The sequence below is a fragment of the Aotus nancymaae genome, unplaced genomic scaffold, assembly GCF_030222135.1.
Source record: "Aotus nancymaae isolate 86718 unplaced genomic scaffold, 86718_ANA_hifiasm-v0.15.2.pri h1tg000004l, whole genome shotgun sequence".
Lineage (NCBI taxonomy): Eukaryota > Metazoa > Chordata > Mammalia > Primates > Aotidae > Aotus > Aotus nancymaae.
In genome coordinates this window covers 45,889,904-45,961,484 of record NW_026988415.1, presented here as the reverse complement: position 1 = coordinate 45,961,484, position 71,581 = coordinate 45,889,904, and the positions used below count along the sequence as shown (strand labels likewise).

Below are 71,581 nucleotides of genomic sequence, written 5' to 3'. Positions count from 1 at the left end.
TAGGGCAATGCCCACCAACACTCCAACATTGTTAGGTATACCCCATCCCTAGCATAACTTGAGTGGTCATGTGAGGGGAATGATTTTAATAAAGGTAAGCCAACCTATCAGCATTAGAGCTTCTCTAAAACAGGGTTACTAATCTCTAATTAGAAAAGAGAAATGTGGAGGAGAAGAGGAACATGAGCCCCTTAAGGAGCCTACTGGCATTATTCTATGGATGAATGTCATGAACCTACTCTGTATTCTCAGCCTCTAGTTCCATAATCCTCCCAAAAATGAGGAATGATGGGAGAGGACAGAAATGTTGCAATGAGGAAAAAGAAAATAGTAGGTGATCAGAGTTTTGAGGAGCAAAAGGCCTAAACATCCCCTTGCTCTGTTGTCATTTTCATTGCCCAAAGGCATATGGCAGGGATGGGGTAGTAGCTGCATAGATAAATAAGCTTAGAGTGTGTCTGTTTCTACTACTGCTGTCCTTTCCATCTTCCCCCAGCTTCTTAACCAGAAGTGGAATGCCAAAGAAGAAAAGGCAGCATCTAGAACAATATTCAATAGAAGCTAAGCCTCTAAAGTCAATCCTACGGGTAAATGGCTCTTTAAATGCTAATACTCAGTGGCCAGTCCCTCAACACATGGGCACCAATTGACATTTTCCCCCATCTTCTTGCTGTACAGAAAGAAGGTACAAGATTACAGCCTAAAAAGAATCTGTCAGTAACATTTGTTTTACATGATGAACCCATGAAAGAAGCTGAACATTCTAGAAGAACTAGAGCTCAGAATACCATGGAGCTTTGCTACGAAAATGAAGCTCCATATGTTGATGACAATATTTTTTAAGGTAATGCTGGATCAGTGGTTAGAGAAGAAAATGTACATAGGCCTTCCCTAACAATTTCTACAATAGTATTCCAATTTTGAGCCTGAAATTCTTTCCTCACTCTATGGTTGGTGATTAGGAGAAGAGAAATAGAAGAAGTACAGGAAGAGTGCTTGGATACCATCTTCTGGTAGTCCAGTATGATGCCCCAGCACTGGTTGACACAAGATCTGTAGATGGCTATAGGATGTTATCTTAAAGTTCATGATTCCAGTGGTGGAAATATAAGTACTTTAAAAACATGAACACACTATGAACCAGTAATCCCAATTCTTGAGCTGTCTCCAAAGATAATTACACAAGTACCCCAAAAATGATGCTCAAGGATGTTTAATCACAGCACCATGTACAGTAACTAAAAGTGGGAAACAGCCTATATGTCCAATAATAGAGACTGGCTAAATAAATTAGGATGCATCTATACCATGGAATACTATGCATACATTAAAAACGCTAATGTGGACTTATATTTACTGACATGGAAAGTTTCCCACAACCTGGCACTTTTGTAAGGGAAAATAGCAAGTCAGACTACAGCATGCATAGCATGATACATATACAGATATAGAGATATCTGGAGGGATATCACCAAAAGATACTAGGTAATTGTGAGATGTAAAAGGCCTAGGTGCTGTACTTTTGGATTTTTGTTTTATTATAAATTTTCTTTTTTTATAATAAGCAGAATCATTTCTCCTAATACAAAAAAGGCATTTTTTAAAAAGCTATGAGGGCTTAGAGGCTGTAGTTATTGGCCACTCCTTCTCAGTATTCCTTAGGACCCCAGTCTCCAAGATTGTCAACTATCAGTATTATAATGTCACCTCAGCTCTGAAAGGGACATGGCCTTTCATACTCCTGGCTACCTTGGAGCCTTGGGTTGTTACACCTACATAGAGGGTGTTGGACTTGGCGTGGGCCACTAATGAGGAGACACACACTGGTCTGAGGACAAGGGGTGAAGATGAGAATAGAGAGTAGAGTGGAAGGCAGTGGTAGAAGAGGAAGTGATTTTTTAGATATCAGTAACTACCCCTAAATCTTTGTCCAAAATTTAAATCCATTTTCCTTTCTATAACCCCTGAACTTAGGGCAAAAATGAGAATGGATACCTGGGACACAGAAGAGATGTTACTAGAAAATTCGTGTGAAGAAGCCTTTGGTTCCTATAGTTAGTACTCCTTAAATGAAGGGCAGAGGGGAGAGAGCAAGAGTGAGAGAAAGTACGAGGCCAGGGCAGAGGATGGGTGGAGTGCAGTCTATACCCTGTTGGAAACTGGCCAATACCCTCCTACCCTGAAATGGTCTGGGAAGCACAGGAAACCTGGCACTTGGCTTCACTTACAATAACTGGCCTTTTTCTCTTTTTACTTTCAACAGACTACTAAAGAGAAAAACAGTGGGAAATCAAAAGAAACATCTGATATCCCTCCCTCAGCAAACAGGTTCATCTCCAGAACTATCACGACTACTCGGCTTTTAAATTTCTATTTGATAATGTCTCTACACTCCCCATACAACTCCACCTACTCATCCTTGAGAACCCCTGTTATTCCTGTATATCTGTATTCTAGCCATCAAATCATTCCTATACTTAGTGACAGGCTCAAGAAAAGTGAGATGGCATCCATTGAGAATGAAGACCATCTTGGTAAAAAAGAACAGAGACTTTACATCTTTGTACCCAGACGTTGCTGACAAAGCTTGTGGACAATAAGTCACGGGTGATCAACCAGAATTGAGCCTTAGAAATACACATTTTTTCTTTAAGTTTCTTGGGCAGAAAAGGAGTGGCAAAAATAAATAGAATTTATTTGCTAAGAATTATGCTGTAATGAATCATTTTCAGTCACACCTCCATAAATAACTTTGTTTTAAAGCCCCAGCCACTGTCTGTGAAGCCCAGAACAATTGCTTTGCTGTTCCCAGGAACAGCAACTGCTGCCTCTACTAACACTTTGGTTAGCTATGCAAAAAATACAGGCACTTGAATGCATTCATCCCTCTATCCCAAGGGTGGTAGTGGTAGTGGTGGTAGTTATTTACTATTACTACTACTATAGGTTGAGTATCCCTTATCTGAAATGCTTGGGACCAGAAGCATTTCAAATTTCAGAGTTATTTTGATCTGGGAATATTTGCATTATATGTACTTACTAGTTGAGCATCCCTAAATCCAAAAATTTCTAATTTTAGAGGATTTTGGATTTTGGATTTTCAGATTAGGGATGCTCAATCTGTATTACTTTCACCATAGCAATGCAACCACCATTTATTGAGTGATTCTGGATGCCAGGCCAGTGCTAAGTTCTTTATATCTATTATGTTATTCACAACAACCCTTGGGGGTAAGTATATACCTGATGGCATTTCACAGATGAGGAAACTAAGGGGCAGGAAAGTCAAATAAACTTGCCCAAGATCCCACAGCCTACAAAAAGCAGAGCAGGATGTTCTCACTCATATGTGGGAGATTAAAAAATTGGATCTCATGAAGATAGAGAATACACTGGCAGTTACCAGAGGACAGGAAAGTGCGGGGTGGTGGGGGAATGAAGAGAAGTTGATTAATGGAAACATATATACAATATGATAGACTGGTAGCGTGACTATAGTTTATAATAATCTATTGTATATTTCAAACTAGCTAGAAGAGAATAACTCGAATGTTCTAGCACAAAGACAAATATTAAAGATAATGGATATCCCAATTACACTGATTTGATCTTCATAAATTATATGAATGTATTAAATTATCCTATGTACCCACAAAACGTGTACATCTATTATATATCGATTTATAAATTAAATTGAATTTTAAAATTTGGGGGAGAGAAGGAAAAAAAAGTAGAGCAGGGAATTCAATCCCGATATTTCTGACTCTAGAGCAATTTAAAGTCAGAAAGAAAGAGAAAGCTGTATCTAAGAAAAAACGCTGGCTGGGTGCAGTGGCTTATGCCCAGCACTTTGGGAGGCCAAGGCAGGTGGATCACTAGAGGTCAGGAGTTCAATACCAGCCTGGCAAATATGGTGAAACCCCATCTCTACTAAAAATACAAAAATTAAGGCCAGGCGTGGTGGCTCACGCCTGTAATCCCAGCACTCTGGGAGGCCGAGGCAGGTAGATTACCTGAGGTCAGGAGTTCAAGACCAGCCTGACCAACATGGTGAAACCCCATCCCAAAAAAAAAAAAAAAATTAGCTGGGCATGGTGGCACAAACCTGTAATCCCAGCTACTCTGGAGGTTAAGGCCAGAGAATCACTTGAACCTTGGAGGTGGAGGCTGCAGTGAACTGAGATCACTCCACTGCACTCCAGCCTGTGCAACAGAGTGAGGTTCTGTCTCAAAAAAAAAGAAAGAAAAAATGCTGAAGTATTTTCATGCCTGTGTCAGCAGAATTATGTTAATATCAATAAGCACACCAGTAGTGGTAGCACACATGGTTGATTCAGCACTTTCATTTTGCCAGGTACTGGGCTAAGTTCTTTATATATATCATTGCCTTTAATCTTCAAAAGCCTATGAAGTTGATTCTATCACCACCATCTTACAGAGGCAGAAAATGATGTTCAGAGAGGTTAAATAATTTGTCTTTGGGCACTCTGGGACAGGAGGTGGCAGAAACAGTTTTCAAACTAAGGTCCTACTCTCTACCCTTGCTCTTAGCTCTCTACCCTATACCATCTCACCAAGGAGTATAAATCAACTAACTCATAAGTGCTTCTGAGGGATAGAAACCTTGTACAGAAAGATCCCTCTTACAACCCCATCTAGAAGGTCTGACACTGCCGATGGCTGCAGCATTTGCTCTTATCTTCAAAGGAACCAACCCAAGCACCTTATAGGTCTTTGATAGGATTCTGACTGAGGCACAGCTTAGGAATCATGAAGCTGAAAGGAATGTTACAGAGCCTCTAGTCCAACCCCTGTTGTTATAAAAATGAGGAACTTGAGGTACAGAGAGGTTAAGTGGCTTGCCCAAGATGATACAGCTGATAGCTGGCAGAGCTGCTCCTAAAAATCCAGATCTCGTGTGCCCAAGTCAGTGCTCTACTCTGTTAAAAAAATACTGCATCCTCCTTGGGTCTTCTTTGGCCTCTCAGCCCATCTACCTACCTCTAATTTGCCTGATAAATATCGCTGGAGAATTCTGCTGACAATCATTCTCACCTGGGGATGGAACAAATATCTCTACTGAATAAGAGTTTTATCAGGCAGGAGACGATTCAATAAACCATAAGAAAATTGGATCATGCACATTTCTCTTTATGACATACGTGTTTATGAGGCAGGCATACTTTCTCAGCCAATAGAGAAGGGGAAGTGGATGGGAAAAAGGGATGGGAGTGTACCCTATGAAGGTGAGCTGGGTGAAGAATTTAAGTTGAACAACATCTAACAAAACTGTATTTCAGTTTATTGACACACTTCCCTTTGTGCAATGTAGGTGTTCCGAGGTGTCAACCAAATTTTCCTACATAGAATCTATCAACCACAGAAAGTTATTTAAATACCCTCCCCACAACACAATTAGTGTACCCTTAGTCATGTAAAGGGAAAAAAATTCTTTGAGTGAATCTTAATTTTGTTGTTACAGGCTGTTAATATACTTTCCAAACCCCTTATCAAGCTGGGTGACTAGGCAATATCCCCCAGTGAAGGCAGGAATAACAGTGCCTACCTCACAGGCCTATTGTAAAGTTTAAAAGGGATGATACAGGCCGGGCACAGTGGCTCATGCCTGTAAGCCCAGCACTTTGGGAGGCTGAGGCAGGCGGATCATGAGGTCAAGAGATCGAGACCAGCCTGGCCATGGTGAAAGCCCGTCTTTACTAAAACACAAAAAATTAGCCGGACATGGTGGCATGCGCCTGTAGTCCCAGCTACTCAGGAGGCTGAGGCAGGTGAATCGCTTGAATCCAGGAGACGAAGGTTGCAGTGAGCCAAGATAGTGCCACTGCACTCCAACCTGGCAAAAGAGCAAGATTCCATCTCAGAAAATAATAATAAATAATAAATAAAAGGAATGATATACACAACAATGTTTAGAATAGTGCCTGGTATATCCTAAGTAGGATATATATATATATATATATATATTTTTTTTTTTTTGAGACGGAGTTTCGCTCTCGTTACCCAAGCTGGAGTGCAATGGCGCAATCTCGGCTCACCGCAACCTCCGCCTCCTGGGTTCAGACAATTCTCGTGCCTCAGCCTCCCGAGTAGCTGGGATTACAGGCACACGCCACCATGCCCAGCTAATTTTTGTATTTTTAGTAGAGACGGGGTTTTACCATGTTGACCAGGATGGTCTCGATCTCTTGACCTCGTGATCCACCCGCCTCGGCCTCCCAAAGTGCTGGGATTACAGGCGTGAGCCACCGCGCCCAGACCTAAGTAGGATATTAAATGTTAGCTACCATTATGTTGATTTAGGGAAGGAGCTCGGTGAGATCATTAGAAAGCTATAGTCCCCCTTCTGGGATAGGTATCCACTTTTCTGTAGAGAACAACCCAAAGAGAGATGTCTTAGACTCTTAAGTACAAAGAGCATAGAGAATCTAGAATTACAACTAATGCCTCCCATATTTTTGTCTTTGAGAATCCTAAATCTGCCAAAGAGGTTTTACAAATCTTTCTCAGTGGGACAGCCCAGGGACCAAAATAAGGATAGTTGCTTGAGCTTGGAGGGCAAATTTTCTTAAAGGCAAGTAGTTGCCTTGGGGTTTCTTTTCTTCAGTTGTCAATGTCTTGGCCACTCTCCAGGACATTTAGAATCTAGCTCCCATCAGAGGCACTTGCAACTTAAGAATAACCCTGGCCTATCATTCACTCATATGGCCCTGGAGATGTTTCTATCTTATCTTTCAGGACAGACCTAAGCATTCTGACTAGAGAATTCACTATGAATACGTAGACAGGTCCTTCTGCTCTGAATGGTTTTCAACTCCTGCACTCTAGGCCGCATTCGTCATTCATGTGTTATGTCTACCTGCCGGAAGTACTCTGTCAGCAGGGTTGTTGAGCAGTCTATGATCTCTGTAGGAAATGGGTCATACATTCAGTCCACAGCAAAGATTAAGAAAAAACAATGGTAATTCAGGGTTGGAGCATGGAAACAGTACTAGCTAAACTAGTTATAAATCCCCCAGAGATTCAAGTGTTCGGTGTTTGGGCCATACCAGTTGTGTTTTTATTTTTGTTTTAGTGGCAGGGTCTTGCTCTGTCACCAAGGCTGTAGCACTGTGGCACAATCATAGCTCACTGCAACCTCAAACTCCTAGGTTTAAGCAATCCTCCCACCTTGGCCTCCCAAAGTGCTGAGATGACAGGTGTGAGCTGCAGTCTGTGCCCAGCCCCAGCTGTGTTTTGAATATCACTCTTTCCTCTCAATAACCACTTCAAATCACTCATTTTCAAGGCAGTTGCTACTGACAAGATGTAGTAAGTGCACTGAACACAACATCACTCTTCTCAAGAGAATCCTGCCAACCAGTAGTCTTAATCATAAGATGTCTATGGCTGAGTTAAAGGTCAAGCCTAGACTCACTGCTTTGTTACTCAGCCCTATAAACCCTTTATTGGAAGACCAAAACTTAAATTTCTGATAGGAAGGAGTATAGAGAATGAGAACTGTCACCCAACTTTCCAAAATTGAAACCATTCCCTCATCCCACTGCATTTTTATAGCTGCAACTAAAAGAACTATAGCTATGGCACCCCTGACCTGTGCCTTATTCCTTCAGCTGTAATAAAATATTCTCCCATTCCCCTTGCCTTTTTTCTCATGTCAAGCTCTGTGGGAAACAAGGTGGCATTGTTATCCCAGGCAGGAAAAAGTGGCAGATGCTTTCTGCTATTGGCACATAGATATTATCAGCTCAGGGGGCATGTACTTCCACCCCTGTGCCTGTAAGTGCCAGGCTCAGGTCCAAGGAGCCTGAGGTGGCTCTGCTGTTGGGTGGTGGGAGAGCAATGTTAACAAAGCACTCAGGCTGTGCTGTGCACTGATGACTCAAGAATCCCACATGATCCCACACTCATGCTAGTCGCCACTTCCAGGAACTAAAATAGACCTCTGGTGCTAAGAGACAGCAGGCCTTTAGATCTGCTCAGAAAAATAAGCCCAGTCCTAACAACTGGCATGCTATTCGATACAATAGATTGTTACACAGCCATTAAAGATGGCAATTATGTGCAGTCTGCAGGTGGAAAGCAGAATGTGAAATAATGTTAAGTGAAAACAGCAAAACAGGAAAGAGCAGATACACATGCTGATCCTAACTATGTAAAGCATATATATCAGAGTACTCATCTAAAGAACTTAAAAGATGAAGAGTGCCACAGTTCTTTTACATTCCATACCCCCTACTCCAACACATTCTTAATATGCATTTTTCCTTTTTTTAGAAAATTGTCATGCTGATTACAGAGGTTACAAAGACACCAGCTTTTTAGCTAACACAGGCATTAACTCCACTGATAATGTGATTCAGGGACTAAAGGAGAACTGAACACTAAGGGGGCTAGTGCCCTGTCATTGGAGCAACGTGGATGGAACTAAAGATCATTATGTTAAATGAAATAAGCCAAGCACACAAAGACAAATATCACATGTTCTCACTCATATGTGGGTGCTAACAAAGTTGATCTCATGGAGGTAGAGAATAGAATGATAGATACCAGAGGCTGGGAAGGGTGGCAGGGCACAGCTAAAGAAAGGTTGGTTAAGGAATACAAACATACAGTTATAATGGAAGGAATAAGTTCTAATGTCTTATAATAGCACAGTAGGGTGACTATAGTTAACAATAATTTACTGTATATTTCAAAACAGCTAGAAGAGTTCAAACATTCCCAACAAAGAAAAAATGTTTGAGGTGACAAAGATGTCAATTACCCTGATCTAATCATTAAATATTGCATGCATATATCAAAACATCATATGTATCCGAAAAAATATGTACAGCTATTATGTATTAACAAAAAATGGTCTGGATCATTCCTCTTCCTCCCCCAGCCCCCTTATGTTCAGGGAACTTGTTCAAACACAATTACCATTTCAGGTTTGACACTACAGTGAGAAATTCCTTCTTAACTCCAAGCCTACCAAATAAGTCTAAGATGGGAGATTAAGAAAACCTACATTTCCAGCCTGGGCAACATAGTGAGACTTTGTCTCTATTAAAAATCAAAAATTAGCCAGGCATGTTGGCACGTGCCTGTAGTCCCAGCTACTCAGGAGGCTGAAACAAAAGGATCACTTGAGCCCAGGAGACTGACGTTACAGTGAGCTATAATCAAAACACTGCACCCCAGCCTGGGCAACAGAGTGAGATGCTACTGAAAACACAAAACAAAAAACAAAAAATAACTTATATTTGAACCTCTTTTAGTTGGGCCACTGTGTTTTGAAGTAGGCTTGCTTATACGGAAAGAAAGGAACTAGTTTTGTTTATTTTTTGATAGGCTTCTAGAAGTTCCTTATTTGTAAAGGAATTGTTACATGCTACTCCTCTGGTCACCTTGTCAGGGGTGGTACTTACAATCAGTCAAACATCTAGCACATATCTGGGTATCTGAGTGAGTAAAATTCTCTCCCTCAAGATGTGGCCTTAACACCTGCCCAGACTTGGTTTTTCTAGAATTAGCTTTCAATCAGTATAGTTTTCTAGAGACTATAGTTTCTTTTAACTTTGCATTTTGAAATAATCTTAGATTTACTCAAGAGTTGTAACTATAGTACAGAAAGTTCATGTATACCCTTCATTCAGCTTCCCCAATGGTAGCATCTCATTTTCTGGTACACAAAACTATTATATTAACATTAGTATCATACTAGTTACTAGACAATAGACTTTATTTCGACTTCAGTTTTTTCACGAGTGTTCTTTTTATTGTTGCTGTTCAAGATTTAATTCAGGATCCCATACAACATTTACAGATTGGTTAGTTTAAAAAAACTCAACCCTACAAACAGGTTTCCTCTTAAGGAGTTGAAAGGGCAAGCTAGCAGGTATTCTAAGTAATTTATGATCCTGAGCCACTCTACCCAGAAGGGAACTCCATCACTTCTGTACCAAAGCCCTTAATCCATGACACCTCATCACAGTTATTTTCAGAAAACATGTCTTACATTAGCACTTCTCACAGTAGTACAAAACGATTTGACAAGTAGGTTATTTTTAGCAACCAACATTATGAAGGTGACAAAATGAGAGGGATAGCCTTCCTTGTCTGCTTTCTATGCTTCGTTTTTCTTCAAACTGTATTTAAACTTTTTACTAGAAGCTGTAATATTTGACTAAAACATAAATGCTGAGAAACACCCACACCAACAGGGAAGGGACTCTGCAATGTGTTTGGTTTGATTTGCCTAAAATCAATTATTGAAAACACATAAAACAGGCCTGGTGCAGTGGCTCACGCCTGTAATCCCTGTACTTTGGGAAGCCGAGGTGGGCGGATCACTTGAGGTCAGGAGTTTCAGACCAGCCTGGCCAACATGGTAAAACCCCATCTCTAGTGCAAATACAAAAATCAGCTGGGCATGGTGGCACACGCCTGTAATCCCAGCTACTGGGGAGGCTGAGGCAGGAGAATCACTTGAACCTGGGAGGAGAAGATTGCAGTGAGCCAGGATCACACCACTGCACTCCAGCCTGGGCAACAAGAGTGAGACTCCATATTAAAAAAAAAGAAAGAAAATTTACATAAGACCATAAAACATATGGATTATTTTTGCCAGTTAATCTCAAGAATGGGAAGGGAAAGCAGGCCATGACATCCATTTATTCATCAACAAATAATCAGATGATTAAGAATGACACCCATTACAAAATTATCCGGGCATGGTGGCACATGCCTGTAATTTCAGCTACTTGGGAGGCTGAGGAAGGAGAATCACCTAACTCAGGAGGCAAAGGTTGCAGTGAGCCGAGATCGTGCCACCACTCTCCAGCCTGGGCAACAGGGCAAGATTCCACCTCAAAAAAAAAAAATGAATGACACCCATTTCATACATGCTATGTGCCAAGCAATTTGCAAAGTGTTTATATATCCATAGTTTCACTAAATTGATCACAGCAATCTCCGTAAGTGCTATTATCCTTATTTTACATGGAGAGGGGTGTTAAAAAGAGCATTGGAGAGGTCAAGTAACTTGCCCTAGATCACACAGCATGTAAGTGATAGAGTCAGGATTGAGGCCAGGTCAGCCTGACTCCAAAACTGCTCTGCTTGGTCAGTATGGTATATCACCTATCTAATCATCTGCCGTATTTCAGACACTATGCTAGGTGTTACACATACAACAGTGACGAAGATAAAGCCCTTGTCCTCTCAAGCCTAACACAGTCTAGTTGGAGGAGACAGACTACTAAACAGCTTAGTATAGCCATCTCTTCTTTGATATTCCTTGGCTTGTTTATGTGTAAAGGTAATCAGTAAAGGCAAATGGTAAATACCAATATCCTGAAATATTTCAATCCCTTTTGTAGGTCCTCAGAGCAAAGGCCTCTCTGCTCCATGTATCATAAGTGTCCCTAACAGTTACGACTTGAGGATATCTACATGTTCCTCCATTGTGTGGCTCTGGGCCACATGTGGGCACTGTCACCCTGCATAGTTTCCTTTGAAGAGAGACAATGAGGGGCTGGGCGCGATGGCTCAAGCCTGTAATCCCAGCACTTTGGGAGGCCGAGGCGGGTGGATCACAAGGTCAAGAGATCAAGACCATCCTGGTCAACACGGTGAAACCCCATCTCTACTAATACAAAAAAAAAAAAAAAATTAGCTGGGCATGGTGGCGCGTGCCTGTAATCCCAGCTACTCAGGAGGCTGAGGCAGGAGAATTGCCTGAACCCAGGAGGCGGAGGTCGTGGTGAGCCGAGATCGCGCCATTGCACTCCAGCCTGGGTAACAAGAGCGAAACTCCGTCTCAAAAAAAAAAAAAAAAAAAGAGACAATGAGAAACATAATACAGAAATACATGTATTAATGAAATAGAATCATCTGATGGAAAATTTTTAAGTGTCGGACATAATAGCTGTATTTCATTTCAATTGTCCTTTTGGACTTACATTAATTGGCAAGTACTAAGGGAGCTTCATGACTGCATTTTATGGGCATGCCATTTTGAAATATACTCCTTAGGAAAGTGACAATGATGCCTCCATAAGCTATACATTTGCAATGTTATTTTGAAGATAAAGAGTTGGAAGACTTAACATCTCAACAAATGCCAATCACTCTTTTCTCCCAGCCCAAAAACAATCAAATGGCATTATCAAATACCCTAATACTGTGTTTCTCAATGCTGGATGCACATTGGAATCACTGGCTCACTGCAACCTCTGCTTTCTGCGTTCAAGTGATTCTCCTGTCTCAGTCTCCCAAGTAGCTAGGATTACAGGAACCTGCCACCGTGTCCAGCTAATTTTTTGTATTTTTAGTAGAGATGGGGTTTCACCATGTTGGCCAGGTTGGTCTGGAACTCCTGACCTCAGATGATCTACCTGCCTTGGCCTCCAAAAGTGCCAGGATTACAGGCGTGAGAGTTAATTTTATTAACTTGGGTTAGGATTTATAATCTTGTGCTAGGATTACTAGCAACTGATGATACCTAAGCCCCACTTTCTACCACACCCCCCAAAATAATGGCAGAAGGAACGAGAAAGGAAGTGCATTAAATGGATTTAAAAATCCTTTGCAAGGCTGGGCGCGGTGGTTCACACCTGTAATCCCAGCACTTTAGGAGGCCAAGGTGGGCGGGTCACCTGAGGTAGGGAGTTTGACACCAGCCTGGCCAACATGGAGAAACCCCATCTCTACTAAAAATACAAAAAATTAGCCGGGCATGGTGGCACATGCCTGTAATCCCAACTACTCGGGAGGCTGAGGCAGGAGAATAGCTTGAACCCAGGAGGCAGAGGTTGCAGTGAGCCGAGATCATGCCATTGCACTCCAGCCTGGGCAACAAGAGCAAAACTCTGTCTCAAAAAAAAAAACAAAAAACAAAACCTTTGCAAAGGCCAGGTATGGTGGCTCATGCCTGTAATCCCAGCACTTTGGGAGGCAGAGGCTAGCAGACCACGAGGTCAGGACTTCAAGATCAGCCTGGCCAACATGGTGAAACCCAGTCTTTACTAAAAATACACACAAAAAAATGAGACGGGCATGGTGGTGCATGCCTGTAATCTCAGCTACTCAGGAGGCTGAAGCAGGAGAATTGCTTGAACCTAGGAGGCAAAGGTTGTAGTGAGCCGAGACTGCACCACTGCACTCCAGCCTGGGCGACAGAGCTCAAAAAAAAAAAAAAAAAAAAAAAAAACCCTTGCAAAAACTGCAAACCAGTACTCAGAACACCTGGGTCGGTCTAGAAGCATAGCAAGCAGAAAGACAAGCTTTCTGGCCTACGTATTACCTGACTACTGTAGTTACATTTTATCTACAACCTGGTGTGCACTTTTACTCATCACACCAAACACTGGGCTTAGAGACCAAAAATCCAAAGTGATTCTCATCCTTGGCTACACACGAGTCATCTGGAGAGCTTTTAGAATAATGATGCTAGGGCTACACCCAAAATGAATTAAATCACAATGTGAAGGGATGACAGCCAGGAAACTGTTTTTGAAGGTCTCTAGCTGATTCTAATGTGCAACCAAGGCTGAGAATAATTGCTCTAAACCAGTCGTTCTTAAACTTGAATGCACACCGGAATCACCTGAAAGCCATGTTCAATTAAATTGCCCTAGCCCCAGCGTTTCTGATTCAGTTGGGGTAGAGCCCAGATGTATGCATGTCTAACAAGTTTCCAGGTGATGCCAAAGCTGCCGGTCCAGAAATCACACTTTGACAGGTAAAACTCAACCACTGGTTCACAACTTTGACTGCATACTAGAATCACCGGGCAGGGTGGACAATAATTTTAAAAAGACTGATGACTAAGCCCCTCCCCAAACCAATTAAATTGGAATGTCGGGGCCCAGGCATCAATATTTTAAATATTTTTTTGAGACTGAGCCTCACGCTGTCACCTAGGCTGGAGGGCAGTGGTGCAATCATGGCTCTCTGCAGCCTCTAACCTCCCAGGCCCCAGTAATCCTACTGCCTCAGCCTCCTGAGTAGCTGGGACTACAGGCACACACCACCATGCCTGGAAAATTTTTTATTTTTTGTAGAGATGGAAGTCTCACTATGTTGCCCAGGCTGGTCTTAAACTCCTAGATGCAAGCAGTCCTCCCGCCTCAGTCTCCGCAAGTGCTGGGGTTACAGGCATGAGTCATTGCACCTGGCCCAGATCTTGATTTCTAAACACCATTCTACACTGAAAGGAACTAGGGCTCACTAGAAATGGCTGGTTCCAGGACTGGGACAAGGAAAATGCACAGTGACCCTGGCAATCTTGTGCCAGAATCTAAGGAAGTGCTCAAATACTAATGGAGCATGTTAAGTGACATGAGAGTCACCTGAAGGGACTCCCACTGGCCAAACTGTTGAAAATTTGAGCACCAAAAGGAAAATGATTGAACTGAACTTAAAACATGGAACTCAAATAAGAAAATCACTGAATCAAGTGATATTCAAAAGGAAAAAAGAAAAAGGGAAACAACTTGGTCACTATTGTGCTGGACAACTATCAACTACAGTGTGGACAGCACCAGGCTCAAGAGGCCAAAGAAGAGATCCAGAGACAGCAAACAAGACATGGGTTTTTTTTTCTCTAGGGGCTTACATTCAGGGGAGAGTCCAGTGGTGACGGGATGGACAGAACTGCAACCACTTGCAAAAGCATGGAGTTTATACAATATTTTCACCTAACACTCTCCCCCTAACAACCTGCACCTGGCAACCTTCATTTAAACCAAAACAAAGGGCCTCAATTCCCTTTATGGCCTGCATTTCACCAGACAGGCCAGGAGCTCAGATGTTCTTCACAGATAAGAAATGGATCTTCAGGTTCCCTAGCTGGAAACTCCCAATCGCATTCAGGTGTATCTGCCATGCAGGGTCATTCTCAGGATATGCTTCAGTTATTGTTTTTTGTTGTTGTTGTTTGTTTTTAAACATCTACTCTTTTTTTTTTGAGATGGAGTCTCACTTTGTCACCCAGGCTGGCATACAGTGGCATGATCTCAGCTCACTGCAACCTCTGCCTTCTGGATTCAAGCTGTTTTCCTGCTTCAGCCTCTGGAGTAGCTGGGGTTACAAGCGCCCACCACCATGCCCAGCTAATTTTTTGTATTTTTAGTAGGGATGGGGTTTTGCCATGTTGGCCAGGCTGGTCTCAAACTCCTGACTTCAAGTGATCCACCTGCCTCAGCCTCCCAAAGTGCTGGGATTACAGGCATGAACCACTGTGCCCAGCCAGCATCTATTTTTTTTTTTTTTTTTTGGGAGAAAGAAAGAAAGAGAAAAAAAAGAATGAAGAAGAGGAAGAAAAAGAGAGAGAGAGAATGGGAGTATTGCTTTCTTGCCCAGGCTAGAATGCAGTTTAGTAATGGGTATTGAAAACCTCTTTTATACCAATAATTATACTTAATGATGTAGACAGGAAGGAATAAGGGAAGAAAATAACAAACAAGCAGGCAACCAATATTTCATTTAAACCTATGAAATGCTGTGCGATTACTGAGGAGTGATTTACTTCCAATTATGTAGTCACTTTTGGAATAGGTGTGAGGTGGTAACGTATGTTTTGTGTATTTGAAGTGGAGAGTTCTATAAATGTTTATTAAGTTTACTTGTTCCGGGTCTGAGTTCAAGTCCTGGATGTCCTTGTTAATTTTCTGTCTCGTTGATCTATAGAATCGTTAGCTCTTCTTGTTACATTGATCCTTTTACCATTATGTAATGTTCTTCTTTGCCTCTTTTGATCTTTGTTGCTTTAAAGTCTACTTTATCAGAGGCGAGAATTGCATCTCCTGCTTTCTGTTTATTTTTACTCTCTGTTTGGTTGGTAAATCTTCCTCCTTCTCTTTGTTTTGAGTCTTTGTGTATCGTTGCATGTGAGATGGGTCTGGATGCAGCATACCGATGAGTTTTGGCTTTTTGTCCAATTAGAATATATATAAGTTTAATACTGGCATTTGATGCTAGCTGGCTGTTTTACCCATTAGTTAGTGTAAATTTTTCATTGTGTGAATGCTCTTTTCTTTTTGATATATTTTTGGAAAGGCTGATATTGGTTGTTCCTTTATATGTATAGTGCTTCTTTCAGAAGCTCTTGTAAAGCAGGCCTAGTGGTGGTGAAGTCTCTAAGTACTTGTTTGTTCGCAAAAGATTTAATTTTTCCTTCGCTCATAAAGCTTAGTTTGGCTGGATAGGAAATTCTGGGTTGAAAGTTCTTTTCTTTAAGGATGTTAAATATTGGTCCCCACTCTTTTCTGGCTTGTAGGGTTTCTGCTGAGAGATCTGCTGTAAGTCTGATAGGTTTCCCTTTATGGGTAACCTGACCTTTCTCTCTGGCTGCTCTTAGTATTTTCTCCTTCATTTCAACCCTAATAAATCTGGCAATTATGTGCCTTGGGGTTGGTCTTCTTGAAGAATATCTTTGTGGTGTTCTCTGTATTACCTGGAGTTGAATATTACCCTGCCTTGCCAGGTTGGGAAAGTTTTCCTGAATGATATCCTGAAGAGTATTTTCCAACTTGGATTCATTCTCTTTGTCACATTCAGGTACACCTATCAAACGTAAATTAGGTCTTTTCACATAGTCCCATATTTCCTGGAGACTTTGCTCATTCCTTTTTATCCTTTTTTCTCCAATCTTGTCTTCTCGTCTCATTTCACTGAGCTGGTCCTCGACTTCTGATATCCTTTCTTCTGATTGATCAATTCGACTGTTTAAACTTGTGCATACTTCGTGAAGTTCTCGTGTTGTTTTTCAGCTCCATCAATTCACTTATATTCCTCTCTAAATTGTCCATTCTTGTTAACATTTCGTCAAACCTTTTTTCAAGGTTCTTAGTTTCTTTGCATTGGGTTAGAACAAGTTCTTTTAATTCACAGAAGTTTCTTATCACCCACGTTTTGAAACCTGCTTCTGTTATTGGAACACACGTGTAATCTATTAAGCCTTGTTCCGTTACTGATGAGAAATTGCGATCTCCTGTAGAGGGAGAGGCACTCTGATTTTGAGTATTCTCTACCTTTTTAGGCTGGTTTCTTCCCTTCATTATATATTTATCCCTCTGTCGTCTTTGTAATTACCGGCTTTCTAACTAGGTCTCTGAGCGGACGTCCAACTTGTTGATTCCCAGCGCCGAAAACTGAGCAATCCACTGTGCTGGCCAAAACAGCGGTGTTAAGATTGATGGTGCTTTTCTGCCCGGGAATCTCCAGACTCTGCACCAAGAACTGCCGTGCTAAGGTGCCAGCAAAACCGCCGTGCTGGCCACAAGAGTCGCTCTGGCGACCCGTGGGGCTCCTCCGCTGGGAATCTCTTGGTCCGTGAGCAACAAATATTCGTCTGAAAGTGTGGTGTCCTCTCGTTCTCTGTGCTTTCACTGGGAGCTATGAGCCCAAGCTGCTAGTGATCAGCCATCTTGGATCTCTCTCCGCTTCAGTTATTGTTATCAGATGCTTTTGCCATATAGTCACCATAGTAATTATTAGGAAGTAATTATTATACTAACTCCTTGCTCTAAAAATTGGTATTAAAGGGGAAAGACTTAGGCCTTTATTTGGCTTTTTGGAGGAACTCTAGTTCATACCCTCTAGGTGACAAAAAGCTCATCTTTATAAAAGAATGACAGCTGGCCAGGTGTGGTGGCTTATGCCTGTAATCCCAGCACTTTGGGAGTCCAAGGTGGGCAGATCACCTAGGGTCAGGAGTTCGAAACCAGCCTGGCCAACATGGTAAAACCTCGTCTCTACCAAAAATACAAAATTAGCCGGGCCTGGTGGCAGGTGCCTATAATCACAGCTACTTGGAAGGCGGAGGCAGGATAATTGTTTGAACCTGGGAGGCAGAAGTTGCAGTAAGCTGAGATCATGCCATTGCACTCCAGCCTGGGCAATAAGAGCAAAACTGCATCTCAAAAAAAAAAAAAAAAAAGTGACAGCTAATAAACACAGTCTGATTGACAGAATTAGGAAATCATGGCTTTGCAATCCCCAATTAAACTATTGATTTACCATCACTGGGTACACAAAAATAAAAATAAAATCAATAAAAGAGTTAGAAAATAATTCTTTGTTGTTGAGAGAGGGTCTTGCTCTGCCACCCAGGCTGGAGTGCAGTGACACAATCTGATCATGGCTTACTGCAGCCTCTACCTCTCAGGCTCAAGAAAATCTCCTACCTCAGACACCCAAGTAGCTGAAAACACAAGTGTGTGCCACCATGCCAAGCTATTTTTTTTTTTTTTTTGTAGAGACATGGTCTCACCATATTCCCTGGGCTGCTCTCAAACTCCTGCACTCAAGAAATCCTCCCGCTTCAGCCTCCCAAAGTGCTGGAATTACAGGTTTGAGCCACCACATCCAACCAAAAATAAATTTAAAAATTAAAAAAAAAATGACTGAGTCAGGAAACAGTAATCAATGGATGCCAACATCTTTAGGGAAGAAGTTGTTGGAAAACAGGATAGTCACATGGTATTAGAGCGACATCCCATAGATTTCTTTTTTTTTTTTTTTTTTGAGATGGAGTTTTGCTCTTGTTGCCCAGGCTGGAGTACAATGGTGCAATCTTGGCTCACTGCAATCTCCGCCTTCCGGGTTCAAGCAATTCTCCTGCCTCAGCCTCCCGAGTAGCTGTGATTACAGGCATGTGCCACCATGCCCAGCTAATTTTTGTATTTTTAGTAGAGACGAGGTTCATGTTGGCTGGGCTGGTCTCAAACTCCTGACATCAGGTGATTCACCTACCTCAGCCTCCCAGAGTGCTGGGGATTACAGGCATGAGCCACCATGCACGGCCAACATCCTACAGATTTCTTATTACAAAGAGTAAAATTACATGGAAAGTTCTGAGGACCATCAACCTAACCATCACCTTTACTACAAGTGAGCAACTGAAATAATGTACCTCCTAATGGGATGCAACATGAAGTAACACACCATCACTTAAGTTTGTGGGTTTGTTTTTTTTTTCCACTAGAGATCTTCTGTTACTCAGGCCGGAGTGCAGTGGCACCATCACAGCTCACTGCAGCCTCAACCTCCTGGGCTCAACCAATCCTTCCACCTCAGCCTCCTAAGTATCTGGGACTAGAAGCATACACCACTAAGTCCAGCTAACTGATAATTTTTGGATTATTTTGAGACAAGGTCTTGCTCTGTCATGCAGGCTGGAGTACAGTGGTAAAACTATGGTTCACACACAACCTCCACCTCCCAGGCTCAAGCAATCCTCCTGCCTCAGCCTCCAAAAGTAGCTGGAACTACATGCGCATAACACTATGCCTGGCTATTTTTTTTTTTACTTTTTGTGGAGATAGGGTTTTGCCACGTTGCCCAGGCTGGAGAAAAAGATTTTAAAACTTTCCTTCATGATATTGTTTTTGAAAAACAAACTTTTAAAACTGATATAAAACCCTATCAAACACACAAAAACATATTTTTGTTCTCAAGATTTAGTTCTCTATGTTACCCAGGCTGGTCTTGAACTCCTGGGGTTAAGTGATCCTCCTGCCACTGCCTGAGCCACTGCCCACAGACCACTGAAGTATTCTTGTCAAAAATGTGTTTTTTATTTATTTATTTTTTTTTTGAGACAGAGTTTCACTCTTGTTACTCAGGCTGGAGTGCAATGGCACAGTCTCGGCTCACTGCAATCTCCACCTCCCAGGTTCAAGCGATTCTCCTGCCTCAGCCTCCCGAATAGCTGGGATTACAGGCATGCACCACCACACTCAGCTAATTTTGCATTTTTAGCATAGCCGGGGTTTCTCATTTTATTTATTTATTATTATTTTTTAATAAAAGCCTACAGCACCCCGTATTCCCGGGTGGTCTCCCATCCAAGTACTAACCAGGCCCGACCCTACTTAGCTTCCGAGATCAGACAAGATCGGGCGTGTTCGTGGTGGTATGGCTGTAGACTAGATGGGGTTTCTCAGTGTTGGTCAGGCTGATCTCCAACTCCCGACCTCAGGTGATCCACCCGCCTCGGCCTCCCAAAGTGCTGGGATTATAGGCGTTAGCCACCGTGCTCAGCTGTCAAAAATGTTTTAATGTGAGCCTAATCAAGCCACTAGACCTAAATTCAACTTTACAAGAAATTAAGGGGCCAGAAAAAGTTAAACATGAACATAAGCAAACAAAACATGAACATAAACAAAACATGCTGGTTTACCCAGAACCGAGGGGTTTCTCACAATGTAAGATCAGTGTTCAAACTAGGAGAGTCCTAGGCAAACTACGACAGTTGGTTACCTTAAAATCAGACAAATCCATATGGAACAGACCTGGTCTCCAAAAAGTCAGTGTCTTGGGGGAAAAAGAAGTGAGGAGACCATTCTAGATTAACAGAGACTACAGAGGCCTGACACAGAGGCTCACATCTGTAATCCCAGCACTTTGGGAGGCCAAGGTGGGCAGATCACTTGAGGTCAGGAGTTCAAGACCAGCCTGGCCAACATAGTGAAACCCCATCTCTACTAAAAATACAAAAATTAGCCAGGTGTGGTGGCGCACGCCTGTAATCCCAGCTACTTGAGAGGCTGAGACAGGAGAATCACTTGAACTCAGGAGGTGGAGGTTGCAGTGAGCTGAGATCATGCCACTGCACTCCAGCCTGGGCTATGACAGAGTAAGACCATCTCCAAAAAAAAAAAAAAAAGAGAGAGATACTGAAGAGACACACAACCACCAAATGTAATGTGTGAATTGGCCATAAAAAACATTTTGGGGACAGTTGGGGAAACTGAATATAAAGCAGTGCTACCCTGCCAGTCCCCAGATGTAAATGAACAATGTCACTGTCAGTACAGTTTAATTCAGCTGCCATTTTTTTTTGTAAAAATACTTTTTTTTTTTTGAGATGGAGTTTCACTCTTGTTGCCCAGGCTGGAGTGCAATGGCACGATCTCGGTTCACTGCAACCTCCGCCTTCCAGGTTCAAGCAATTCTTCTGCCTCAACCTCCCGAGTAGCTGGGACTACAGGCGCATGCTACCACGCACAGCTAATTTTGTATTTTTAGCAGAGACGGGGTTTCTCCATTTGTCAGCCTGGTCTCAAACTCCCGACCTCAGGTGATCCACTGGCCTCAGCCTCCCAAAGTGCTGGGATTACAGGCGTGAGCCACCGCACCCAGCCAAAAATACTTTTTTGATAAAGAATGTGGTACTCTGGCACTTTGGGAGGGCGAGTTGGGCAGATTACTTGAGGCCAGTAGTTCAAGACCAGCCTGGCCAACATGGTGAAACCCCATCTCTACTAAAAAATACCAAAAACAAAAAAAAAATTAGCCAGGGGAGCCAGTCACGATGGCTCAAGCCTGTAATCCCAGCACTCTGGGAGGCTGAGGTGGGCTGATCACGAGGTCAAGAGATCGAGACCATCCTGGCCAACATGGTGAAACCCTGTCTTTACAAAAAGTGCAAAAATTAGCTGGGCCCACATGGTGGCATGCGCCTGTAGTCCCAGCTATTTGGGAGGCTGAGGCAGGAGAATCACTTGAACCTGGGAGGCAGAGGTTGCAGTGAGCCGAGATTGTGTCACTACACTCCAGCCTGGCAACAGAGCGAGACTCTGTCTCAAAAAAAAAAATAATAATAATGATAAAAATAAAAATTAGCCAGGCGTGGTGGCACATGCCTAATCCCAGCTACTCAGGAGGCTGAGGCTCTAAAATTGCTTGAGCCCAGGAGGCAGAGGTTGCAGTGAGCCAAGATTGCACCACTGCACTCCAGCGTGTGTGACAGAGCAAGACTCCATCTCAAAAAAAAAAAGGGCGGGCAAGGTAGCTCATGCTTGTAATACCAGCATTTTGGGAGGCCAAGGCAGGCAGATCACCTGAGGTCAGGAGTCTGACCTGCCTGACCAACATGGTGAAACCCTGTCTCTACTAAAAATATAAGAATTAGCTGGGTGTGGCGGTGGGTGCCTGTAGTCCCAGCGACCCAGGAGCCTGTGGCAGGAGAATCGCTTGAACCCAGGAGGCAGAGGTTACAGTGAGCCAAATTGTGCCACTGCACTCCAGCCTGGGCGACAGAGTGAGACTGTGGCTCAAAAAAAAAAAAAAAGAATGTGGTACTATGATATACACTGGTATAAACTCTTTACCTGCTTGTGAACCATCAGGCAGCCTCCAGACCACACTTCAAGAAGCAGTGGACTATATATTAGATGGCATTAATGAAGATTAGTGAGGTACTGCTAATTTTCTTAGTTGAACTCATAATATTATGGTTCCTAAAAAAAATGTCCTTGGCCGGGCGCGGTGGCTCACGCCTGTAATCCCAGCACTTTGGGAGGCCGAGGTGGGCAGATCAAGAGGTCAAGAGATCAAGACCATCCTGGCCAACATGGTGAAACCCTATCTCTACTAAAAATACAAAAATTAGCTGGGTGTGGTGGCACACACCTGTAGTCCCAGCTACTCGGGAGGCTGAGGCAGGAGACTTGCTTGAACCCGGGAGGCGGAGGTTGCAGTGAGCCGAGGTCTCACCACTGCATTCCAGCCTGGGTCCCAGCAACAGAGGGAGATTGTCTCAAAAAAAAAAAAAAAAAGTCCTTATGCTTAGAAGATAGATGTGTCTGTATACATGTGTCTGTATACCTCATACAGATAGATGAGGTATCTAAAGATGAAGAGTCAACTGGGTGCGGCGGCTCATGCCTAGAATCCCAGCACTTTGGGAGGCCAAGGTGGGAGGATCGCTTGAGCCCAGGAGTTTTAGACCAGCCTGGGCAAGATGGTGAGATCTCGTCACTACAAAAAAATTAAAAATAGCCAGGCATGGTGGCACACACGTGTAGTCTCAGCGACTTGGAAGGCTGAGATAGGAGGATCCCTTGAGCCCAGAAATTCAAGGTAGCAGTGAGCCATGATCATGATACTGCACTACAGCCTGGGCAACAAAGCAAGACCCTGTATCAAAAAAAAAAATTATGACTCACTGAAGACTCAGATGATTTTTAGCATTTTTAAAGCAATAAAGTACATTTTAATTAAGGTACATACACTGTTTTTTTTATATGTAATGCTATTGCACACTTAATAGACTATAGTATAAGCAATGTTTATATACACCGGGAAACCATAAAATTTATGTTATTTGCTTTGAGATATTCACTTTGTTGTGGCAATCTGGAACCAAACCCACAATATCTCTGAGGGTATAACTATAAACAAGTAATAAAATTATCAGGAAGTTGATTTCCATAGCCAATCCTATATTTCTTCATTAAATATTCCTTGAGGGGCTGGGCACGGTGGTTCACGCATGTAATCCCAACACTTTGGGAGGCCAAGGCGGGTGGATCACCTGAGGTCAGGAGTTGGAGACCAGCCTGACCAATATGATGAAACCCTGTCTCTACTAAAAAAAAATACAAAAATTAGCCGGGTGTGGTGGCATGTGCCTGTGATCTCAGCTACTCAGGAGGCTACTTCAGGAAAATCACTTTAACCCAGGAGGTAGAGGTTGCAGTGAGCCAAGATTGCGCCATTCCATTCCAGCCTGGGCAAGAGCAAGACTCCATCTCAAAAAAAAAAAAAAACATTCCTTGAGGGAGGAATATCTAAGTTAAAAGCAGGTGGGTAGAGTTAAGCCAAAGAGGTAGGGAAAGGAGCATTCCAAGCTGGGGAAACAAAATGCGAAAAGGACCAGAATGGAAGAACTTTCTCCTTTTCAGGGAAAGAATTCAATGTATCTAGAGAAATGGAGTTTGTCGGATTATGAAGCGGCTTTTGAGCTTCATCAACAATGTTGGACTTTATTTTAAAAGCAATAAAAAGTTGGCCAGGTGCGGTGGCTCATGCCTGTAATCCCAGCACTTTGGGAGGCCAAGGTGGGCAGATTATTTGAGGTCAGCAGTTTGAGACCAGCCTGGTCAACACAGTGAAACCCTGTCTCTACTAAAAATACAAATATAGTAAGCCAGGCATGGTGGCATCCATCTGTTATCCCACCTACTCGGGAGGCTGAGGCACGAGAATTACTTGAACCCAGGAGGCAGATGTTGCCGTAAGCTGAGATTGCACCACTGCACTCCAGCCTGGGTGACAGAGTGAGACCCTATCTCAAAAAAATAAAAATAAATAAAATAAAATAAAACAACGGGAAGCCAATGACAGATTTTAAGTAATGGAGAAACATGAAATTTGCTTTTCTTTTTTTTGAGACAGAGTTTTACTCTTGTTGCTCAGGCTGGAGTGCAGTGGCATGATCTCAGCTCACAGCAACCTCCACCTCCCGGGTTCAAGCAATTCTCCTGCCTCAGCCTCCCGAGTAGCTGAGACTACAGGCATGCAGCACCACACCTGGCTAATTTTTTTTTTTTTTTTTTTTTTTTTAGTAGAGACGGGGTTTCTCCATGTTGATCAGGCTGGTCTCAAACTCCCGACCTCAGGTGATCCCCCTGCCTCGGCCTCCTAAAGTGTTGGGATTACAGGAGTGAGCCACCATGCATGGCCATTTTTTTAATAGATGAGAGGCTTATACATTGCCCAGGCTGGCCTTGAACGCCTGACTCGCCTCCTCATGTGCTAAGACAACTGGCCTGACCCACTGCAGCTCCCTCAAGATTTGCATTTTTTCTTAAGAGATAGGGTGTCTTGCTATATCGTCCAGGCTGGTCTTGAACTCCTAGGCTCAAGCAATCCTCCAGCCTCAGCCTCCCCAGTAGCTGGGATTTCAGGTGTGAGCCATTCATTCCATGGCTGGAATGAATGGGGGAAAGAGTGAATACAAGCAGCAACAGTTAGGAAGATGACTATTGATGCAATAATCTGGAGAGAGATGATGGAAGCCTGCAGGGATGACAGCTTCGTGAAAAATTGGATGAGGGCAATAGTACGGGAGAAGGACTCAGAAATCATTCCCAGGCTCTGGCTTGGGTGACTGAGTAAACTGTTAAATTCATTAAGACTGAGAATAGAGGAGGAAGAACATGTTTAAGGAGAAGATGGAAAGCATTCAACATTAGATATATTGAGTTTGAAGAATCTAGAAGGTATCTAAGAGGAAGTTACCTTGTAGGTAGTTGGATACAGGAATGAAAAGGAACTCTCTGGTTTCTGGCCTAAGTGATTGATATAGATGGTATTGCCCTTTGCTGATATAGGGAATAAATGGAAAAATAATTGTTTTGAAAATTTCGTTGTAAAAATAATATAACACCATCACATAAAATTTAAAAATAAGGAAATGAAAAAATTTATGTGACTACCATAAACCAACACTTTGGGAGGCCAAGGTGGGTGGATCACCTGAGGTCAGGGGTTCAAGACCAGTTTGGCCAACACGGTAAAACCCGTCTCTACTAAAAATACAAAAATTAGCTGGGCATGGTGGCAGGCGCCTGTAATCCCAGCTACTCAGGAGGCTAAGGCAGAGGAATCGCTTGAACCCAGGAGGTAGAAGTTGCAGTGAGCTGGGATCACGCCACTGTACACCACCCTAGGTGACAGAGCGAGACTCCATCTCGACAACAAAAAATCTTTCTGGCTGCCCCTCCTTGGGCTAGATAATTCTTATACACAGCAAGGGTTCAGCTGGAAGATGTCTTTGATATACAAACCAATTCAGAGCTATATCCCCTCTATCTGGCATGGGTACCCCAGGAGACAACATTCCAGTGTCCTAATCACCCCATGGCCAAGTACCAGACAACTAGGGAGCACCCCCGAACCTTATTCAAAGTAGCCAATCCTAAACTGTTCACTCTGCACTGCATTGCCTTTCCCAAGGAAACTCAAGTAATGGCAGTGGCCTAAACTTTCCCCTCTTTTGTCTTCTGCCTCCTGCCCACCCTGGTGTCTTTCCCATGTAGCCCTATATGACATGCTGTGTCTCCTGTTGCTAGGACCTGTGAGCATAATAGACTTTGTTTTCCTAAGCCTCTCCTGTGTCTCCTCTTGCGGCTGTACCTGACCCAGTATCTGATAAAAGAATAGAAAACATTATATAGCAGCTTTAACAGCCATATTTTTCTAAGAAGGAGGCTTCTCTAAAGTGTTTGATTAAGAAGAATTAAAAATACCAGCTAACAACGCTTACTTACTAAGTTACACGTCCATAGGCCTTTAGAGTACTAAAACATAATCGAAATTGTTGGGCAAGTACCCAAGAACAACTCCAGAGTTGATGAAATCACGGACTAGAGAATGTTAAATATAGAGTCAGTTTTCAATATCCACTTTATTATGCTACATATTAGATTTTGGAACTTTCTGCCTCCACACTACACAGCACGATTATAGGTATTGAGTCTCTTCGAAAAGCTCCTTTCCCTTAGGGTCTCTCCAATAACCAATTCTTCCTCCATGAGTGAGTTAATTGGTGCTATTGCTCCTAGGGATAACGACATTTTCTTTTTTTTTGAGATGGAGTCTCGCTCTGTCACCCAGGCTGGAGTGCACGATTTCGGCTCACTGCAACCTCTGCCTCCCAGGTTCAAGCAATTCTCCAGCCTCAGCTTCCTAAGTAGCTGGGATTACAGGTGCCCAACACGAGGGATAACTACATTTTCAAGGGGCATTCGAGAGGTCTTAAAGCCAAGAAAACCCAAAGGAATTAATCTCATATGATCACTCAGTCATCCCCTATTCACTTCATGGCTTACTCTGCTTTTTAAAAACCTCGACTGTTTCTGGTTTTAATCCTTGACTATCTCATGAATCCAGAAGTCTTAGAAATATCTAAAAATAGTAGCATCTTGAGCAAATACACAGACCCCAGTCAATGTAAAATTATTACCAGCTGCTAAAAAAAGCTCATTTGTTACCACACCATAAGCAGAATCAGATGGAGGAGACAAGATTATAAACTAGAACAAAGGCTGATGCAATAGGAAGAAACAGTCCAGATCCAGGAATTGGGAGTGGTCAAACCCAAGCAAACGGGCATGATGGAAAGGGAATCTGAAAACTAAGGTTAAGTCTGCCTCAGCTGGGTGTAGTGGCTCACGCCTGTAATCCCAGCACTTTTGGAGGTCAAGGCAGGTGGATCACTTGAGGTCAGGAGTTTGAAACCAGCCTGGCCAGCATGGTGAAACCCCATCTCTACTAAAAATACAAAAATTAGCTGGGCATGGTGGCACATGCTTGTAATTCTAGCTACTGGGGAAGCTGAGGCATGAGAATTGCTTGAATCCAGGAGGTAGAGGTTGCAGTGAGCCGAGATCATGTCATTGCACTCCAGCCTGGGCAAGAGCGAGACTCCATCTCAAAAAAAAAAAAAAAAAAAATCTACCTCAGACCAGAGGCCTATTACATTCTTCCTATTCACAAACCAAAGATTGGTTTCCACTGTAATGCTCCCAGGGTCTGTAATGTAGCAATATGCCAAACCTATAAGTTTCTGAAACTTCAGCCTAAACTAATAGCCTGCAGTCTTCTAGGAGGCTGCTCATCGAGTGAAGAGGAGCACCAGCTCACAGTGTGGTGTGTGGGGGAACAAATCCACAGGTACAGCTTGCTGCAGGACAAAGGGCTCACCTAAGAGCTTCTTAGCAGGGTTTGGAGGACAGCACAGCCTGTAGAAACAGAACATAGCATCAGTTCCTAGGAATAAAAGAACCCACAGGAACACAACTGCTTAAAATAGAGGCCCTTCCACTGTGTTCCCACAGGCTCCCTGTCCTTCTCCTATATGGCATTTATTTTATTTAATATAACTATTTTTCTTCACCATCTTCCTTACTGAATTATAATCTTTTTAAGGGTAGAAATAAGGTAAACACTGCTTAATATTCATCTCTGCATTCCCAGTATGTGGTACAGAATAAGGGTTCAATACGTGGTGAACGGAGCTGAAGGGCCTGTATGTTTATAAGGCCTTAAGATACATAACCTCCAAAGTGTTCTAAAAAGGGTTTTTTTGTACCAATTTACATCCAAACCAGCAAAGCAGAAGAGTAAATATCTGCCTGGATAACATTCAATATAGTCATGTATCACTTAACGACAGGGGTACATTCTGAAAATTGCATTTTTAGGCAATTTCTTCATTGTGTAAACATAATAGCGCATACTTACACATATCTAGATGACAGAGCCTACTACACACCTAAGTTATACGTTAAAGCCTATTTTTCCTCAGCTACAAATCTGTACAGCATGTTACTATACTGAATACTGTAGACAACTGTAATACAATGGTAAGTATTTATATATCTAAACATTAAAAAGTAAAAATATAGTAGAAAAACTTGTCAGCCCTGGACAGCATAGCAAGACCCCATCTCTACAAAATTTTAATTTTAATTTTTAACTAATTATAACATTAGTTGGGTGTGGTAGTACATGCCTGTACTTCTAGCTACTCTGGGGGCTGAGGCCAAAGGATCACTTGAAACCAGGAGTTCAATACCAGCCTGGGCAGCATAGCAAGAGACAGTCTTTACCAAAAAATAAAAATAAATAAAAAATAAGGTGCAGGCATGGTGGCTCATGCCTGAAATCCCAGCATTTTGGGAGGCTGAGGTGAGAGGAATGCTTGAGCTCAGGAGTTCAAGACCAGCTGGGATAACACTGACGAAACCCTGTCTCTATAAAAAAAACACAAAAACTAGCCGGGCATGGTGGTGCACACCTGTAGTAACAGCTACTCAGGAGGCTAAAGTGGGAGGATGGCTTGAGCACAGGAGATAGACTATAGTGTGCTGAGATTGTACCACTGCACTCTGGCCTGGGACAGGATCATCAATATCACTGTTTTCCACTTCCATATCTTGTCCTACTGGAAGGTCTTCAGGGATAATAACGTACATGGAGCTGTCACCTCCTATGATAACAGTGCCTTCTTCTGGAATACCTTGTGAAAGACCTGCCTGGGCCTGTTTTACAGTTAACTTTTTAAAAATAAGTAGAAATAAGTCTAAAGTCTGCTAAAATAATGATAAAAGTATAGTATAGTAAGTACATAAACCAGTAAACATAGTCATTTATTATCAAGTATTATGTACTATAGATAACTATATGTACTGAATTTTTTAAGTGGTGATGCTGGTATAAACAAATCTACTGACAGCACAATAAGTTTTTTTACACCAGCATGACCATAAGCATGTAAGTAACCCATGCGCTAAAACGTTACAACGGCTATGATGTCACTAGGCCATAGGAATTTTTCAGCTTCATTACAATCTAATTTTTTTTGAGACAGTCTCGCTCTGTTGCCCAGGCTGGAGTGCAATGGTGTGATCTCAGCTCACTGCAACCTCCACCTCCCAAGTTCAAGCAATTCTCCTGCCTCAGTCCTTCGAATAGCTGGGATTACAGGCATGAGTCACTACCATGCCTGGTTAATTTTTTTCTTTTCTTTTTTTTTTTTGAGATGGAGTCTCACTTTGTTACCCAGGCTGGAGTGCAGTGGCACGATCTCAGCTCACTGCAACCTCTGCCTCTCAGGTTCAGCAATTCTGCCTTAGCCTCCTGAGTAGCTGGGATTACAGGCGTGCGCCACCACCATGCCTGGTTAATTTTTTTCTTTTCTTTTTTTTTTTGAGATGGAGTCTCACTTTGTCACCCAGGCTGGAGTGCAGTGGTACGATCTCAGCTCACTGCAACCTCTGCCTCCCAGGTTCAGCAATTCTCCTGCCTTAGCCTCCTGAGTAGCTGGGATTACAGGTGTGCACCACCATGCCCAGCTAATTTCTGTACTTTTAGTAGAGATGGGGTTTCACCATGTTGGTCAGGCTGGTCTCAAATTCCTGACCTCGTGATCCACCCACCTGAGCCTCCCAAAGTGCTGGGATTACAGGTGTGAGCCACTGTGCCCAGCACGCCCAGCTAATTTTTGTATTTTAGTAGAGACAGGGTTTCACCATGTTGGCCAGGCTGGTCTTGAACTCCTGACCTCAAGTGATCCCCCCACCTCGGCCTCCCAAAGTGCTGGGATTACAGGTGTGAGCCACCACACCCAGCTGGCTCCATTATAATCCTATGAGACTAACATCATATATGCGGTCCATTGTTGACTGAAATGTTATTAAGCAACACATAACTGTAGTTTAAATAGCGTTGTCCCATTATAATCAAATACAAGACAAAAATATTCACTATCACATCTACAATGGAACTTTTTTTAATCCAATATAATAAGCAAAAGGAAAAAATGAACATTAGAAGGAGAGGAACAGAATTATTTTTACATGGTGATCATGTGGTCAGCTACCACAACAATGTGAGAATCAACTAAGAAATGAATAAAACAAATAATAGAGTAAGGTAGCTTTATACCAGATTGCAATAACTAATTAGAAAATGACATGTAGGCTGGGAGTGCTGGCTCACACCTGTAAGGTCAGGAGTTCGAGACCAGCCTGGCCAACATGGTGAAATCCCGTCTCTACTAAAAATACAAAAATTAGCCAGGTGTGGTGGCACGTGCCTGTAATCCCAGCTACCCAGGAGGCTGAGGCAGGAGAATCACTTGAATGTGGGAGGCAGAGGCTGTAGTGAGCCGAGACCATGCCACTGCACCCCAGCCTGGACAACAGAGTAAGACTCTGTCTCAAAAAAAAAAAAGTCAGAAAAAATAAAAAAATTTAAAAAAAAATGTCATGAAAAGATCCCATTCATAATAGAAAGCTGGCCAGGCATGATGGCTCATGCCTATAAGCCCAACACTTGGGAGGCTGAGGTGGGAGGACAGCTTGAGCCCCAGAGTTCAAGACCAGCTGGAGCAACATAGTGAGACCCTGACTCTACAGAATTTTAAAAATTAGCTAGGCGTGGTGACTCATGCCTATAGTCCCAGCTACTTAGGAGGCTGAGGTGGAAGGATTACTTGAGCCCAGGATGTCAAGGCTGTAGGGAATTGTGATTGCACCACTGCACTCCAGCCCTGGTGACAGAGCAAGACTCTATCTCAAAAAAAAAAAAAAAAGCTTCTACTTGTTTGATTAAAAAAAAAGGAGAGATGGTATGCACACACATACGTGTGCACACACATGCACTCATGCTTGTATAGTCACAGAGTATCTCTGGTAGTCCACACAAGAAACTGCTCAGAGTGGTGACATCTGAACAACCAGGAGTCAGGAGTAAGAAACTCATTTTCACCCTATATTCGTTTGTATTATTTGAATTTTCTCTCTCTCTCTTTCTTTCTTTACTATTTTACAGACAGGGTCTCACTCTATCATCAAGGCTGGAGTGCAGTGGCACAATCATAGCTCACTGCAGCCTTGAACTCCTAGACTCATGTGATCTTCCCAACTCACCCTCCTGAGTAGCTAGGATTACAAGCATGAGCCATTGTGTCTGGTTTATTTGAATTTTTTCTACCATATGCACACACCGACTTTTTTTTTTTTAGACAGGATTTTACTCTATTGCCCAGGCTGAAGTGAAGTGGAGTGATCACAGCTCACTGCATGCAGCCTTGACCCCGCCTCTAGGCTCAAGTGATCCGCTCACCTCAGCATCCCAAGTAGCTGGGACTATAGGTGCGCCACCACGCCCGGCTAACTTTAATATTTTTAGTAGAGATGGGGTTTCACCATGTTGCCCAGGCTGCTCTCAAACTCCTGGGCTCAAGCAATCTGCCCACCTCGGCCTCCCAAAGTGCTGGGATTACAGGCTTGAGCTACTGTGCCCAGTCAAATTATACACTTTAAATGGGTGAAGTACGCCGGGTCAGTGATACATGCCTGTAATCCCAGCTACTAAGAGGCTGATGACAGAGGACTGCTTGAGCCTAGGAGTTCAAGGCCAGCCTGAGCAACACAGCAAAACCTCTTCTCTTAAAAAAAAAAAATGTTGACTTCTATGATGAATTCTATCTCAATAAAGCTATTATTTTCTAAAAATCCCTTAGAGATCTCTTATTATCAGAACATAGAGAACATCTGCATTTTTTATAGCAGTGTAGTGTTCCACTGAATGGATGTGGCATAGTTGATTTAACCAGTTCCCCATTAATGGACTTTGGGAGTATTTCATCTTTTCCTGTTAAATATTTCAATGAGCAACTTTGTATAGATGTCATTTTATGTGTGTGAGTATATCTATAGGCTAAAAGCTCAGGAATGGAATTACCACATGAAAGGGTATATATACATTTGTAATTTTAATCTATATTACTAAATTTCCCTCCATAGGAATAGTACCAATTTACATAGGGTTAGTACTCAATTTACACAACTCGTTTTTTTAGAATTATTTGCCCATATTATTACCAACAGCACATTATCAAGCTTTTGTACTTCTGCCAATCTGAGGTATAAAAAGAAGTATCTCAGGGCACTTCTAATTTGCATTTCTATCATTATGAGAGAGACAGCATCCTCTCATACTTTGTAAATACCTTTATAATATTGCCTTTTCATATCCTCTGTTCATTTTCTATTGGCTGCTGGAGTACAGTGGCGCAGTTTTGGCTTATCAATTTCTAGGATTTTCTTAGATTAAGGAAAAAAGCCTTTGTGATATGAACTGCAATTTTTTTTCCAGTTTATATGCTATCTCCTCTCTTTGCTTATGGTGCTTTTCATCATGTACAAATTACTGATTTTTTTCAATAGTCTTATTGAGATATAATTAGCATACCATGCTGGGCACAGTGGCTCACGCCTGTAATCTCAGCACTTAGGCGGTCCGAGGTGGGTGGATCATCTGAAGTCAGGTGTTCGAGACCAGCCTGACCAACATGTCTCTACTAAAAATAAAAAAATTAGCCGAGCATGTTGGTGGGGTGCCTGCAGCTGCTCAGGAGGCTAAGGCAGGAAAATTGCTCGAACCAGGGAGATGGAGGTTGCAGTGAGCCAAGATCATGCCACTAACTCCAACCTGGGTGACAGAGTGAGACTCCATCTCAAAAACAAGACAAAACAAAACAAATTCACATACCATACAGCTCACCCATTTATACAGTTCACTGGTTTTTAGTATATTCACAGAGTTATGCATCTATCACTACAATCAATTTCAGAACATTTCATTAGCTCAAGAAGACACTAAATACCCCTTAGCAATCACGCCCCATTTAATCTCCAAAGCCCCACCCCCAGACCAAGGCAACTACCTGTCTACTTTCTGTGTCTATAAATTTGCCTATTCTAGATAGTTTCTATAAGTGGAATGTTATACCATGTGGCCTTTTGTGTCTGGCTTCTGAATGCTAGTCCCTTATGAATGATTTACAAATAGTTTCTCCTATTATGTGGCTTGTCTTTCACCTTTCTCAATGGTATCGTATCATTCACAGTACAAAAGGTCTTCTTAAATTTTGATTCTTTTTTTGGAGACAGGGCCTCACTCTGTCACCCAGGATAGAGTACAGTGGTGCGATCTCAGTTTACTGCAGCCTTGACCTCAGGGATTCAAGAGATTCTCATGCCTTAGCCACCCAAGTAGCTGGGATTACAGGTCTGCGCCACCACGTCTATCTAATGTTTGGTTTTTGTTTTTTTGAGATGGAGTTTCGTTCTTGTTGCCCAGGCTGGAGTGCAATAGCACGATCTTCACTCACTGCAACCTCCGCCTCCCAGGTTCAAGCAGTTCTCCTGCCTCAGCTTCCCAAGTAGCTGGGATTACAGGCACCTATCACCACACCAGGCTAATTTTTTTTTGTATTTTTAGTAGAGACAAGGTTTCACCATGTTGGCCAGGCTGGTCCCAAACGCCTGACCTCTGGTGATCTCCCTGCCTCGGCCTCCCAAAGTGCTGGGATTACAGGCATGTGCCACCTTGCCCAGCCTAATTTTCGTATTTTTAGTAGACACGGGGTTTTACCATGTTGCTCAGGCTGGTCTTGAACTCCTGAGCTCAAGGTATCCACCCACCTTGCCTCCCAAACTGCTGGGATTACAGGCCTGAGCCACTGCACCTGGAAGTATTTTCTTTTAATTTTAAAAAATTTCTTCCTATCAGGCTGGGCACGGTGGCTCACGCCTGTAATCCCAGCACTTTGGGAGGCCAAGGTGGGTGGATCACGAGGTCAAGAGCTTAAGACCAGCCTGGCCAACATGCTGAAACTCAGTCTCTACTAAAAATATAAAAATTAGCTGGGCATGTGGCATGGGCTTATAATCCCAGCTACTCGGGAGGCTGAGGCAGGAGAATTGCTTGAATCTGGGTGGTGGGAGGTTGTAGTGAACCATGATCATGACACTGCACTCCAGCCTGGGTGACAGACCAAGACTCCATCTCAGGGAAAAAAAAAAATAATCCTTGGGCCGGGCGTGGTGGCTCACGCTTATAATCCCAGCACTTTGGGAGGCCGAGGCAGGTGGATCACAAGGTCAAGAGATCAAGACCATCCTGGTCAACATGGTGAAACCCTGTCTCTACTAAAAATACAAAAAATTAGCTGGGCATGGTGGCGCGTGCCTGTAATCCCAGCTACTCAGGAGGCTGAGGCAGGAGAATTGCCTGAACCTGGGAGGCGGAGGTTGCAGCGAGCCGAGATCGTGCCATTGCACTCCGGCCTGGGTAACAACAGCGAAACTCCATCTCAAAAAAAAAAAAAAAAATTAATCCTATCTATAGTTATGCTCTTTTTCTCATTTAAGACTATATTTTTGTGTTTTGTCCCTTTATATAATTGATTAGGCTTATTTATTTATCTTCTTCCAATAACACCTTCTTGCTTTGTGTCCAAATGTACAGTTTTTTTTGTTTTGTTAATTTATGGATTTTTAACATCATTATTGAGCTCTTCCTTCAGTTTCCTTTAGGTTTCTTTTTCTAACTCATGACTTAATTATTTTAAATCACTTAATTTTTTTTTTTTGAAACAGAATCTTGCTCTGTCACCCAGGCTGGTATGCAATGGTGCGATCTTGACTCACTACAACCTCTGCGTTTTGGGTTCAAGCAATTCTCCTGCCTCAGCCTCCTGAGTAGCTGGGATTACAGGTACACACGACCACCACGCTGGCTAACTTTTGTATTTTTAGTAGAGGCGGGGTTTTACCATGTTCGTCAGGCTGGTCTGGAACTCCTGACCTCGTGATCCACCCCCTCAGCCTCCCAAAATGCTGGGATTATAGGCGTGAGCCACCTCGCCAGGCCAAATCACTTAATTTTGCATACATTGACATATAATGATTACATAACTTTTAATTCTTATTTGTTTCATTCAAATATATAATCTGTACTTTATACCGGTCTATGTTGTTTGAATGTTACAAAGAAATTTTATCACTTATATTAAAAAGTGAGAAAGAAAACGATTACAAAATGTAAACATTTCAAAAATTAAAACAGCTGACCAGGGTTAGAATTAGAATGAAGTGAAAGGTACTTGCATTGGGTGCAAAATTTAATAGGATGTCAAAAAAACTAAGTAATCAAATGTTTTAATGTAATATTTTAGAATATCACATTAGAAAACTGCAATTTTCCAATGTGATATTCTAGCCACCTGCTTTTATAAGGTTTTACTGGAGCCAAAGTCAGAATTTAGGCAAGGCAGTGAGGTGGGGCTCAGCAAGTCCAAAGGCAGATCCTACCTTTCCCATCTTTTTTTAAAAATGTAATATTTTGTTCATCATAAATTATTTTGTATTAGTTTTGATTTTTGGCAATATTGGGCCAGACATGGTGGCTCACGCCTGTAATCTCAGCACTTTGGGAGGCCAAGGCAGGAGGATCACTTGAGCACAGGAGCTCAAGACCAGCCTAGGCAACATAATGACACTTTGTCTCTGTAAAAAAAATAAAAAATATTAGCCAGGCACTTTGGGAGGCTGAGGCAGGAGGATCACTTACACCCAGGAGTTTGAGACCAGCCTGGGCAACATAGTGAGACCTTGTCTCTACAAAAAAATTAAAAAATTAGCCAATTGTGGTAGTGCGCACCCGTAGTCTCAGCTACTTGGGAGGCTGAGGCAGGAGGATCTCTTGAGCCCAGGAGGTCAAGACTGCAGTAAGCTGTGATTGTGCCACCATGCTCAACCTGGGTGACAGTGAGACTCTGTCTCAAAAAAAAAAAAAAAAGAAAGCATTGCATTAAAAATTTAGCCATTAAAAAGAGCTGTAGTGGAACAGAAACAAACAAAAACAATTATCTTGATTGCTGAGATTTTTGACCCTTTTTTTTTTTTGAGACAGAGTCTTGCTCTGTCACTGGGCTGCAGTGCAATGGTGCGATCTCGGCTGATCTTGGCTCACTGCAATTTCTGCCTCCCAGGTTCAAGCAATTCTCCTGTCTCAGCCTTCTGAGTAGCTGAGATTACAGGCACATGCCACCATGCCTGCCTAAGTTTTTGTATTTTTTTTAGTAGAGACGGGGTTTCACCATGTTCCCCAGGCTGGTTTCGAACTCCTGAGCTCAGACAATCCACCCACCTTGGCCTCCCAAAGTGCTAGGATTACAGGTATGAGCCACCACACCCGGCCGACACATTATTAAATTTTGCACCCAAACTAAGTTGCCTCATCCCTGACCCAGCCCTGTAATTGAGTCTTGAAGGTAGTATTTTTTTTGTTTCTGCTTCTTTACACTTCTCATGACTTAAAAGCTCAAAATCACTTTCCAACTGTGTATACAATGGGCATGAATGACTTTGATAATCAGAACAAAGAATTTTAAAAAAGAAGTCAAGACTTACTCAATAACATTCCTCGTGGTTTCACCGTGGAGCTTGCAAGAAACAAAAACTAGCCTGTGGATGGCCCTGCAGTTTCGAATGGCTTGAACCACCTTGTAATCTGAAGGAAGAAACACCTTGCTATTAGTATAATTAACTACTAGGGTCTCAGTTATCATAAACTTCCAACTGACCAGAACTCGGGACTGATTAGAAATAGAGGGGAAACGGGTTCAGAGCCAGCCCACTGGAGCACCCTTAGCATGGTGTGGAAAAGAAGAACCAAAGTTGGTGGACAATACTGGGAACATCAAAATAGCTCTTCATCCTTACGCAGTCCGGCACGGGCTGGGTTCACCACAGCAACAATTGACTGTCCATCTTCCTTTGACTTTAGAAGCCCTGGCAAAATCTTCTCTGCTCGACCAGTGTGAAACTCAGAGTTGGTGATGCCTGTAGAAGACAGACTCACATGACACAACTCGAGCCCAGCAGTAGGGGAAAGCTTAAGCTTCACAGAAATGCATAGGAGCCAAGGGCTCTGCAATCTTCCCTTTGGATCTAGCATCATTCCAAGTAACAAGGAAAGAAGTGCTTTTGGATAAACCCGTTTCATTTTTTCCAAAGTACTTTCCCTTGGAATATCTCGGTAAGCCTTTCAGCTTGAGCAACTAGATAGTGTAATTTTACAACTTCACAACTCACATAGCATGCAAGAATGTATACCAAGACAAGAACCTTGAGTTTTGCTCAAGTGCTCCTCCTGCTATATCAAACATTTTCACCAAGTGCCTCAGGAGCTGTCCGGAGGTGAAGTAGTAGGGGGCAAGATGATCTACTTTCTATATTGCAGTTTGACAGAAGATTGTGTTTGAATAAAAGGTTTTGTTGCTTAAAATATAGGTTTGAAACCTATTGTTTTATGCTATAAGGCCTCATGACTCTAATGTCAAGAAGATTCTTCTATTCTGTCAAAAGTTTTGCAATTTCCCTTCCCATCAGCTAGACATGTTCCTTCCCTTAGGCTCCTCTTCTGGATAGGAAAAAAGTTATATATTGGTACCTACTCCAGAAAACCATTCTGACCATTACAGAACTCCCTCCCTTCCTCCTTGTGAGTCAGGGATACAGTAGTTGCCCTTTCCCACACAACTCTTTCCATAGCACAGGAACAATTGCATCCCTTAATTTATACGCAGACTGTAAGCTGTGTACCGTTGAAAGCTGCAGTCCACCTTGCATCCTCCACTGCCTGCTCCACCAATTCAATCCCAAGGACCTGAGATGTATGCTGAGCCAGAGAGAGGCCAATCACACCTGAAGAAGTAAAAGAGAGTAAGAAGGTATTTTAGGGTTTGGGTGTGGTGGGGGTTTGTTCATTTGTTTGTTTTTTTGAAACAGAGTCTCACTCTGTAGCCTAGGCTGAAGTGCAGTGGCACAATCACAGTTCACTGCAGCCTTGACCTCCTGGGCTAAAGCAATCCTCCTGTCTCAGCCCCCTGAGTATCTAAGACTACAAGCTCATGCCACTATGCCCAGCTAATTTTTAACTTTTGTAGAGATGGGGTCTTACTATGTTGCCCAGGCTGGTCTCCAACTCTTGGGCTCAACCAATCCTCCTGCCTTGCCTCACAAAGTGTTGGGATTATAGGTGTGAGCGACTACACTTGGCTGCAATTTTAGGGTTTTAGACCAACAAGGTTATGCCTGTACCATTACCATTACCACTCCCTGACCACCTCTGCAAGCTATAAGGGCCCTGGGAGTTGAGCAGCATGCACATTCTGCCCTGGGCTGCCACTTGCCAGTTCCACAGCAGATGTCAAGAAGGATGGTGTCAGAGTTCACTCCAGCCAGCTCCCCCACAGTCCGATACAGCATCTCTGCACCAGCAGTGTTGATCTGGAAAAAGGCATCTGGAGAAATGCGAATCTTCAAGCTCAGAAGTTCTTCAAAGATGTAGGGTTCCCCAAACAGAAGCTCAAAGGGGGACTGCTGATGGCTGCAGCGGGTCATGGTACTGGAAAAGAATAAAAGAAGAAAGCATCTTGAGCCAGGCGCAGTGGCTCATGCCTGTGATCTCAGCACTTTGGGAGGCCGAGGCAGGGGGATCACCTGAGGTCAGGAGTTCCAGACCAGCCTGGTCAACATGGTGAAACCCCATCTCTACTAAAAATACAGAAATAAGCCAGGTGTGGTAGCGCATGCCTGTAATCCTAGCTACTTGGGAGGCTGAGGTAGGAGAATCACCTGAACTTGGGAGGCAGAGGTTGCAGTGAGCCAAGATCGTGCCACTGCACTCCAGCCTGGATGACAGAGCAAGACTTGGTCTCAAAAAATAAAAAAGGAAAAAAAAACTATCTTGAAATGGCAGACCATGACATCCCTAGGGGTGGGGTCAATGGGGAGGCCCCAGCATCTCAACTAGGAGACACAGCCTCCTTGCCATGGCCCTGAGAGCTCTGCAAGAGTTTCCCCCTCAGGGGATGAAAATCTATGCGGACACTCTCACATCTATATTCTGGCCTGGGTTCCCATACCCAGCTGGTTGTACAAGAGCCAGAACCACTTAGCCCATATCCTCCACCATCAATCAGCAGCCCTGCATCAGCAATCCACAAACCAAGCGTCTGGCAAGCCTTCAGCCTATTTGTCTGCCCCAGGTTTACCTTTCCTGAAAGTAAAGTGAGGTCAAGTCACAGGCTGCTCCAGGACCTTTGATGAAAAATTCCTTTACAATCTCCTTCTGACCATGGAGCTCCTCCTGCCGAGACCACAAAACTAGCAGTCAAGCACAGAATCATCTCTGACAAATTTTCTCTCCAAGCTCTACAGTAATCAGCCCTGCAGTATTCAAACATGAAGACATTTCACCAATCTTACTATAAGTAAGACTTAACATAAAGCAGGCCAGACATGATGGTTCACACCTGTAATCCCAGCACTTTGAGAGGCTGAGGTAGGAGGACCACTTGAGCCCAGGAGTGTAAGACCAGCCTAGGCAACATAGCAAGATCCTGTCTCTACAAAAAATTAAAAAAGCCAGGTGTGGTGGTTCACGCCTGTAATCCTAGAACTTTGGAAGGTCGAGGCAGGCAGATCACTTGAGGTCAGGAGTTCAAGACCAGCCTGGCCAACATGGTAAAACCCCATCTCTACTAAAAATATAAAAATTAGCCGGGTGTGCTGGTATGTGCCTGTAATCCCAGCTACTTGGAAGGCTGAGGCAGAACTGCTTGAGTCCAGGAGGTGGAGGTTGCAGTGAGCCAAGATTGCGCCATTGTACTCCAGCCTGGGAGAAATGAGAAAAAAAAGTGAGATTCGGTCTCAAAAAAAAAAAAAATTGCCAGCGCAGTGGCTCATGCCTGTAATCCCAGTACTTTGGGAGGCTGAGGCAGGTGGATCACGAGGTCAGGAGTTCCAAGACCAGCCCGGCCAAGATGGTGAAACCCCGTCTCTACTAAAAACACACACACAAAAATTAGCCGAGCATGGTGGCAGGTGCCTATAATCCCAGCTACTCAGGAAGCTGAGGCAGGAGAATTGCTTGAACCTGGGAGGCAGCAGTTGCAGTGAGCCAAGATCATGCCACTGCACTCCAGCCTGGGCGACAGAGCGAGACTCCATCTTGGGGGAAAAAAATCAAAAAAATTAGCCAGGTGTGGTGACATGTGCCTGTAGTCACAGGTACTCTAGAAGCTGAGGTGGGAGCATTGCTTGAGCCCAGGAGGTTGAGGCTACAGTGAGCTATGATTGCACCAGAGCACTCCAATCAGGGCAACAGACTGAGACCTTGTCTGAAAAAATAAAAATAAGAAATAAGATTCTTACATCACTACAGAGAGCCTAAGCATTAGCTTGACACCAGAATTTATCGCAATAAACCATATAGGAACCATAGGGTTAAAAATATCAGGCATCAAGCGCAGTGGCTCATGCCTGTAATCCCAGCACTTTAGGAGGCTGAGGTGGGCGGATCACCTGAGGTCAGGAGTTCAAGACCAGCCTGACCAACATGGAGAAACCCCATCTCTACTAAATATACAAAAAAAAAAAAAAATTAGCTGGGCATGGTGGTGCATGCCTGTAATCCCAACTACTTGGAGGCTGAGGCAGGAGAATTGCTTGAACCCGGGAGGCACAGGTTGTGGTGAGCCAAGATGGTGCCATTGCATTCCAGCCTAGGCAACAAGAGTGAAACTCCATCTCAAAAACAAAAAGCAAAAACAAAAACAGGCATCAGAGGACCTGGGTTCAAATCCTAGCTTAGCTGTTTACTGATTCTTTAACTACTTGGGTATTTCTATGCCTCCATTTCCTCAGGTGTAAAATGAGGGTGACAATATCCCTCCTCCTGCCTACTTCACAAGTTTGCTGAGATGATCACGTAAGTATAGGAATGTTTTAACACAGCTATGTTTGAAAGCACCAAGTGCATGACAAATGTAAAATACTATTTAGGTTATGAAATTCTGACATTGCAGCCTCTATTGAATTGGCATTTGGATTTGGAAGAGCAACTACTACTGTGGGCAAAGTTCTTGTGAAATTACTTTGGAGTTCTCACATGACAAGTAACTTGGTAGCCTAGCCACAGTCTCTGTGGTTTGATTATGCGAGCAGTACAGTTAAAGAGTATCCTTGCCATCTTCTCCTCATCCCTCACCCCTTTCTCCAATCAACACAAATATTCTGTGGATGTACAGTTTCTGCTATATGCCCTAAAACTTCCAAAAACCAATTACAGTAATAGTTAGTAGTAGTAAAAGTTAAGACTGCTTAACATCTTGTAAGGCTCACCTGACTTAATTCCTGGGGATGGAAAGTGATGATCGCCATTGTGTGCCCTTGGCTATTGGTGCGGACTATGAGCTCACGCCAGTGTCCACCTTCATGAAATACAAGGCAGGGCTCCATTGGAGACTGTCGAAGGAATACTTCATAGAACTAGAAAGAGAACCAAATTATTATACAAGCAAAACTCGCAAACTTCACAGCTGATTATTCATGCTAGGTGATTGTTTGGGGCTATATTTTATCCCCCAAAAATTCCTATGTTGAAGCCTTAACCACCAGTACTCAAAATGTGACCGTATTTTGAGACAGGGCCTTTAAAGAGGTGATTTAGTTAAAATGTGCCAGTTATGGTAGGCCTTAATCCAATCTCATTGATACTCTTTTTTTTTTGAAACAGAGTCTCACTCTTTTGCCCAGGCTGGAGTGCAGCACCACGGTCTCAGCTCACTGCAACTTCCGCCTATAATCCCAGCACTTTGGGAGGCCAAGGCAGCTGGATCACTTTGAGGTCAGGAGTTTGAGACCAGCTGGGCCAACATGGCGAAACCCCATCTCTACTAAAATACAAAATTAGCTGGGCGTCAGGGTGGGCGCCTATAATCTCAGCTACTCGGGAGGCTGAGGCTGGATAATTGCTTGAACCCAGGAGGTGGGTTGCAGTGAGCCAGTATCATGCCACTGCACTCCAACCTGTTTACAGAGTGAGACTCCATCTCAAAAAATAAATAAATAAAAATTAGCCAGGCATGGTGACACAAACCTGTAGTCCCAGCTACTCGGGAAGCTAGGGTGGGAGGATCGCCTGGGCCCGGGTGGTCAAGGCTGCAGTGAGCCGAGATCTTACCACTGCACTCCAGCCTAGGCAACAGAGTGAGACCCTGTCTCAGGTAAAAAAATCATAATCCCTGCCCTGTGACTTTACAGAGGATGCTATCAATTGTATTCTGAACTGTAAGCTCCATGAAGTCTTAGAGTTGTTTCCTCAGTCTGACATATAATATGTGTTCAACAAATATTATTGGAAAGTGGTATGAATGACTGAACAGGAAAGGTATTCTTATGTAGAACTTCAGTTTATTTATGGAAAATAATCTTCCCTTTCTGTGAATTCCTAATGTATTACTAAGGTGCTATGATTCCACTCTTACTTTTAATGTCCTGACATAAGCACATCATTTCTATATTTCTTCATATAACCTAGTACCAGCTATATTATAACTTACTCAGATCCTCCATTTCCTCCTGGTAAATACAAGTCAAATGCAATCCTGATTTAGTTGTTGTGGTCTCAAAAATCCTTAAAGCCAATTGCTACCATAACAGGAAACACCATCTGATTTACTAGGTCCTTTTGTTTTCATAATGCATGTATTCTGGGTCCACTATATTTTCAAACAAACCACAAAATTATGTAGTAAAGGGGGAGTTACAGCAAAAAACAGTGCTATCTGAGAGGTAAGATAAATTAAGGCTGTACTTGATCACTTTTGCTATAATTTCACATAAGATATCTTTGATTTTTACTGAATAGTTTCCAAATTTTAAGGTTAGTGATTTAAAGAAAGACTAGTTCTACTGGGCACGATGACTCCCGCCTGTAATCCCAGCACTTTGAGAGGCCGAGGTGGGCAGATCATTTGAGGTCAGGATTTCAAGACCAGCCTGACCAACATGGCAAAACCCCGTCTACTAAAAATAACAAAATTTAGCCAGTCATGGTGATGGGCACTTGTAATCCCAGCTACTCAGGAGGCTGAAGCAGAAGAATCACTTGAACCTAGGATGTGGAGGTTGCAGGGAGCCGAGATTGTGCCACTGCACTCCAGCCTGGGCGACAGAGTGAGACTCCATCAAAAGAGAAAGAAAAGAAAGGAAGAAAAGGAGGGAAAGAAAGAGAGAGGGAGGGAGGAAAGGAAGGAAGGAAGGAAGGAAAAGAGGGAGGGAAGGAAAGACGAAGGAAAGGAAAGACAGGAAGAATGAAAGATGGATGGATGGACAGAAGGAAAGAAAGAGAGAGGAAAGAAGAAAGAAAGACTAGTTCAGCTGTTGTGTACTAGCTGATTAGAAAGGAATGCTTTTGGGAAGCAAGATTTCAATGTCATATAAAACCCGGCGCAGTGGCTCCCACCTCTAATCCCAGCACTCTGGGAGGCCAAGGAGGATGGGTTGATTGCTTGAGGTCAGGAGTTCGAGACCAGCCTGGGCACCATGGTGAAACCTGGTCTCTACTAAAAGTACAAAAATTTGCCAGGTGTGGTTGCGCACACCTGTAATCTCAGCTACTCAGGAGGCTGAGCAGGAGAATCACTGGAATCCCGGAGGTGGAGGCTGTAGTGAGCGGAGATCACACTACTGCACTCCAGCCTGGATGACAGAGAGAAACTCCGTCTCAAAAAAAAACAAAAACAAAAACAAAAAGACTCCGGGTGCAGTGGTTCACGCCTGCAATCCCAGCACTTTGGGAGGCTGAGGCAGGTGAATCACCTGAGGTCAGAAGATTGAGACCATCCTGGCTAACTAGCTAACACAATGAAACCCCGTCTCTACTAAAAATACAAAAAATTAGCCAGGCATGGTGGCACATGCCTGTAGTCCCAGCTACTCGGGAGGCTGAGGCAGGAAAATCGCTTGAAGCTTGACCTGAAAGATAATGGGTAAGTGAATATGAAATACAGCTTCTCCACTGTATGACATAGGGCCTTGGTATCTTCATTGTAAGATGGAGACTGAAACTCCTATTCTTATATGGGAATGCTTAAGTATTAAGATGAAAGGGAACTTCTGGTTAAAATAACAGAATATTCCTCCTAAAAATCCTACTAAAATGAAAAAAGGAATTAAAAAGGCATCAGCTTATTTAGGTTGTTTCCAACAATTCTCCCTTCTCTCTCCTTTACCATCATTGCCTTCCCTCAGTACTGGATCATTCCCATTAATATACTATCAGATCGCTTTTACTCTTTTTTTTTTTTTTTTGAGGCAGAGTTCTGCTCTTGTTGCCCAGGCTGGAGTGCAATGGCGTGATCTCAGCTCACCGAAATCTCTGCCTCCCGGGTTCCAGCGATTCTCCTGCCTCAGCCTCCTGAGTAGCTGGGATTACAGGCATGCGTCACTACGACTGGCCAATTTTGTATTTTTTTTTTAGGGTTTAGTAGAGACCACATTGGTCAGGCTGGTCTTGAACTCCCAACCTCAGGTGACCCACCCGCCCCAGGCTCCCAAAGTGCTGGGATTACAAACATGAGCCACTGCGCCTGGCCTACTCTCCCATTTTAAGCAGAATAAAAAAAGAATCTTCTTGACCCTATATTCCCCAACTCTGCTCCTCTTTGTCATAAAACTCATCACAAGAACTGAACCTATTCACTGCCTCCCATTCTTCTTCTATTCACCTACCTGAATCAGGTCACCACTACTCCGCCAAAACAGTTCACATTGTCATCCCTGACCTCCTTGTTATGAAATCCAATGGTCAACTCTGAGTTCTCACTTCCTTGACCAATCAGCAAGCATTGGGCACAGGTGACAAGCCACTCCTTCTCTGTTCACTTTCTTCCTCTAGTTCCCAGGACACCTTACTCCTGTTTCTTATGACCTCATTGACCATTTCTGCTCAGTCTGTTTTACTGGTTCTTCCTCTTCTTCTAAACCTCTTAAAATGGGAGAGCCCCAGGGATTGGTCCCTGTTCCTCTTCACTTTTCTATCTACTCTCACTCCCTTGGTGATCTCTTGCCAGCCTTGTGATTTTAAATGACATCTATATGCTAATAACTCCTGGATTTCTCTCTCTTGAACTGTAGTCTAATATACCCAACTACCAACTTAACACATCCATTCAGATGTAATAGGCACCTCAGATACAACATGACCAAAATTGAACTATTCATCTCTTCCAACCCAAATCTGCTCTACCAGTCTTTCCAGTCTCAGTCGACAGTAACTTTATCCTTCTACTTGTTCTACACAAAACGCCTGGAGCCATTTTCTTATATTTATTAGGGTATAATTGATATATAAGATTTGTACCCATTTTATGTATATATTTTGATGAGCCTGGACATATACATATACTAGGGATACCAACCCCCACCAGCCAAGGTACTAAACACATCCATTACCTCCAAAAATGTCCTTGTTGGAGTCATGTTTCACTTCTCTCTCTCCTTTTTTTTTCTTGAGACGGAGTCTTGCTCTTGTCACACAGGCTGGAGTGCAACGGCATGGTCTCGGCTCACTGAAACCTCTGCCTCCCAGCTTCAAGTGATTCTCCTGCCTCAGCCTCCCCAGTAGCTGGGATTACAGGTGCCCGCCACTACACCCAGCTAATTTTTGTATTTTTAGTAGAGATGGGGTTTCACTGTGTTGATCAGGCTGGTCTCAAACTCCTGACCTCAAGTGATCCCCCTGCCTCAGCCTCCCCAGTAGCTGGGATTACAGGTGCCTGCCACTACACCCAGCTAATTTTTGTATTTTTAGTAGAGATGGGGTTTCACTGTGTTGATTAGGCTGGTCTCAAACTCCTGACCTCAGGTGACCCCCTGCCTCAGCCTCCCAAAGTGCTGGGATTACACAGCGACTGGCCACTTCTCACGTCTCTTATACCTCTCATTCAATCCATCAGGAAATCCTGTTGTTCTATCCTCAATGTATATCCGTCTCCACTGTTACCACTGATGGATCTACATCATCTCTCACCTGGATTACTGCTGCACAGCTCCCCTCAACTGGTCTCCCTGCTTCTATCTAACCCACACTCCCACCAATAATCCATTCTCAACACAACAAATGAAGCATCATGACATTCCTCCCTCACCCCATCAAAACTTCTTCTGATGGTTTCCCATTTCATTCAGAATGATGTGGTTTGGTTCTGTGTCCCCACCCGAATCTCATCTCGAATTATAATCCCCACATGTTGGGGGAATGGCCTGGTGGGAGGCGACTGATTTATGGGGGTGGACTTCCCCTTGCAGTTCTGGTGATGGAGTTCTCACAGGATATGGTTAGGTTAAGTGTGTGGCACTTCCCCCTTCTCTCTCTCTCCTGCTTCACCATAGTAAAATGTGCTTGCTTCCCCTTCTGCCATGATAATCTGTCCTGAGGCTTCCCCAGGCATGTGGAACTGAGTCAATTAAACCTCTTCTTTTTTTTTTTTTTCTTTGAGACGGAGTTTTGCTTTTGTTGTCCAGGCTGAAGTGCAATAGCGTGATCTCGGCTCACTGCAACCTTAGCCTCCCAGGTTCAAGCAATTCTCATGCCTCAGCCTCACAGGTAGCTGGGATTACAGGCACCTGCCACCACACCCGGCTAATTTTGTATTTTTAGTAGAGACGGGGTTTCTCCGTGTTGGTCAGGTTGGTCTCAAACTCCCAACCTCAGGTGATCCGCCCACCTCGGCCTTCCAAAGTTCTGGGATTACAGGTGTGAGCCTTACGTGCTTGGCCAATTAAACCTTTTTTTCATAAATTACCCAGTCTCAGGAAGTTCTTTATAGCAATGTGAGAACAGACTAAGACACAGAATAAAAGCCAAAGTCCCTACCATTAACTCTCACCTCATCTCCTACTATTCTTCTTCTCATTTGCCTGGGTCTACCATCATTTCCTCCAAAAAGCCAGCTACAATCTCATCTTGAGGTCTTTGCAATAGCTCTTTCTTTTGCCTAAAATGTTTTTCCCCGAGACCTTTGCATGGCTAACATCCTCACTTCCTTTAAGTCTTTATTCCAGGGTTTCTTAATATCAGCACTACTGACATTTGGGGGCAGAAAGTGCTTTATTTTAAGGGGCTGCTCCATGCACTGTAGGATCTTTTATTTTTCAGAAACAGGGGCCTCGCTATGTTACCCAGGCTATTCACAGGTGCAATCATAGTGCACTACAGCCTCAAATTCCTGGGTTCCAGTGATCCTCTCCCACCTCAGCCTTCTGAGTAGCTGGAACTACATGTGCGTGCCACTGTGCCCAGTCATTGTAGGATATGCAACAGCATCCCTAGCCTCTACCCAGTAGATGCAAACAGCACCACCCAACCATGCCCCAGTGATGACAACCAAAAATGTCTTCAGACATCACTGCCTGCAGAACAAAACTTCCCTCAATTGAGAATCATTACTTTATTCAAATATCATTTTCTCAAAGAAGCCTGCATTGACCCTATTTAAAATTACAACCTAGGCTGGGCATGGTGGCTCACATCTGTAAACTCAACACTTGGGGAGGTTGAAGTGGATAGATCACTTGAGGTGAGGAGTTCAAGACCACCCTGACCAAAACAGTGAAACCCCCATCACTATCAAAAATACAAAAAGCTGGGCTGGGCACCATGGCTTATGCCTATAATCCCAGCACTTAGGGAGGCCGAGGCGGGCGGATCACGAGGTCAAGAGATTGAGACCATCCCAGCCAACATGGTGAAACCCTGTCTCTACTAAAATACAAAAATTAGCTGGGCGTGGTGGCATGCGCCTGTAGTCCTAGTTACTTGGGAGGCTGAGGCAGGAGAATTGCTTGAACCCGGGAGGCGGAGGTTGCAGTGAGATCGCACCACTGCACTCCAGCCTGGGGCCTGGCGACAGAGCGAGACTCTGTATCAAAAATAAAATAAAATAAAATAAATAAAAAACTGGCCAGGCGTGATGGCTCACGCCTATAATTCCAGTACTTTGGGAGGCTGAGGTGGGTGGATCACAAGGTCAGGAGTTTGAGACCAGCCTGGCCAATATGGTGAAACCCCATCTCTACCAAAAATACAAAAAAATTAGCCAGCATGGTGGTGCATGCCTGTAATCCCAGCTACTCGGGAGGCTGAGGCAGGAGAACTGCTTGAACCCAGGAGTCAGAGGGTGCAGTGAGCCGAGATCGCGCCACTGCACTCCCGCCTGGGAGACACAGCGAGACTCCATCTTAAAAAAAAAAAAATTAGCTGGATGTGGTAGCACATGCCTGTAATCTCAGCTACTTGGGAGGCTGAAGCAGAAGAATCACTTGAATCCGGGAGGCAGAGGTTGCAGTGAGCCAAGATCGTGTCATTGTACTCCAGCCTGGGCAACAGAGCGAGACTCCATCTCAAAATAAATAAAATAACAATCCATACTTCCTCCAGCCCCCAAAACTTCTTATCCTCCAGCCCCCAAAACTTCTTATCCTCCTTACTCTATTTTCTCCCATGGCACTTACCACCTTTCAACATATCATATGATTTATTTTTTTAAAAATAATGTCTCCCCCACAACAAAAATTTAAGTTCCATAAGGAAAGGGAACTTATTTTCTTCATTATTGTATCCTAAGCATCTAAAATAATGCCTTGCACTTATTGGGATACAACAGTACTTGTTGAATAAATAAATGAAAGAAAGAACAAAGAAAATGGGAGAGAAGACAACAGACAAGCAAACTCTAATAAAGTCTCTGAAGATGAACAGCAAAGTGAAGTGACTAGTGACTTAGCTAGGTGAAGGAAGCTACATCTGGAGTGACCACAGAGGGGAACCTATGTCAAAAGGCTTATCTGCCCTACACAATCCTGGTAAGGCTCACACTTAAAGGTACAAAATACTGCAGGAAGCTGAGATGGGGTAAGATGCATGACTAAATTCAGGGTTTGGTTAAAAAGTCTGGACACAAAACTGGCAAATGTTAGCCAGGCGCGGTGGCTTACACCTGTGATCCCACCACTTTGGGAGGCCGAGGCGGGTGGATCATTTGAGGTCAGGAGTTCAAGACCAGCCTGGCCAACATGGTGAAACTCCGTCTCTACTAAAAATACAAAAATTAGCCGGGCATGGTGGCATGTGCCTGCAGTAGCAGTTACTTGCAAGGCTGAGGCACAAGAATCACTTGAACCCAGGAGGTGGATTGTAGTGGGCCGAGATCATACCGCTATGCTCCATCCAGCCTGGGCAACAGAGGAGGACTCCGTGTCAAACAAACAAACAAACAAAAACTGGCAAATGTCTTCATCCTACCAAAAACTTTCTTTTTTTTTTTTTTTAACACGGGGTTTCACCATGTTGGTCAGGCTGGTTTTGAACTCCCAATCTCAGGTGATCCACCCGCCGTGGCCTCCAAAGTGCTTGGATTACAAGCGTGAACCACCAAGCCCGGCCTTTTTTTTTCTTTTTTTTTATTTATTTTTTAAATGTTTTTATTTTACTACCAAAAACTTTCATGTTCCTCTACCAGGAGACTGAAGGTGTTTTTCTCAGGAGAAACTGGAACCATCAAAGTTCAGAACTTGGAGATACCAGGCACAGTGGTGGTGGTAGAAAGATGGAGGTAGGAAGAGTCCATATAAATCTGCATTCTTACTGGTAGGAGCTCTGGGCCCTTTTCTACACCTCATTCCAGAAGGCCAGCAGCCAGGCAGGAGATTTGGATATAATTCTCTAGAGGAATTGAATAGCCCCAGACAAAATAATTCAAGAGACAGAGACTACAGACACGGAAGACCTGTTCACAATCACTAGCAGTAAATCCAAGAATCAGTAAACTCACTCAAGATGAACTATTAACTGGTCAAAGCCTATTTTTTTTTTTTTTTTTTGAGACAGGGTTTTGCTCTGTTACCCAGTTTGGAGTGCAGTGGCACCATCTCGGCTGGATTCAAGCAATCTTCCTGTCTCAGCCCCCAAAGGAGCCAGGACTACAGGTGTGCACCACCACACCCAGCTAATATTTTTTTATTTTTAGAAAAGACAGGGTTTTGTCATCTTGCAGGCTGGTCTTGAACTCTTAAACTCAAGTGTTTCGCCCACCTTACCCTCCCAAACTGCAAGGATTATAGGCATGAGCCACCACACTGATCCTAAGGCCTCACTCTTAAATATGAATACCCAGCCAAGTATTAACAGTTATTTGATTAGTACCTCCATTATAAAAGACAATGCCCAAAACAAACGGGAAAAATATCCAGAAGGAAACAGACAATTCAAACAGGAAAAAAAGCAAATAGAGCACCAGGCACAGTGGCTCACGCCTGTAATCCTAGCACTTTGGGAGGTTGAGGCGAGTGGATCACCTGAGGTCAGGAGTTCAAGACTAGCCTGGACAACATGGTGAAACCCCACCTCTAAAAAAAATTACAAAATTAGCCAGGTGTGGTGGCACATGCCTATAATCCCAGCTACTCGGGAGGCTGAGGCAGGAGAATCGCTTAAACCCAGGAGGTGGAGGTTGCGGTGAGCCATCATGCCATTGCACTCCAGCCTGGGCAACAAGAGCGAAACTCCATCTCAAAAAAAGAAAAAAAGGAAAAAAAAAAAAGCAAATAGAGGCTGGGCCCAGTGGCTCAAGCCTGTAATCCCAGCACTTTGAGAAGCCGAGGTGGGCAGATCACCTGAGGTCAGAAGTTCAACACCAGCCTGGCCAACATAGCTTAACCCCATCTCTATTAAAAATACAAAAATTTTAAAAAAGAGAAAAAAAGAAAAGAAAAGAAAAAAAATACAAAAATTAGCTGGGTGTGCTGGCACGCGCCTATAATCCCAGCTACTTGGGAGGCTGAGGCAGGAGAATCGCTTGAACCTGGCGGGTCAGAGACTGCAGTGAGCCAAGATCACACTATTGCTCTCCAGCCTGGGCAATAAGAGCAAAACTCTGATTCAGGAAAAAAAAAAAAAAAAGAAAGGTAAATGTTACATGACTAAAAAGAACATAATGCTACAAGAAACTAGCAGTTAGAGAACAAGAAAAAGCTTTTGAGAATTAAAGACACAATGATGAGACTAATTCAATAAAGTTGTTAGTATGTAGGTCAACAAAATTTCACAGAAAGAACAAAAAGGCAGAGATGAAAAATAGGAGAGAGAAATGAGCAGATGATGACAGAAGCAATCCATAAAGTCCCCTAATGTAAGTAACAGGAAGCATAGAGAGCACATAGAAAATGAGGGAGAGCTGGGTGCAGTGGCTCAAGCCTGTAATACTAGCACTTTGGGAGGCCATGGTGGGTGGATCATGAGGCCAGGAGTTTGAGACCAGCCTTGCCAACATGGTGAAATCCTGTCTCTAATAAACATACAAAAATAACCGAAGCACATACCTGTAATCCCAGCTACTCAGGAGCCTGAGGCAGGAGAATTGCTTGAACCCAGGAGGCGGAAGCTGCAATGAGCCAAGATGGCTCCATTGCACTCCAGCCTGGGCAACAAGAGCAAGACTCCGTCTCAAAAAAAAAAAAAAATGAGGGAGAGGAGTGGGCCCACCTGTAATTCCAACTTTGGGAGGCCAAGATGGGTGGATCATTTGAGGTCAGGAGTTCAAGACCAGCCAGGCCAACCTGGTGAAACCCTGCCTCTACTAAAAATACAAAAATTAGCCACACATGGTGGCAGGTGCCTATAATCCAAGCTACTCTCGAGGCAGGAGAATCACTTGAACCCAGGAGGCGGAGGTTGCAGTGAGCTGAGATCCCGCCACTGCACTCCAGCCTGGGCCACAGAAGGAGACTCCGTCTAAATTAATTAAAAAAAAAAAAAATTAGGGAGAAGGGCCAGATGAGGTAGCTCACATCTGTAATCTGAGCACTTTGGGAGGCCAAGGCAGGTGGATCACTTGAGGTCACGAGTTCACGACCAGCCTGGCCAACATGGTGAAACCACGTCTCTATTAAAAATACAAAAATTAGCTGGGCATGGTGGCAGGCACATATAATCCCAGCTGCCCGGGAGGCTGAGGCAGGAGTATCACCTGAACCTGGGAGGTGGAGGTTGCAGTGAGCTGAGATTGTGCCACTGCACTCCAGCCTAGACAACAAAGTAAGACGCTGTCTCGGGGAAAAAAAAAACACGAAAATGAGGGAGTGGGAATAATCAAAGCAATAAAACAGGACAATTTCCCACAATTTCAGATGTGGGAAATTGTCCTGTTTTATTGCTTTGGAATAAATGAATTTTCTGGAAATTCATTTCCAGAAAAACAATGCCTAGAAAGTGCCTACCACAATGAATGAAAGAAAAGCCCACATAGTCATAAAATCTCAGGAATAAAGATAGGTTCCTAGGCCTGGCGCAGTGGCTCACACCTGTAATGCCAACACTTCGAGAGGCCGAGGCAAGTGGATCACTTGTGGTCAGGAGTTTGAGACCAGCCTGGCCAACATGGTGAAAGCCTATCTCTACTAAAAATGCAAAAATTAGCCAGGCATGGTGGTGGACACCTGTAATCCCAACTACCCGGGAGGCTGAGCCATGAGAATCACCTGAACCTGGGAGGTGCAGGTCACAGTGAGCCGAGATGGCACCACTGCTCCGCAGCCTAGGTGACAGAGCGAGACCCCATCACCCAAACGAACAAAAAAAGATAGGTTTCTAAAAGCTTCTATAGAAAAAAGTGTCTGTATGTGCATGCACATCTGTGCATGTGTGCAGGGGTGGTGGGGGTGATTGTCTACAAAGGATCAGAACTTAAAGTAGCATTTAGACTTATACAGCATTGGCAGCCAGATGACACTGAAACAGTGTCTTCAAATTTATAAAGGTAGCCAGGCCTGGTGGCTCATCTCACTAATCCCAGCACTTTGGGAGGCTGAAGTGGGAAGATCACTTGAGTCCAAAAGTTTGAGGCCAGCCTGCGCAACATAGCAAGACCCTGTCTCCACAAAAAATTAATAAAATCAACCAGGCATGGTGGCTCACACCTGTGGTCCCAGCTACTCAGGATGTTGAGGTGGGAGGATCGCCTAAGCCTGAGAGGTCGAGGCTGCAGTGAGCTGTAATCATGCCACCACACTCTAGCCTGGATGAAAAAGCAAGGCCAGCCGGGCACAGTGGCTCACATCTGTAATCCCAGCACTTTGGGAGGCTGAGGTGGGCAGATCACCTGAGGTGAGGAGTTCAAGACCAGCCTGACCAACATGGAAAAATCTCATCTTTACTAAAAATACAAAAATTAGCGGGGCGTGGTGGCATGTACCTGTTTGTTATCTCAGCTACTTGGGAGGCTGAGGCAGGAGAATCGCTTGAACCCAGAAGGTGGAGGTTGCAGTGAGCTGAGATAATGCCACTGCACTCCAGCCTAGGTGACAAAGCGAGAAAGAAAGAAAAGAAGGAAAAAAAAGGAAAGGAGGAAGGGAGAGAAAGCAAGAAAGCAAGGAAGCAAGCAAGGAAGGAAGGAGATATAGACATACAGACTCTAAAAATTTACCTCGTAGGCACCCTTCCTTGGGAACCTAGTGGAGGTTACCCTAACCAAATGAGGGTGTAAACTGAAAAGAAAGATAGGGCAGCTGAGAAACAAGGGAGACAAGACTAGAGAGCAGCCAAAGAAGCCCCAAGATAACAGCCATGCAGAAGACAGGCTGAGCCTAAGATGGCAGACTCCAGGAAAAAAGGTCTTCAGGAAAAAACTTGAACTGAAGCTTTTGAGATCATGGAAAATATTGATGAATATCTGACAAGAGCATATAAAGCATTTGGAAAGAAATTAGTGGCCAGGCACAATGGCTCACGCCTGTAATCCCAGCACTTTGGGAGGCCGAGGTGGGTGAACCACCTGAGGTCAGGAGTTCCCGATCAGCCTGGCCAACACAGTGAAATCCTGTCTCTACTAAAATTACAAACATCAGCCGGGCATGGTGGCGGGCCCCTGTAATGCCAGCTACTTGCAGGGCTGAGGCAGGAGAATTGCTTGAACCCAGGAGGCAAAGATTGCAGTGAGCCAAGACCATGCCATTGTAATCCAGCCTGGGCCACAAGAGCAAAAAAAAAAAAAAGAAAAAGAAATTAACAATTGGCTTACAGAAAACAAAGCAAATGGAAAAATGAGGTAATTATTCATGGCAATAAAAACAAAAAGATGTAAAATACATTATACTATTAATAGATAGGCCTATTCAACTATAAAAAATCAAGTATATTATTATGTGAAAAAAAAATCAAGGTACAGAACAATGTATATAGTAAGCTGCCTTTTAACTATGAAAGGGGAGAAGATATGAATATCTACTTACATTTTTTTTTGAGACATGGTCTTGCTCTGTCACCCAGGCTGAAGTGCAAATGATGCAATCTCAGCTCACTGCAACCTCCATCTTTTGGGTTTAAGTGACTCTCACACCTCAGCCTTCCGAGTAGCTAGGACTACAGGCGTGCACCACCAAGCAAGGCTAATTTTTATACTTTTAGTGGAGATGGGGTTTAGCCATGTTGGCCAGGATGGTCTCGAGCTCCTGATTTCAAGTGATCCACCCGCCTCAGCCTCTCAAAGTGCTGGGATTACAGGCATGAGCCACCAAACCCGGCCTACATTTTCTTAAATCAGCAAAAACAATAAAAATTGTTATCCATGAGAGGGAGGGAACTGGGTAGAGGGGTCAGAGGTAAAAGCTAGACTTCTCTGAATATATCTTTATTTTGTAGACGTGATTTTGGAACCATGTAAATATTTTTAAGAAGTATAAAACAGGCCAAGCGCGGTGGCTCACGCCTGTAATCCCAGCACTTTGGAAGGCCGAGGCGGGCGGATCACATGGTCAAGAGATCAAGACGATCCTGGCCAACATGGTGATACCCTGTCTCTACTAAAAAAATACACAAATTAGCTGGGCATGTTGGCGCGCGCCTGTAGTCCCAGCTACTCGGGAGGCTGAGGCGGAAGAATTGCTTGAACCCAGGAGGCAGAGGTTGCAGTGAGCTGAGATCGCGCCACTGCCCTCCAGCCTGGCACCTGGCGACAGAGCGAGACAATGTCTCAAAAAAAAAAGAAGTATAAAACAAAACTTAAATTTTAAAAAATCTGTAAAATTTGAAAGCAAAATGAAAACAAAAAAAAAGAACCGTGTATCAAGTATCCCAGTTAGTGGCTTAAGTACAAAGAGAAGAATTATTTCAAGGGACACAGTAATTTGACATAAAGAACTAGAAAGAAGACAGGTGTGGTGGCTAAGGCCTCTAATCCCAGCACTTTGGGAGGCTGAGGCGGGTGGATCACTTGAGGTCAGGAGTTCAAGACAAGACTGGCCAACACGGTGAAACTCCATCTCTACTAAAAATACAAAAATTAGCTGGGTATGGTGGTGTGGGCCTGTAGTCCCAGCTACTCTGGAGGCTGAGGCATGAGACTTGTTTGAACCCAGGAGGTGGAAGTTGCAATAAGCCGAGATCATGCCTCTGCAGCACTCCAGCCTAGGTGAGAGTGAGATTGTCTCAAAAAAAAAAAAAAAAACAAAAAAAAGTCTCAGAGGCTAGGGGCGGTAGCTCATGCCTATAATCCCAGCACACTCTGGGACACAGAGGTGGGAGTATTGCTTCAGGAGATCAAGACCAGCCTGTGTAACATGGTGGAAAGAAGGGAGGGAGGAAGGGAGGGAGGGAGGGAGGAAGGCCAGGTACAGTGCTCATGCCTGTAATCCCATCACTATGGGAGGCCGAGGCGGGCGGATCACATGGTCAAGAGATCAAGACCAGACTGGCCAACATGGTGAAACCCCATCTCTACTAAAAATATAAAAATTAGCTGGGCGTGGTAGCAGGTGCCTGTAATCCCAGCTACTCAAGAAGCTAAGGCAGGAGAATCAATTGAACGTGGGAGGCAGAGGTTGCAATGAGCCAAGATCGTGCCACTGCACTCCAGTCTGGGCGTCACAGCAAGACTCTGTCTCAAAGAAAAAAAGAAAGAAAAGAAAGAAATGTCTTAGAGCCCAAGCTCATGATGTACAATCTTATCACCACTTCTGTATCTCATATTCCTCAATTCTGTTCTGCTGAAAACACTGGTCTTCCAAATATTTCAGACACATGAATGACAGTTGCTATAGTGCCCTCATCAGCACTTCTTCCTAATACATCCCTACCATGAAAAAGTCCTTGGATGCCTGACATTTACAATAATGGACACAATTCTCTGTTCCCCTCTCTACTCTCACTGAAATGAAAAACTAACAATATTCTCTCCATAGTTAGGAGGTATGCTTTCAGTACAGGGCCCCTCCTTCCCTCCAGCACTAGAATTGGCTCTATTATCAAAATGTCAGGGATGCTGCTGTTGTAGACTACAATGCCCCAGGTCATCCTCAACCAGCCTTTGTTCCTTTTTACCTGTGCCACTTGACTATGTTTCTCAGGGATGTTTTTCAGATGATTAGACTGCACGCAGACAATGTTCCCATCTACGGAAAGAAAAAGAATTTACATGGTTTTACTTTTAAAAGACTATTTTTAAAAAATGCCTGGCAACTCAAATTTCCATTGTCAAAGTGGCACATATAGATAGGAGAACGTAAATACAAGCTCATAGCCACTTTTCAAAGAAAACCTAATTATCTCCTGGTCTAGCCATTAAGTAGCTAATTCTTTATGGAGCTACTCCTCAACATTTTCTCTCAAGCCCCAAATGTACTATATGACAATATCTGCTTTTTTCTGTTCAGATTTTAAGAGGGAAATAAAATGTAATCAGTTTTTACATAAGCAGAATATGTATGGGGAAAAAAACAGAAAAAATATTATGGGTTTTATTTTTCTGTTACTGAATAAAAGAACACTAACGTCACACAGTCATTTAATTCAGCACACAGGAGGGAAAAAAGCCAAGTGCATGCCCTTTAAGGCATATGGATATTAAACAGTGTGACTAATATAAAATGATGGTGTTTCAAGTGGATTTATTGAAAATGGGTGAACAGAAAGCTCAGGAATGGGCTGTGCACAGTGGCTCATGCCTGTAATCACAGAACTTGGGGAGGCTGACGTGGGTGGATCACCTGAGGTCAGGAGATCAAGAGCAGCCTGGCCAACATGGCAAAACCCTGTCTCTACTAAAAATACAAAAATTAGCTGGGTATGGTGGTGCACGCCTGTAATCCCAGCTAACTTGGAGGCTGAGGCAGGAGAATCGCTTGAACCTGGGAGGTAGAGGTTGCTCATGCCACTGCACTCAAGTTTGGGTGACAGTGCAAGACTCCATCTCAGAAAAAAGAAAAAGAAAAGAGGCCGGGCGCGGTGGCTCAAGCCTATAATCCCAGCACTTTGGGAGGCCAAGGTGGGTGGATCACAAGGTCAAGAGATTGAGACCATCCTGGTCAACAAGGTGAAACCCCGTCTCTACTAAAAATACACAAATTAGCTGGGCATGGTGGCGCGCGCCTGTAGTCCCAGCTACTCGGGAGGCTGAGGCGGAAGAATTGCTTGAACCCAGGAGGCAGAGGCTGTGGTGAGCCGAGATCGTGCCATTGCACTCCAGCCTGGGTAACAGAGCGAAACTCTGTCTCAAAAAAAAAAAAAAAAAGAAAGAAAGAAAAGAAAGCAAGCTCAGGAATGGAATCTGGGAACAGATAACTGAAATTAAGTCTCAGAAATAAGCCACAGTGATTCTCCTCACCGATACACACCTCCCCTACCAATTCTCTTAAGGCAGATTTACCACAGAAATAATTTTCAAAGATATGGGGATGTGAAATAGGAAGGCAACACTAACGAGGAGACTGTTCCCACTGCAGAAAGTAGCATAAAATGATGACAACAACACTGACGATGAAACAACAGCAGCAACAATGCCAGCATTTACTAAGTGTTTACTAGGTATCAGGCGTACGGCTTTCAGAGGAAGAAAGGGCGAGGGTTGTGTTTTCTATCACTGTGTTACAATGACTACCCATCAGAAGTATCCACAATCAACCCTGTGATCATGTTCTGCATCAAAGACTTCTAATTTAATCTTCTTTAAGGTCACCGTATTTCCCACTTCTACTGACACTTCTCTGCGCCCTTTCATTCCTCTTCAGTCTTTGGTTTGTACAACCTTCAACTGACCTCTCCAAGTACCCAGGTAGTACCCCACAGTCTTTGGATTGCCGTCTGGACCTCGGTTCACAGAGAAGGTGGACTTATTTCGGTAACCACTGATGACAGGCTGGAGAGGGCAGAAGGACAGTAGAGGGACAAGAGGTCAAATGAAACCAAGGAGGATAACAATAAAGGGAAAGCAGGAATGTTCTCTGGATGAGGACGAATGAGGTTTGCTTGGAAGGTATGACATATGTGAAAGTCTGTGGCCAAGAAGATCAAGACAGTCCATAGAAGGGGAGTTCCAATCTTGCCATAAAGCAGGAGTCCACAAACTACTTATGTCAAGAGCCAGAGAGCAAATATTTTAGGCTTTGCAGGCCATATGGTCCCTGTTGTAACTATTCAACTCTGCCATCGTAGGACAAAAGCAGTCATAGACAATACATAAACAAGTGAGCCTGGCTGTGTGCCAATAAAACTTTACAAAATCAGACAGCAAGCCAGAATTGGCCTAAAAGCTGTAGTCTGCTAACTCCTGCCATAAATGAGATTCCACTCCTCTGAGGCCACATTAAAAAGGTTTCCAATGTTACATGGGCAAACTGCATGGGGGTGACAGGGAGAAAGGTTTCCAAAGTTTGGAATCTTTCTAAGATTCTTTCTAATCTAAGTAATCTTTCTAAGTAATAGTGAAGTGGTTGATACAATGGGTTCTCTATCAGATAGACCTCTCTTCAGATAGCTGTGAATCTCAGCTCTGGCCCTTTCTAGATGTGTGTCCTGGGCAAATTACTGAATCTCTCTGGGTCTCAATGTCTTCATCTATAAAATGATACTATCTACCCCTCCAGGTTATTGTTAACAGTAAAATGTGATAATGATACATGACAATCATTTAGCATAGGGCCTGGTCCCCAACAAGTACTCATTAAATATTAGCTGATGTTATTAGCATAAAGGGGACTTAGTAGATAAGGAATAGGGAGGTGGGGCTTACAGAGGGTATAATAGGATGGAGAAGACAAGAGAGCCTCTCAGATTTGGGTACAGCCATTGTCACATCGACTCCACTGAGCATTTGGATGTAAGACTCTAGTCTTTGTAAAATTTTCTTCTGAGCTTCAAATTTAACCTGCAAAAGAATATAAGCAATGAAATGAAATATGGGCTGGGCATGGTGGCTCACACCTATAATCCCAACACTTTGGGAGGCTGAGGTGGGCAGATCACCCGAGGTTGGGAGTTAGAGGCCAGCCTGACCAACATGGAGAAACCCCATCTCTACTAAAAATACAAAAATTAGCCAGGCGTGGTGGCTCATGGCTGTAATCTCAGCTACCCAGGAGGCTGAGGCAGAAGAATCACTTGAATTTGAGAGGCAGAGGTTGCAGTGAGCCAAGATTGCACCACTGCACTCCAGCCTGGGCAACAAGAGCGAAAGTCCATCTCAAAAAAAAAAAAAAGAAAGAAAAGAAAAGAAAAAGAAACTAAATACTTTTGTAGCTTCACTGCAAAGAATGAAAAACAAACAGGACAAAAGAAGAGTGTCCCACAGATTCTTGGCTCATGGTCTCGACAGATGAGGAACCCAGAATGATAGAACAAGAACAGACCTAAAAGGGTATTGAGGAAAGGTCATGAGTGAGCTCTTGTGTAAGCTCATCATTTTACCTGCCCTTTCAGACTGAACACTTGAGGTATATGTCAGTTCTGTCCAGTAGAGCTTTCCACAATGGAAATGTTCTGTTTGCACTGTGTTCTATGTATACAGTAGCCACTAGCCATATGTGGTCACTGAGCACTTGAAATGTGGTCAGTGGGAATGAAGAACTAAAAATTTTTTTTTTTTTTGAGACAGAGTCTCACTCTTGTCGTCCAGGCTGGAATGCAGTGGTGCAATCTTGGCTCACCACAACCTCCACCTCCCGGGTTCAAGCAATTCTCCTTCAGCCTCCCAAGTAGCTGGGACTACAGGCACATGCCATCAAGCCCAGCTGATTTTGTATTTTTAGTAGAGACAGGGTTTCTCCACGTTGGTCAGGCTGGTCTCGAACTCCTGGCCTCAGGTGATCCACTCACCTCGGCCTCCCAAAGTGCTGGGATTACAGGCGTGAGCCACCATGCCCAGCTTAAATTTTTTTTTTTTTTAGTGTTTTTTTAGAGAGAGGGTCTCACTCCCATCACCCAATCTGGAGTGCAGTGGTGAGATCTTAGCTCACTGCAGCCTTGATTTCCTGAGCTCAAGTGATCCTCCCACCTCCGCCTCCCAAGTAGCTGGGACTACAGGCACACGCCACCATACCTGGCTAATTTTTTGTATTTTTAGTAGAGATGGGTTTTCCTTATATTGCCCAGGCTGGTCTCAAACTCCTGGCTCAAGCGATCCACCTGCCTCGGCCTCCCAAAGTGCTAGGATTACACGGGTGAGCCACCATGACTGGCCTAAATTTTTAATCTTAATTTTAATTAACTTACAGAATCAGCCCTGCTGTAACGTGACATAAGTGTTCCTACACCACACTATGCAAAATCACTTACAAAAAGATCTCAAGGCTCATGGGAAAAACAGGATTAGGCATAAAACGTTCTAAAACTTTATCAGTAACACCCACAGAAAAGATAAGAACCTAATAAAAACAGCAGCACTGTTCTGTACATGGCAAATGGTTAAGAAATATGAATAATAAACTAAGTATGGTGGCTCCCGCCTATAATCCCAACATTTTGGGAGTCTGAAGCAGGCGGATCGCTTGCGTCCAGGAGTTCAAGACCAGCCTGGGCAACATGACAAAACCCTGTTTCTACAAAAAAATGAGCCAGGCATAGTGGTACATGCCTATAGTCCCAGCTACTAGGGAGGCTGAGGTGAGAGGATCCCTTGAACCCTGAAGGCAGAGGTTGCAGTGAGCCATAATCAAACCTCTGCATTCCAGCCTGGGTGACAGAGTGAGACACTATCTCAAAAAAAAAAAGGTGGGGGGAGGAAGAAAAGAAGATAGATAGCTAGACAGCTAGCTAGCTAGCTAGATAGCTAGATAGATAGATAGATAGATGACTACTACAATAAGGATAACACTTTACCCTGACGATGACCTGAAGTTCAATTATGGAAGTGGGTATCAGAAGAACTGCAGCTTGGGTCAGGTGTGGTGACTCACGCCTGTAATCCTAGCACTTGGGGAGGCCAAGGCAGGCAGATCACCTGAGGTCAGGAGTTCAAGACCAGACTGGCCAACATGGTGAAACCCTGTCTCTACTAAAAAATACAAAAATTAGCCGGGCATGGTGACATGTGCCTATAGTCACAGCTACTCAGGAGGCTGAGGCTGGAGAATCACTTGAACTCGGGAGGCAGAGGTTGCAGTGAGCCAAGATCACGCTGCTGCACTCCAGCCTGGGCAAGAGCCAAATTCTGTCTCAAAAAAAAAGAATTGCAAAGAATTGCAGCTTGGAGTTATCATGAAGTCGTAAAAAGAGGGCTATGTGAGTCAGATGGAAAGTTCTACTGAGGGAGCTGGTAGATGTCTGAGGTGTGTGCATGCATTCATTCTATGTGTTCAACTGAGCATGGTCTCCTTTCTTTCTTTTCTTTTTTTTTTTTTCTGAGATGGAGTCCCACTCTGTTGCCCAGGCAGGAGTGCAGGGGTGCCATCTTAGCTCACTGCAACCTTCACCTCCTGGCTTCAAGCAATTTTCCTGCCTCAGCCTCCCGAGTAGCTGGGACTACAGGCACGTGCCACTGTGCCCAGCTAATTTTTGTATCTTTAGTAGAGATAGGGTTTCCCCATGTTGGTCAGGCTGCTCTTGAACTCCTGACCTTGTTATCTGCCCACCTCAACCTCCCAAAGTGCTGGGATTATAGGCGTGAGCCACCCGGCTATGGTCTCCTTTCATCTAGCATTTCTTTTTTTTCTTTTTTTCTTCCAAGGCAGCCATATAGTCAAGACAAATATCTAGCATTTCTTATGGACAAAATTACTCCTAAGCAAACATGAAATTTGCACTATGCTCAAATTTTCCCTAATATGTCAATTAGTTAGAACAAATTTCTTTTTTCTAAATACGCAGTAGAGCTTGTTTAGAATTAAGCAATAGAATTGACTACTCAAATTTAAATAGCAACATATGGCTAGTGGCTACCATGTTGGAAAGTACAGCTACATGTGAAACAGCAAGAGCACTGCTACTCAGACACAGAGCTCTAAGTATAATTTAAAAAGGAAGGAAGAAAGGAAACAGACATTTGGATCTGTGGGTCTAGAGTGAGGAAGATATAATTGGCCTAAAGTTCCAATTTTGGAGTCAATAGCATAATAATTTTAAGGAGCTGCTTGGGCATCGGCATAGAACTGTCCAGTCAAGGCATAGCACAGTGGCTCATGCCTGTAATCTCAGCAATTTGGGAGACTGAGGCAGGCAGATCACTTGAGGTCAGTAGTTCAAGACCAGCCTGGCCAACATGGTGAAACCCTGTCTCTACTAAAAATACAAAAATCAGCCAGGCAAGGTGGCACATGCCTGTCATCTCAGCTATTTGGAAGGCTGAGGCAGGAGAATTGTTTCAACCCGGGAGACGGAGGTTGCAGTGAGCCTAGATTGCGCCACTGCACTCCAGCCTGGGCGACAAAGTGAGACTCCATCTCAAAAAAAAATTAAAATTAAAATTAAAAATAAATAAATGTCCAGTCAAGCTTCCTATGAGTCTAGTACCATTCTCCTCTAAAGGAGCGGTGAAGACAGGTTGGGCACCTACCTTGAGCTGTTCTTCATAGCTCAACCTCCAGAGTGGCGTCACAACATCAGCCAGCCTTTAATAAAATAATTCAGGCAATTCTTTAATTACATAAATATGTACTGAGCACCTACTATGCATAAGTACTTTCAGAAGACCTAACTCTCGTGCCCTCTAGAGAGATGGAATGTGGGAGAAGAGCCCATTTTGATGTTGTCTACTTAACAAAGCAGAACAGATGGGCGAAACTAATATAAGAAAAATCCAGATTTATCAGGAGGTAATTAATCATATTACAAAAGTCTTCACTGCTGGGTTTCTTTAAATAGCTCACCTTCCTAATGCTTTTAAAATATAATTTCACTTAGAAAATACATTTGTTTTCACTTAGAAAATACTTTGGGAGGCTGAAGTGGGCAGAGTACCTGAGGTCAGGAGTTCAACACCAGCCTGTCCAATGTGGTGAACCCCCGGTCTCCACTAAAAATACAAAAATTAGCCAGGTGTGGTGGCACATGCCTGTAATCCCAGCTACTCGGGAGGCTGAGGCAGGAGAACTGCTTGAGCCCAGGAGATGGAGGATGCAGTGAGTCAAGATCATGCCACTGCACTCCAGCATGGCCAACAGAGCAAGACTCTGTCAAAAGTGAGAGAGAGAGAGAGAGAGAAGGAAGGAGGGAGGGAGGGAGGGAGGGAAGGAGAGAAGAGGGGAAGGGGGAAAGGGAGGAAGGGGGAAGGGAAGAAGGGTGGAGGGGAGAAGGGAGAAGGGGGGAAGGGGGAAGGGCAGAAAGGAGGAAGGGGGGAAGGGAAAAAGGGAGGAAGAAGGAAGAGGGGGAAGGGGAAAAGGTGGAAAAGTGGAAGGAGGGAAGGGAAAAAGGGAGGAAGGGAGGAAGGAAGAAGGAAAAGGGGGAGGGGGAGGGGGGAAGAGAGGAAGGAAGAAGAGGGAGGGGGGAAGGGGGAAGGGGGAAGGGAGGAAGGAAGAAGGTAGAGAAAGAGGGAAAGAGAAAAAGAAAGAAGAAAAAGAAAGAAAAAGAGAAAGAAAGAAAGAAAATACACTTGTTGCATAAATGAGGTATATTTGTGCTTATATGGCTGCAATGGGACTACTCATCTCCAATCCATCTAATATCATTCTAGGTTCCTGGTTTTCAGCAAACCTGTCCTAGACTTATTAAAGACAAGGTCCCAGATTAGTATCTTCTTTCTTTCTTTTTTTTTTTTTTGAGACGGAGTTTCGCTCTTGTTACCCAGACTGGAGTGCAATGGCACATTCTCAGCTCACTGCAACCTCCGCCTCCTGGGTTCAAGCAATTCTCCTGCCTCAGCCTCCCGAGTAGCTGGGATTACAGGCATGTGCCACCATGCCCAGTTTTGTATTTTTAGTAGAGATGGGGTTTCACCATGTTGACCAGGATGGTCTCAATCTCTTGACCTCATGATCCGCCCGCCTAGTCCTCCCAAAGTGCTGGGATTACAGGCGTAAGCCACCGTGCCCGGCTAGTATCTTCTTTCTGATAAAAACACACACAAAGACAAAGAGAACAGTTTATCCAACCCCAAAGCATTTCCACCAATATTCTTCAGACGTCCTCAAGTTTGCCCTGGGTATCCTACCTCAGGTGACCCCTCAAATCCTTGTAATGCTACACTAGTTACATTAGGAATACAGAATTTCAGTAGATGCACAGATTGAGACTTGCTAAGGAGAGAGGACATCGGTCTGGTCCTTACCTTTCCTGCCAGGAACCATCTAGTGGTCCAAGATGGCTTGGTTTCTTCTGACTTTTTTGTCCTTTCTGATACTTTGTGGCTATCACATGGGTAAAATCTCCCTTACGTACTGTGCCCAGAAAGAGCTTTGACCATCCTGGTGGATTTCTGGCATACCAGGGAAGCAGTCTTGGTTTGGAGAAGAGACCCACCATGGAGAGGAAGTATCTGAGGCTGTGCATTGGGACTCTTCTCTTAAGGACTACCATTCAAAGAACACACTGAAATCCACCTGCATGAAAGGTACACATACAGAGGTTGGGAAATAGAGGTACAACTCCCAAACCCATTCATCCATCTATAAACCCTTATGGAACTCAAGCACCTAGCAGAATGCTGGCCCACAGCAGACAGTAAAAGCAGGCCTGTTGAGCAGAACTGAATTATTGCATGCAAGGTATGTCTTAGGCTTCCAAAATAAAGAGATGAGGAAAATCTAGTCTCCGTCCTCCAGGAAAGAGTTCAACTCTCTGGATATATTTCTATGACCAATCTCTTTCCCTATTCCACCTTCCTAACCAACAACCAATCGAGCAGCTGATGTTTAGTTAGTACTTACTATGTACAAGACATCACGCCACACTAGATACCAGAGGGGTTACAAAGGTTATAATCTAATTAAGGAGACCGAATGCTGATACAGGAAAGATGTTACGAAATAACACAATATGCTTGGTTCCTGATGAGTGCTCAGAAAAGGCTTCCCAGAGCAGGGAGGCATGGCACTGAACATTTTTTTTTTTTTTTGAGACAGTCTCATTCTGTTGCCCAGGCTGGAGTGCCATGGCATGATAATGGCTCACTGCAGCCTTAACTTTCCAGGCCCAAGCAATCCTTCCACCTGAGCCTTCCAAGTAGCTGAGACTACAGGTGTGCATTACCACACCATTCTTTTAACTTATAGTAGATATGGTCAGGCAAGGTGGCTCACGCCTGTAATTCCAGCAGTTTGGGAGGCCGACGAGGGTGGATCATCTGAGATCAGGAGTTTGAGACCAGCCTGGCCAACATGGCAAAACCCTGTCTGTACTAAAAATACAAAACTAGTCGGATGTGGTGGCACATGCCTGTGATCCCAGCTACTTGGGAGGCTGAGGCAGGAGAATCGCTTGAATCTGGGAGGCAGAGGTTGCAGTGAGCTAAGATTGTGCCATTGCACTCCAGCCTGGGCAACAACAGTGGAAACTCTGTCTCAAAAATAAATAAATACTAACTAATTTTACACTAACTAATGGGCAAAACAGCCAGCTAGCATCAAATGCCAGTATTAAACTTATATATATTCTAATTGGATAAAAAGCCAAAACCCATCGGTATGCTGCATCCAGACCCATCTCACATGCAACGATACACAAAGACTCAAAACAAAGAGGAGGAGGAAGATTTACCAACCAAACAGAGAGTAAAAGTAAACAAATAAACAAAAAGCAGGAGATGGAGTTCTTGCCTCTAATAAAGTAGACTTTAAAGCAACAAAGATCAAAAGAGGCAAAGAAGGACATTACATAATGGCAAAAGGATCAATGTAACAAGAAGAGCTAACGATTCTATAGATCAACGAGACAGAAAATTAACAAGGACAACCAGGACTTGAACTCAGACCCGGAACAAGTAAACTTAATAAACATTTATAGAACTCTCCACTTCAAATACACAAAACATACATTACCACCTCACACCTATTCCAAAAGTGACTACATAATTGGAAGTAAATCACTCCTCAGTAATCGCATAGCATTTTATAGGTTTAAATGAAATATTGGTTTTGGCTGCTTGTTTGTTATTTTCTTCCCTTATTCCTTCTTGTCTACATCATTAAGTATAATTATTGGTATAAAAGAGGTTTTCAATACCCATTACTAAACTGCATTCTAGCCTGGGCAAGAAAGCAATACTCCCATTCTCTCTCTCTCTCGCTTCCTTTTTCTTCCTCTTCTTCATTCTTTTTTTTCTTTCTTTCTTTCTAAAAAAAAATAAAATAAATAAATAAATAAATAAATAAAAGATGAAATAAGGAGGCTAATAAAAAGCAATTTTGGCTGGCCATGGTGACTCATGCATGTAATCTCAGCACTTTGAGAGGCCAAGGCAGGCGGATCACCTGAGGTCAGGAGTTCGAGACCAGCCTGGCCAACATGGTGAAATCCCTTCTCTACTAAAATAGAAAAATTAGCCAGGCATGGTGGCAGGCCCCTGTAATCCCACCTACTCGGGAGGCTGAGGCAGGAGAATCACTTGAACCCGGGAGGCAGAGGTTGCAGTAAGCCGAGATCCAGCCTCTGCACTCCAGGCTAGGTGACTAAACGGGACTCCATCTTAAAAAAAAAAAAAAAAAAGCCTGGGCAAAGTGGCTCACGCCTGTAATCCCAACACTTTGGGAGGCCAAGGCGAGCGGATCACCTAAGGTTGGGAGTTCAAGACCAGCCTGACCAACATGGAGCAACCCCGTCTCTACTAAAAATACAAAATTAACCAGGCGTGATGGCACATGCTTGTAATTAGCTACTCGGGAGGCTGAGGCAGGAGAATCACTTGAACCCGGGAGGCAAAGGTTGTGGTGAGCCGAGATCATGCCACTGCACTCCAGCCTGGGTAACAAGAGCAAAACTCTGTCTCAAAAAAAAAGAAAAATGAGATGGGGTCTCGCTATGTTACTCAGGCTGGTTTCAAACTCCTACACTCAACTGATCCTCCTGTCTTGGCATCCCAAAGTGCTGGAATTATAGGTGTGAGCCACTATGTCCAGTCATAAGCACCTATTTTAAGTACCTAGGACACTTATGGACTTGGCCTGGCACCCTATTAACCTGCTGTGAAATTTGTATTTTGCCTTTAACCTCTATCTTGGATTTCATCCCAATGTTAAGTCACAGCCTAATTCAGAATTTTATATTTACACACACACACACACACACACATACACACACACACTCTGTTATTGCTAAATTAATATGCCATGATCGATAAGTAACCTAGAGGATGACAACATAGCCCATACATCATTTTGTATGATTACAAAGTATAAAGAAAGTAACTGTTGGCCGGGCGCGGTGGCTCACACCTGTAATCCCAACACTTTGGGAAGCCGAGGTGGGCAGATCACCTGAGGTTAGGAGTTCGAGACCAGCCTGACCAACATGGAGAAACCCTGTCTCTACTAAAAACACAAAATTTGCCGGGCGTGGTGGCACATGCCTGTAATCCCACCTACTTGGGAGGCTGAGGCAGAAGAGTCACTTGAACCTGGGAAGCGGAGGTTGCAGTGAGCCAAGATCGCACCACTGCACTCCAGCCTGGCAGACAGAACAAAACACCATCTAAAAAAAAAAAAAAAAAGAAGTAACTGTCACAGCATGTGACATTGGGGGGATTTCAAATTTTTTACAGAATATATTTAAGCTGGCCCAGTGTTCAGGTGTTAATGATAGTACCCTCCACTCAACATACTCCCAGCAAGAGGCAACAAAACAGTACAGTTAAGAACATGGGCTTTGGAGCCATGTTCTTCCTTTTCTTTTGTCTTGAAACAGTCTTACTTTGTCACCCAGGCTGGAGTACAGTGACACATCCTTGGGTCACTGCAACCTCCGCTTCCTGGGTCAAGCCATTCTCCTGCCTCAGCCTCCCAAGTAGCTGGGATTACAGGCACCCCCTACTGTACCCAGCTAGCTTCTGTATTTTTAGTAAAGATGGGGTTTCATTATGTTGGCCAGGCTGGTCTCGAACTCCCGACCTCAAGTGATCGACCTGCCTTGGCCTCCCAAAGTGCTGGGATTACAGGCATAAGCCACCATGCTCAGCTGGAGCCATGTTCTAATCCCAGCTCTACTTATCACTAGCTATACGGTTTTGGGCAAGATATTAATACTTTGGCACTCTGAATCTCAGTGTCACCATCTATACAAATAGGACTGAGAACACCTACCTTTCACAGTTTTGGTGAGAATTAAAAGAGTTCATATATATGACATGTTCAGGACTATGCTTAAGACAGCCAGTGCTCAACATGTGTCATTGCATTTCCTTAGGCTCTGATTCAAAGAAATCACTTGATTTCTTCATGCCTCAGCATCTTCAACCTGCAAAACTGACAAGATGTAATAATGCATTCAAGTTCTGTGAGGAAAAGTACAGTTATGTGAAAATTTTAAAAAACAACATACACACACATAGACATATAAATTTTCTGACCTCTACATGAGTGCCTCCCGAAGTGTAGTGAGGTTATGGCCTGCCCCGGACTACCTGTTAATACTATCAAAAGTGTGTGGCAGCCAGGCGCAGTGGCTCACACCTGTAAACTCCCAGCACTTTGGGAGACCAAGGCAGGAGGACTGCTTAAGGCCAAGAGTTTGAGCTCAGTCTGGGCAACATAGCGAGATCTGATCTCTACAAAAAATTTTAAAAATTAGCCAGGTGTGGTGGCACACACTTGTAGTTCTAGCTACTTAGGAAGCTGAGGCAGAAGGATCACTTGAGCCCAGGAGTTTGAGGTTTCAGTGAGCTGACTGCACCACTGCATTCCAGCCTGGGAGGGAGACCTTGTCTCAAAAAAAAAAAAAAAAAAAAAAAGTCCAGGCATGGTGGCTCATGCCTGTAATCCCAGCGCTTTGGGAGGCTGAGGTGAGCAAATCACTTGAGGTTAGGAGTTCGAGACCAGCCTGGTCAACATGGCAAAACCTCATCTCTACCAAAAATATAAAAAATTAGCTGAGTGAGGTGGCGTGTGCCTGTAATCCCAGCTACTCAGGAAACTGAGGCAGGAGAATGGCTTGAACCCAGGAGGTGGAGGTTGCAGTGAACTGAGATCATACCACTGCACTCCAGCCTGGGCAACAGAAAGAGACTCTGTCTCAAAGAAAAAAAAAAGTGTGTGGCGTGTGAGAATGTATGTATTTGATATGGAGAAGAGCAAAAGCCAGAGAAAGGAAATGAATGAAGAGGCAGGAGACAGAATAAAGAATGACTAAGTGGGTCTGGGGAGGCCAGTGGCCTTGAAGCCTAGACTACAGGGGAGGGAGTAGAGCTGATCCAGCAGAGGGGTCCTGTCCCTCCAGCCAGCAGGGAAGTCAAGAAGGAGGAAACTGCAGGCCCATTTGAGGATTTGCAGAGGAGGGACGGGGGAGTTGGGGAATTTGAAGACAGCTATTCCCACCCCAACATTTAGACTTTTTTGTGAGTGTGTGGGTCCTCTCACTGGTGACTCCGCCATGAATGTAGTTCATTCGCCCTACAACCCAACAGGAGGATCCTTGTCCATCTAGGTCTCTTCCAAATTATCAAGTATGGTCTAAAATAGGACCTTATTATTTCAAGGTGCCAACCAGCCATTATTCTGGTTAAAGAGCCTGTCATATTTAGTAACTTCTGTGGTGAAATTTCTTTTTCTTTTTTTTTTTTTTGAGACAGAGTTTCGCTCTTGTTGCCCAGGATGGAGTGCAATGGTGCAATCTCGGCTCACTGCAACCTCCGCGTCCCAGGTTCAAACGATTCTCCTGCCTCAGCCTCCTCAGTAGCTGGGATTATAGGCATGCGCTACCGCTCCCGGCTAATTTTGTATTTTTAGTAGAAACAGGGTTTCTTCATGTTGGTCTGGCTGGTCTGGAACTCCCCGCCTCAGGTGATCCGCCCACCTCAGTCTCCCAAAGTGCTGGGATTACAGTTGTGAGCCACTGCGCCCGGCCGAAATTTCTTTTTCAAGGCAGCACACTCATACCAGTCAAGGTGAGTTCTATTTCTTTGTTTTTTAATGTCAGGGGAGGTATTTGTTCACAGAAGAGATTATTTGCTTTTTATATTTTGTCCTGGTTTTTTTTTTTCTTGGTTCTTTACTTGGAAATTTTGTCCTGTTTTAAATAAATGCTTGGGAGTTTTTTCCTTAGCAAAAGAAAAATAAGTGTGCGAGCAGTTATGCTCGACTGTTCTATACCTGCCTCAGGAATTGACCAGAAAGAGCCCTGGACTCCAGAGTAGCCCAGATAGGAAGTCAGACTAATTCTGCAGTGCTGAGAGAGGTTCAAATCAAAGACTATGTGGTAGGTCTGACCCACGCAGGGCCAAGGATTCCTTCTGGAGCAAAATGTTCACCCACCGACAAGGGTCCTGCTTGTACTCCCTGCTCACCCTTCCTTCAGTTGGACCGGTCCCAAACACTGTTCCTTGCTAAACCAAACGAAAAAATGGGTTGATTGCTCCGTTTCGACTGCAGCCAATATGCAGTCAGGTCCTTCTCTTCCCAAGACTCCACTAGCCCCTCCATTCCCTTCTTCTTTAGGCAAGTTCGGCCCACTGTGTCCGTAGGAAGGGTTAACAAAGAGGAGACGCTAGGAAAGGTTACCACTAAACTTGACCGGGCTGCAGGGCCCGGGAAAGACGGAAAGTACGGGAGTAGGAGGAGTTAGGGCACAGGCGGACTCTGGGCTGTACACGACTTTGTGCAGCCACTGTCCGGCCCGTCCTCAGTCCCGCCTGCCGCCTCCATTCCCCGCCCCGCGGACAGTTTGGCATAGTAGGTTGCTTTTTGTAAAGCAAGGGTTTAATCGTTTTTTCTGGGCTATTTATCCACCTTACCTTCCTTCGTAACCAATAAATCCTCTTACAAACCTGAGGCGGCAAAGTAAAAGGCCAGCGGATGGCCTCGCTTGCTGCGGCGGGGAAAGAGTCACTTCCTGGTGCGCAGGGCGCCTCTACTCCCGCCGCACGCGCAGCCAACCCGGGGCAAGCGCCGAGCGCGGCAGAACGCGGGGCTCCTCCCACCGTCGGCTGGGCGGCTGGTCCCGCCACCTCGACTCCTCTCGCGAATCTTCTGTGGAGCCCTTCCTCAAAAGTACTCATAGCCCTAAAACCCGCCGTCTTCCTTTTTTCTCCAAGTTCTCCTCTCCTCCCCTCCCTGCGGCCCCGCCCACCACCTGCTCTTTCCTCCTGGTCCCATTGGTGGATCTACATAAGAGACACAAGAAGAAACTCACACTACAGTGATAACTGCGTTACCCATCCCAGGGATGCTTG

General features: G+C 43.9%; 2 protein-coding genes and 1 pseudogene across 9 annotated transcripts in view; 1 reads left to right on the top strand and 2 right to left on the bottom strand.

Moving 5' to 3' along the window:
* Positions 1–2,707, top strand: part of ARL13A (ADP ribosylation factor like GTPase 13A) — a 21,404-nt gene extending 18,697 nt beyond the window's left edge. The window contains exons 7-9 of the mRNA XM_012464041.2: positions 497–587; positions 679–844; positions 2,458–2,707. Of these exons, the coding sequence (XP_012319464.2) occupies positions 497–587; positions 679–843 (256 nt within the window). The 3' untranslated portion in view covers position 844; positions 2,458–2,707. The remainder of the gene's footprint in view (positions 1–496; positions 588–678; positions 845–2,457) is intronic.
* A 17,112-nt stretch (positions 2,708–19,819) lies between these two features.
* On the bottom strand, positions 19,820–19,938 carry LOC135269409 (5S ribosomal RNA; annotated as a pseudogene).
* Positions 19,939–26,187: 6,249 nt separating this feature from the next.
* Positions 26,188–71,253, bottom strand: TRMT2B (tRNA methyltransferase 2 homolog B). Of its 8 annotated transcripts, none has more exons than XM_064362559.1 (15): positions 68,499–68,587; positions 67,785–67,890; positions 66,427–66,536; positions 64,535–64,805; positions 62,825–62,879; positions 59,069–59,203; positions 58,096–58,195; positions 56,383–56,453; positions 41,349–41,495; positions 39,218–39,312; positions 38,354–38,568; positions 37,764–37,865; positions 36,882–37,001; positions 36,570–36,669; positions 26,188–27,542 (listed from the first exon to the last, which is right to left on the bottom strand). In XM_064362559.1, exons 4-15 carry the CDS (start codon positions 64,780–64,782, stop codon positions 27,416–27,418), a joined length of 1,515 nt encoding a protein of 504 aa, XP_064218629.1. In that variant the 5' UTR covers positions 64,783–64,805; positions 66,427–66,536; positions 67,785–67,890; positions 68,499–68,587; the 3' UTR covers positions 26,188–27,415. The 8 variants fall into 8 exon arrangements, with proteins under 8 accessions (XP_064218629.1, XP_064218637.1, XP_064218639.1 ...); XM_064362567.1 differs by having other exon boundaries at positions 66,439–66,536; XM_064362569.1 differs by lacking the exon at positions 66,427–66,536.
* Positions 71,254–71,581: the final 328 nt, after the last annotated feature.

Bases quoted from the DNA above. Each gene is read 5' to 3' on its own strand.
- TRMT2B (XM_064362559.1), bottom strand. From the start codon at position 64,782: ATGGTAGTCCTTAAGAGAAGAGTCCCAATGCACAGCCTCAGATACTTC. The intron at 56,454-58,095 runs GTCAGTTGAAGG...TTCTTTCCGTAG, and splicing joins CTACCTGGGTACTTGGAGAG to ATGGGAACATTGTCTGCGTG. The intron at 37,002-37,763 runs GTACACAGCTTA...TGTCTTCTACAG, and splicing joins GTGGACTGCAGCTTTCAACG to GCATCACCAACTCTGAGTTT.